Genomic DNA, 72089 nt, shown 5'->3' with positions numbered 1-72089 from the left:
AGAAGTCTCTTTTCCCTGATATTCCAGGTTTCCATCATGCCCATTTGTATTAGACATTTCTTTTATGAAGGCTTTAAACTATGCATGTATTATGAGATTTTTAATTGAAAGTTTTTGTTTATTTGAGAATATTTTCCCATGGTTACATGATTCATGTTCTTTTCCTCCCCCTCCGCACCCATATCCAACCTAAAATTCCACTGAGTTTTATCTGTATCATTGATCAAGACCTATTTTTATATTATTAATATTTTGCACTAGGGTGATCGGTTAGAGTCTACATCCACAATCATATCCCCATCAACCCATGTGATCAAGCAGTTGTTTTTCTTCTGTGTTTCTACTCCCACAGTTCTTCCACTGAATGTGGATAGGGTTTTTTCTCATAAGTCACTCAAAATTGTCCAGAATCATTCAAATTAATTCTATTGATAAAGAAAATAATATACTAAAAGCCACATTTCCCACTCAAGTCTCTGGATCCTCTTCTGTAGTCAAAGCAGCATTATAACCAAAAACCATCAACATACTCCCCAAGTAAATATTTAAAAGTACCAATCCTAAAAAAAAAAAAGGTATCAAACCTATTGACAGGAGGTGGAGTCAAGATGGTGGCCTAGAAGGAGCAGAAGTTCAGACCTCTGAAAACCCTTCCTTACCGATCACAAACTGAATGCTCCCAGGGGACTGAAAACCAAACTCAACAACAACACAGAGCCAAGGAACTCTCCTGCTGGACCTAATTCAAAAGGTATGCCCACCGAAAAGCTGGAATCTGAGAGCACTCGAGTTTAAGGGGAAGACAGAAAGAAGGTCCCAGGACTCATGCCCCCTCCCACCCAGAGCCCCTGAGATTCCAGAAGCAGTGGGAACTTCTGAGCGGCCAAAGGTGCTGGTCTGAAGGTCAAAGCTTGAGAGCAGGGCTGGCCAAGTTCAGAGCATCCAACACGGACGGCGGGGAAGGAACTAGAGAGGGAGCATGGACCTGGCAGCCTGGCCAGAGCTCTGGAGATCCTCCATATTTGCTCCAGCCTTCCAGGAAGTTTAGGACTCAGAGCAAACCCAGTTCAACTAAGCTGAACTTAATCCCATCAAAAGTTTCCAGAACTCAGGGAAGCCCAGGCTCCACACCCATCCTCATTAACTGCTGGACTTTAAGCCAATCAAAAGCCTCCAGAAGACAAGGAAGCTCAAACCCCCAACAACCCTCACTCAGAGACTACACCAAGAGATCTTCTGTTAAAGCTCCAAGAGGGGAGACTGATAGAAGCCCCCCGCCCCCCAAAAAATGAGAGGAACAAGAGCACAGACAAATATGGGGAGTAAGGAAGGGGTGAATTTGAACAAACAACAGAAAAAGAAGAAAGAAACTACAATAGACAGCTTCGACTCAGCAAATGGAAGAAAGGGGGAGAGATCAGCAAATGATAAATCAGAAATCCCACCGAATTGGATACAGGCTGTGGAAGAACTCAAAACAGAACTAAGAGAGACTGAAGACAATTGGGAAAAGAACTTAAAAATTAAGATAAGTCATCTGGAAACAGAGGCACTTGAACTAAAACGAAAAAATAGTGTCTTGAAAGCCAAAATCAACCAGCTGGAAAATGAGGCAAAGGAGATGAAAGATGAGGTAAAGAAGATGAAAGACTATCTTCAAAGAAAATCAGACCAGAAGAAAAAGGATGACCAAAAAGCCAGAGATAAAATCCAATCTTTAAGAACCAGAATACAACAACTGGAATTAAGTGACCTCACAAGGCAGCAGGACACTATTAAACAAAATAAAAAGAATGAAAAAATTGAGGAAAATGTGAAGCATCTCATTCACAAAAGAGACGATTTAGAAAATCGTTCAAGAAGAGACAATTTAAAAATCATTGGACTACCAGAAGACCACGACAAAAGAAAAAGCCTGGACATAATACTATAGGAAATTATTGAGGAAAACTGTCCCGATATCCTAGAACAAGAGGGGAAAGTGGAGATTGAAGGAATCCACAGATTACCCTCCTGTATTTAATCCCCAACTGACAACACCCAGGAATGTTATAGCCAAATTCAAAAACTATCAGATCAAAGAAAATCTATTACAAGCTGCCAAGAAGAAGCCATTCAGATACCATGGAAACATGGTGAGGATAACACAGGATCTGTCTGCATCCACACTGAAGGACCGAAAGGTATGGAATACGATATTCCGGAAAGCAAGGAAACTAGGTCTACAACCAAGAATAAAATACCCATCAAAACTGACTATATTCTTACAAGGAAAAGTATAGTCATTCAATACAACAGAAGAATTCCAAGCATTCATAAATAAAAGACCAGACCTGAACAGAAAATTTGATGTCCAAGCACAGAACTCAAGAGAATCATCAAAAGGTAATTAAAAAAGAGATGGAAAACAACAACAACAACAAATTTTTTAAGAGACTCAATAACTTAAAATGATATGTATCCCTATAAGATAAGAGGTCATTGGTAACTCTTAAAAACTGTTGCTATCACCTAGGCAGCTAGAAGAATTACACTTAGAGGGAACAGTGACAAACTGTATAGGATGAAAGGATAAGACATAAATAGGTATATAGATATATGAATGCAAAAATACATAAATGTGTGTGAATATATATATATATATATTATATATATACATATAGCTAGAGCTAAAAAAAGAGGTTAATACTAAAAGAAATGGGAAAAGAAACAAATGGGGGTAAATTTATATGTCACAAAGAAGCTCATGGCGGGGGGGGGGACATCGATACACTGGAAGGGTAAAGGGGTTGGAGATAGGAAATACTCAAACCTTATATACTTTGAAACTCACCCAAAGAGGGAAGAACAATCCAATCCATTGAAGAAGAGAATAGATTTGCTCCCTATAGGGGAGTAGAAGGGTAAAAAACAGACTGCTGGGGAGGGAAGCAGTACAAGGGAGGGAGAGAGTGGGGGGAAATTTTAAAAAGACTACAGGGAAAATAGGGGGGAATCAGAAGGGAGGGGGGTAGAAAGGGAAGTAAAATAAGGGGGGGGACTAGGGGGACTGACTATAAACAAACATTGGTGTAGAAGGAAATAGTGAAAGAAAAAAAGGCAGGACCAGGAGTAGAAATCAAAATGCTGGGAAATACACAACTAGTAAGCATAACTCTGAATGTGAATGGAATGAACTCACCCATAAATCGCAAGTGAATAGCAGAGTGGATTAGAATGCAAAACCCTACCATATGCTGTCTGCAAGAAACACACATGAAGAAGGTAGATACGCATAGGGAGAAAGTAAGAGGATGGAGCCAAATCTATTGGGCATCAACTGATAAAAAGAAGGCAGGAGTAGCAATCATGATATCAGACAAATCCAAAGTAAAAATGAATCTAGTTGAAAGAGATAGGGAAGGTAATTACATCTTGATAAAAGGCAGTATAGACAACAAGGAAATATCTGTACTGAATATGTATACACCAAATGGCAGAGCATCCAGATTTCTAAAGGAGAAAGTAGAGGAGCTCAAGGATGAAATAGATAGAAAAACTATACTAGTGGGAGACCTGAACCTTCCCTTATCCGAACTAGATAAATCAAATCAAAAAATAAATAAGAAAGAGGTGAGAGAAGCAAATGAAATCTTAGAAAAATTAGAGTTAGTAGACATATGGAGAAAAATAAATAGGGACAAAAAGGAATACACCTTCTTTTCAGCAGCACATGGTACATTCACAAAAATTGACCATGTATTAGGGCACAAAATCATTGAAAACAAGTGCAAAAGGGCAGAAATAATAAATGCAACCTTCTCAGATCACAATGCAATGAAAATAATAATTAGTAAGGGTACATGGAGAGAGAAATTAAAAATTAATTGGAAATTAAACAATATGATTCTCCAAAACCAGCTAGTTAAAGAACAAATCGTAGAAACAATTAATAACTTCATCGAAGAAAATGACAATGATGAGACATCCTTTCAAAACCTATGGGATGTAGCCAAAGCAGTACTCAGGGGGAAATTTATATCCTTAAGTTCATATATAAACAAATTAAGAAGGGCAGAGGTCAATGAATTGGGCATACAAATTAAAAAACTAGAAAGTGAACAAATTAAAAATCCTCAGATGAAGACTAAATTAGAAATCCTAAAAAATCAAAGGAGAAAAATAAAATTGAAAGTCAAAGAACTATTGATTTAATAAATAAGACAAGAAGCTGGTACTTTGAAAAAACAAATAAAATAGACAAAGTACTAGTCAGTCTAATTTAAAAAAGAAAAGAAAAAACCAAATTGACAGTATCCAAGATAAAAAGGGAGACCTCACCTCTAATGAAGAGGAAATCAAGGCAATCATTAAAAACTACTAAGCCCAATTATATGGCAACAAATATGGTAATCTAAGTGATATGGATGTATACTTACAAAAATATAAATTGCCTAGACTAACAGAAGAAGAAATAAATTACCTAAACAACCCCATGTCATAAAAAGAAATTGAACAAGCCATCAAAGAACTCCCTAAGAAAAAATCCCCAGGTCCAGACGGATTCACAAATGAATTTTATCAAAGATTCAAAGAACAGCTAACCCCAATATTATACAAACTATTTGACAGAATAAGCCAAGAAGGGGTTCTACCAAATTCTTTTTACAACACAAACATGTACTGATCCCAAAGCCAGGCAGGTTAAAAACAGAGAAAGAAAACTATAGGTCAATCTCCCTAATGAATATAGATGCAAAAAATCTTAAATAGGATACTAGCAAAAACTCTCTAGCAAGTCATCACAAGGGTTAACCACTATGATCAGGTAAGATTCATACCAGGAATGCAAGGATGGTTCAATATTAGGAAAACCATCCACATAATTGACCATATCAACAAGCAAACCAACAAAAATCACATGATTATCTCAATAGACACATAAAAAGCCTTTGACAAAATACAACACCCATTCTTATTGAAAACACTAGAAAGTATAGGAATAGAAGGTCCTTTCCTAAAAATAATAAACAGTATATACCTAAAACCATCAGCAAACATCATCTGCAATGGGGATAAACTAGATGCATTCCCATTAAGATCAGGAGTGAAACAAGGATGCCCATTATCACCTTTATTATTTAATATTGTACTAGAAACACTAGCAGTAGCAATTAGAGAAGAAAAAGAAATTGAGGTTATTAAAATTGGCAATGAGGTGACCAAGCTGTCACTCTTTGCAAATGATATAATGATTTACTTAAAGAATCCTAGGGAATCAACCAAAAAGCTAATCGAAATAATCAACAACTTTAGCAAAGTTGCAGTATACAAAATAAACCTGCATAAGTCATCAGCATTTCTATATATCTCCAACCCAGTTCATCAACAAGAATTAGAAAGAGAAATCCCATTTAAAGTCACCCGAGACAATATAAAACACTTAAGAATCTATCTGCTGAGACAAACACAGGAACCATATGAACACAACTACAAAACACTCTCCACACAATTAAAACTAGATTTAAACAATTGGAAAAACATTGATTGCTCATGGGTGGGACGAGCTAACGTAATAAAAATGACCATCCTATCCAAACTTATATATCTATTTAGTGCCATACCCATTGAACTACCAAAAAACTTTTTTACTGAATTAGAGAAAACCATAATAAAGTTCATTTGGAAGAACAAAGGATCAAGGATATCCAGGGAAATAATGAAAACAAAAATACAAAGGAAGGTGGCCTTGCAGTCCCAGATCTCAAACTATATTACAAAGCAGTGGTCATCAAAACAATTTGGTACTGGCTAAGAGACAGAAAGAAGAATCAGTGGAATAGACTTGGGGTAAATGACCTCAGCAAGACAGTCTATGACAAACCCAAAGACCCCAGGTTTGGGGACAAAAATCCACTATTTGCTAAAAACTGCTGGGAAAAATAGAAGACAGTGTGGGGGAGATTAGGTTTGGATCAACACCTCACACCCTACACCAAGATAAACTCAGAATGGGTGAATGACTTGAATATAAAGAAGGAAACTATAAGTAAATTAGGTGAACACAGAATAGTGTACATGTCAGACCTTTGGGAAGGGAAAGATTTTAAAACCAAGCAAGACTCAGAAAGAGTCACAAAATGCAAAATAAATAATTTTGACTACATCAAATTAAAAAGCTTTTGTGCAAACAAAACCAATGTAACTAAAATTAGCAGGAAAGCAACAAATTGGGAAACAATCTTCATAACAAAAACCTCTGACAAAGGTCTAATTACTCAAATCTATAAAGAGTTAAACCAGTTGTACAAAAAATCAAGCCATTCTCCAATTGAAAAATGGGCAAGGGACATGAATAGGCAATTTTCAGTTAAAGAAATCAAAACTATTAATAAGGACATGAAAAAGTGTTCTAAATCTCTTATAATCAGAGAGATGCAAAACAAAAGAACTCTGAGGTATCACCTCACACCTAGCAGATTGGCCAACATGACAGCAAAGGAAAGTAATGAATGCTGGAGGGGATGTGGCAAAGTGGGGACATTAATGCATTGTTGGTGGAGTTGTGAATTGATCCAACCATTCTGGAGAGCAATTTGGAACTATGCCCAAAGGGCGATTTGCCCTTTGATCCAGACATAGCACTGCTGGGTCTATACCCCAAAGAGATAATGGAGAAAAAGATTTGTACAAGAATATTCATAGCTGCACTCTTTGTGGTGGCCAAAAATTGGAAAACGAGGGGATGCCCATCAATTGGGGAATGGCTGAACAAATTGTGGTATATGTTGGTGATGGAATACTATTTTGCTAAAAGGAATAATAAAGTGGAGGAATTCCATGGAGACTGGAACAACCTCCAGGAAGTGATGCAGAGTGAGAGGAGCAGAACCAGGAAAACATTGTACACAGAGACTGATACACTGTGGTACAATCAAACATAATGGACTTCTCCAGTAATGGCTTTACAATGTCCCTGAACTTGGAGCCCTGGCTCCAAGGCAGAAGAGTGGTAAGGGCTAGGCAATGGGGTGGTCAAGTGACTTGCCCAGGGTCACACAGCTGGGAAGTTTCTGAGGTCAGATTTGAACCTGTCTCTCAATCCACTGAGCTACCCAGTTGCCCCCGATTTTTGTAAAAAAAATAATTGTAAAATTGTAATTGTAATGTCTAATTGTAAAAAAAACAAACAAACAAACAAAAACTATCCTCAAGCAGAGGACAAACTGAGGGAGTAAAAACACTGAGGAAAAGCAACTGCCTGACTAAAGAGGTTGAGGGGACATGATCGAGGAGAGATGCTAAATGAGCACCCTAATGCAAATACCAACAAGGAAATGGGTTCAGAGGAAGGACAGGTGATACCCCAAGGAATCAGGAGTAGACTAGGGGAGGGATGGGGGCGGGGGGAGGAAAAGAAAATGATCTCTGTTTCCAAGGAATAATGTATGAAAATGACCAAATAAAATAATATTTTAAAGACTTAAAAAAAAAGAAACCTTAAAAAAAAGTATCTTCTAAACTAACAACAATCACACATAGGCAACCAAACTCAATCCCCCATCACCACTCCTTCCTTGACCTACCTACCAGCACCATCTCGCATTTCAGGCCAATGACTTTAGCTCCCACCTTGGAATTTGCCTAATTATTCAAATCCCAACAGGGCTATTTCTAGCTCTACATTACAGCCTTCTCCACTGTGGCCCACATTTGGGGAGATGTTAACCACCACCGACTAACCTTAAATCTAGGAGCCAACAGTGCCCGGGGAGTCTTCGGATGCCTATTCCTCCACGTAAGGAGAGGAATCTACCATGGCTTCGACCTATACAAAGAAAAATGAAACAGTGATTCTCCTCCTTACTGTCGGAGCCTTTGCAGGATACATACTTCCATGAGGACAAATGTCCTTCTGAGAAGCCACAGTAATTACTAGCCTCTCAGTTATCCCCTATAGCTGTGATGTTGAACCTATGTGCTCTCCGTGGGCATTCGGTCACCCACCCTTCGCCCCTTCACCCCCATTGAGTTCATTACACTCAAAGGCGGGAGAGACTCCGGCTGGGCTGCTGCCCTCCCCCTCTGCACAGCACCTGATGACATTTTTTCACATCCCCCACCCCTTTGCCCAGCAGCCCAATGGGAGCGCACAAGGGGGAAGTGGGGAGGGGGGTTCACAGATGGCAGAGCTGGAGGGAAGCAGAGTGCAGGGTGAGGAGTAGGGGAGGCTGCTCCCCTCCCCCTCTCTATATTTGCTGACGACATTCCACACTTCCCATCCCTCCTCCCAGCGACCCCATGGGAGCGTTCTGCCCTCCCCTGTGTGGGGTGAGGGGGTGGTGGGCCTATTTGGCACTTAGTTGGGGAGGGGGGTAGAGCTCGGCACACGGTGTGGGGGGGGGGGCAGGGAGCTGGGCACCCCACGCAGTCTCTTTACAGTTCAATGCTTACCTCAGCCATTTTACCTGGGTTCATCAACGTTGATTATTCTCAACCAGCTGTAAAGGTATTGGTGCTCTGTGCCTTCTTTTAGTAGAAAGGGCAAAATACTTTGAAAAATGATTTTCCATAATGCAGTCATTTTGGGGTGAATTTACATAATACTTTAAAGGTTAAGTGAGAAATATCTCCTCAAAAACAACATCACAACTAGATACTTTCACATTCTTAACCATTGTATTAATAATGTTCTTCCTATTCTGTTTACCAGCTTAAAATAATGAACCCAAACATAACTTCAAGTATTTCTCCAACAAAACAAGCAAAATCCCTAAAAATAATACTACCTTGAGAACAAAAATTTATTTGCGCCATTCATCACACTTAAATAACCCTTACAAACCTATACCATTGATTTATTCCCATGTCTCATCCTAACATTCCCCTAAATGATGAAGGCCAAACTGTATTCAAATTCTACAAATCTGACTAATCTGCTTAATTACTAAACAAATAATGGCAATACACAACAAGCAAGGTGGAACCTAAACTCTAATACTGATATCTCTGATCTTCTTCATAGCTTCTACTAATCTCCTAAACCTCTTCCCATACTCCTTCACACAGTCATAGGATTCAGAAATAAACCAAAAATATCTTTAGCACACTTTCAACCTCAAGGCACTCCCACCCCTCTAATTCCAATGCTTATTATTATCAAAACAACTAGTCTATTTGTCTAATCTCTGGCATTAGCAGCATTTAGGGCCAATATTACCAGAGGACACCTACTTATTCACTTAATTAACTCATCAACTCTAGCTCTCTTCAATCAGTATAAGCATTTCAACCACTACATTCACTATCCTATTCCTCCTGACAGTTCTTGAACTAGCTGTAGCCATAATTCAAGTTTATGTTTTTACACTACTGGTAAGCTTCCTGCATAATAATTCTTAATGACCCACCAAACCCATGACCACTAACAGGAGTGCTTTCAGCTCTACTTTTAACCTCAGGCCTGATATTTTAATTTCTTGCTTCTCCTAACTATTGGATTCATCTCTATATGCTTGACAATGTATCAATGATGACAAGACATGATACAAGGAATCCAAAGACATCAAACTCCCATAGTTCAAAAAGGCCTACAATATGGAATAATCTTATTTATTCTGTCAGAAGTGTTCTTCTTCCATCAGCTTCTGCTGAGCATTTTATCACTCTAGCCTAGCACCTACACCTACTCAACACTCTATAAGTCCCCCTACTAAATACAGCTCTCCTTCTTGCCTCAGGAGTCTCCATCACATGAATCCATCACAGCCTAATAGAAGGAAATCAAAAACAAGTAATTCAATCATTCATCATCATCATTCTACTAGGCTTGTATTTCACCATCTTATAAGCTGTGGAGTATTATGAAGGCTCATTCACCATTTCAGATGGCACTTATGGCTCAACCTTCTTTGTAGCCACAGACTTCCACAGCCTATTCGTAATTATTGGCTCAAAATTCTTAATCATATGCTTACTTACATTCTACTTCTACTTTACATCAGTCCACCATTTTGGTTTTGTAGCAGCAGCTTGATACTGACATTTGGTGGATGTTGTATGACTATTCCTATACATCTCTATTATTGACTAGGTTCATATTTGTCTAGTATAATTAGTACTACTGATTTCTGATCATTAAGATCTGAGTAAAGCCAGAGAAAAATAATTAACTTCATTATCACATTAATAACCAATATACTCCTAGCTACTATAATAGTTAAAATTAAAATATGAGGCTGCTAGTAGCTTTATTATATCAAAGTAGTGATAGTAGAGAGGGAAATGTAGGAAAGAGGCAGAGAGTTGATTTGCTGACTACTCTATTTGCTGTTTGATCGATTGAAGCTCACCACCAACAGGGGTTCTTTCAGGTTCCAAGCTCCAACGAGAAGAGAGCAAGCAGTCTCCTGGTCTCACCTTATAAGCAGTTTTCTCCATCCATTAGCTCTCCCACATCACATCTCAGGAACCAATCATAGTTCCTTAATTTGGCTGGCACTGCCCAGGGGGGCATGCCCCCTAATTAGGATTTCATCAATGAATCTAGCAATCTTTTTTTTTGTTTTCTTTATTCCTCTTTTATTTCTCTCTTGTCTCCAAATTATTGCAATTCCCTCTAGGTAAAGTGCAATATTCTATACACCTTTAGTAAGAGAATCTTTAGAGGTAAAGCTGGTTTATTGGGGAGACTAGGCATGTTAATCTCCCAAAACCCTCAATTGGGGAAATTTCAACATGCTCATCTCTCAATAGAATCACAGGGGGGTATTGTTGGAAGGGAATTTCCCTCCTTCTTTGTTTGACATCATCAATCAGTGATCCGGAGGTCATTTACCAATGAGATATGCAGGTATAGGCAAACCCATCGGCATACTCATTAACCTAGCAATATCACTACTGGGTATCCCCCAAAGAAATTAAAGAATCAAGCTATACAAAAGTATTTCTAGCAGTACTTTTTGTCATTGCAAAGAAATGGAAACTGAAGGGAAGTCCATCGTTGGACAATGCCTGAATAAGGTGAGATATATTTTTATAAAGGAATACTATTGTACCTTAAGAAATGACAAGATGATCACAAAACACTGGGAAAGACTTACTTACATGAAGTGATGCAAAGTGAACAGAGCAAGGAGAACCTTATATATGGTAACTATAATGCCATGGGCCAGGGTTCAGTTCCACTTGTGACTCCAGGGGTCATCAGTAGGTGGAGCAGATAGGTGAAATGAGAGATGGAAGGCAGCTTTGTGTATATGTTTCTGCCTGGGGCATGCTCTTCATGAAGTGGCTGCTTTGGCATGCCCAGGTTCAGCCTTCATTTTTATACTCATTTTCTTGGCACACAGATACATTATTCAACCATGTTCAAGTAAAGATAATTGGATAAGTAAAAAATTAACTTTTAACAAACTGTTTGATTAATGTTCTGAGATCATTCTAAAATAGGGGAAATAGTGTGTAAGCAATTTGCTCTTATATTACTTTTTCTGAGACCAGGGAGAGGACAATAATCATGTCAATTCCATTAGTAAGGGATGTTGAAGAGAGAAGTCATGCAGAGGGGGCTGAGTGGGCAAGTCCATCCTACCAAAGAGCCGCTTTGTGACCTCTTGGCATCCACGAGTGACCTTGTCAAGACATCGTGGCCTGACAGCTCCCAGCACTACAATAATGTTTGGCATAATCAACTGTGAATTACTTAACTATATCAACAAGGCAAGGATCCAAGACAACTCCAAGACACTCACTATGAAAAAAAAAAAAGAGTGCCATAGAGGGAACAAACTAAACATATCGTTCTTTATTTCCATTACAAAATTTTCTCTAATGTGAGTAATAAATGTAAGAGATAATTAGGAAATAATAGAGGGAATAATAGAGGAGTTGGGCTTCCTGTAGAATATGGGGTTTTAGATGGTGCTTGAAGGGCAACAAGGAGGGAGAGAATCACAAAGATGAGAAATAGCAGAGAAAATGCCCAGAGGCAAGAGATGTTTTTCATAGAACATACAGGAGGCCAGTGTTACTGAATACATGAAGAGGTAAGGTATAAAGACACTGTTAAGTTGGAGGTGGAGTTGGGAATGGGGATGGGTTATGAAGGACTTCCAACATCAAACATAGGATTTTTATAGTTGATCCTGAAAGTGATAGGGAGTCACTGGAGTTTATTTAGTAGAAGGATTTACTTGGCTGAATCTGCACTTAAGAAAAGTCACTTTGACTGCTGAATGAAGGATAAAATACTGTTTTCCTAACCCTGAAGTCAGTTCTTCAGTGTTCAATACCAAACACATAGTAGGTACTTAATGCATTGATAATGCATCCCATTTCAAATTTCATTTTACAATTTACAAAGTTGTTTCTTTAAACCCTTACCTTACTCGTCATTACAACATTGCTGTTATAGGACACAATGATCTCCCAATTTTTCTCACTTCACTTTGCATCAGTTCATGAATTTTGCCATGTTTTTTCTCCCTCATCATTTCTTCCATCACAACCATATGCCACAACTTGTGCAGACATTCTCTGCCAATATCTCATATCTCTGTCCTCTCCTATTTTGTTTTAGGTAAGTTAAATTATTCTACTCAACTAAAATTCTGATGGGAGTTAGGTTCAAGCATTGTCTGCCACCACCACTTCCTATTTCTCTCTTCACTATAAAAGCTCATTCCTTATGTACTTCTTTTATGTAGAAAAGAAAATTCCCCTTTCTATTTTTTCCCTTTTCTCCAAGTGTATTATATATATGTATATATACATATATATATAATACATATATGGAAATCATCCAAGAATAACTACCTCATGACAATGCCCTCTGATTATGTAGATTCCTTTTAAATGCCCAAAAAATGATATTAAAGTTCTAGAGGTTATAAATGTCTTCCCATATAACTTTACTGAATCCTTTGTAATTTCTCACTTTATCTTTTTATGATTCTTTTCAGACGTGTGTTGTAATGTCAGATTTTGTAGTCAGCTTTGCCCTTTTCATCAGGAATGCTTGAAAGTTCTCTATTTAATTAAATATTTTTTCTCCTGAAAAATTATATTCAGTTGAAGTTATTCTTGTGGATAATCCTAGTTACTTTGTCTTTCAGAATTTCATATTCCAAGTTTGTTTTTTTAAACATGGAAGCTGCTAAATCTTGTGTGGTCCTGACTATAGTTCCATGACATTTGAATTGTTTGTTTGCTTACAATATTTTCTCCTTGACCTGTGAGTTTGGGGATTTCACTATAATTAATAGTCCTGGGAGTTTTCATTTTAGAATCACAGGAGGTGGTAAGTGAATTGTTTTAATTTCTATTTTACCCTCTTACCCTAAGCTATCAGGGAAGTTTTCCTTGTTAATTTCTTGAAATGTGATAGAATTTTTTTTATCATGGCTTTCTGATCATTTTTTCCAGTTCAGTTATTTTTCCATAAATTCTTTTATATTTTTCCTATTTTTTATTTTGGTTTATTGATGTTTCATTTTATCATTAGCTTCCACTTGCCCGATTCTCATTTTTAAATTATTTTTTTAATGAGGTCTTACACTTCTTTTTCCATTTGACCAGTCCTTTTTTTCTGATCAATTTAACTTTTTATATTTTTATTTTTTTTAATATTTTAGTGTTCTAATTGAACATTTTGTTTAGTTAATTTAGAATATTTTTCCATAGTTACATGATTCATGTTCTTTCCCTTCCCCCATAGCTGACATGCAATTCCACTGGATTTTACATGTATCATTTATCAAGATCTATTTCCCTATTATTGATCATTGCACCATGGTGATTGTTTAGAGTCTATGTCCCTAATCATATCCCCATTGACCCATGTGATCAAGCAGTTGTTTTTCTTCTGTGTTTCTACTCCCAGAGTTGCTCCTCTATAGTGTTTTTTTCTCATAAGTACCTCAGAATTGTCCTGTTTCATTGCATTGCTGCTAGTAGAGAAGTCCATTACATTTGATTGTACCACAGTTTATCAGTCTCTGTGTACAATGTTCTCCTGGTTCTGTTCCTTTCACTCTGCATCAATTTCTGGAGGTTGTTCCAGTTCACATGGAATTCCTCCAGTTCATTATTGCTTTTAGCACAATAGTATTCCATCACCAACAGATACCATAGTTTGTTCAGCCATTCCCCAATTGGAGGGCATCTGCTCATTTTCTAATTTTTTTGCCACCACAAAGAATGAGGCTATAAATATTTTTGAACAAGTCTTTTTCCTTATGATATCTTTAGGATATAAACCCAGCAATGCTATGTCTGGATCAAAGGACAGACAGTCTTTTAGTTCCCTTTGGGCATAGTTCCAAATTACCATTCAGAAGGGTTGGGTCAATTCACAGCTCCACCAGCAATGCATTAAAGTCCCAATTTTGCCACATCCCCTCCAACATTTATTACTTTCCTTTTTTGATATGATAGCCAATCTGCTAGGTATGAGGTGGTACCTCAGGGTTGTTTTGATTTGCATTTCTCTAATTATAAGAGATTTAGAACACTTTTTCATGTGCTTATTGATAGTTTTGATTTCTTTATCTGAAAATTGCCTTTTCATGTCCCTTACCTATTTATCAATTGGGGAATGGCTTGATTTTTTTTTTGTATAATTGACTTAGTTCCTTATAAATTTGGGTGATTAGACCTTTGTCAGAAGTTCTTGTTATGAAGATTTTTCTCCCAATTTGCTGCTTCCCTTCTGACCAGTCCTTTTAAAGAATGCTTCTCTTCAGGGAATTTTTTTTTCTCTTTTACCATTAGAACAAATCAGTTCTTTAAGATGATATTTCCTTCCATATTTTTTAATGCTCTTTACCAATCTGTCAATTATTTTTTTCACAATTTTCTTACAGGGCAGAGCCAACATGGTGACTTAACAGCAAAAGCTGGAAATGCTCTGAAAATCATCATAATTTTCTTGCATCACTTTCATTTCTTTCCCCAATATTTCCTCAACCATTATATCTCTTTCTTAACCTCCTCAAAAAATTCTAGTTGGGCTTGTTTCTGATTAGTATTTTTTCCTTTGAGGATTTTTCTTATAACTGTTTTCACATTATCTACATTTGAGTTTGTTTTTTTAGTAATCCCTGCCACCATAGCTTTTTTTATGGTCAAATTCTTTTTTTTGTTACTGTTTTCTCATTTTCCCAAGCTATTTCTTGACTTTAAACTTCATGTTACACTTGGGATCAGCTCAACTAGGGGAAGGAGAAGCTCTGTCCTAGGCTTCAGGCTTTCTAATGCTTGTTTTTAGAGCTAGTTTTGGGAGTCTACAAGGTGGTATGATTTTAGGAGGTGTGGTGGTCACAATTCCCCTGATATCTTGGTTTTCACCCAGGAAGGATCCCTGTTCCCCTATAGCCACAAGTAATAGCACTCCTCTTGACCATTGAATTGTGACCAGGCTCTCTGCTCTCTTACAGCCAATTTGCTAGTACTTCTCTTCCCACTAGAATTGTGAACAAAAACTGTATATGCACCAAAAAATTACCAATCAATTTCAGCTAAACCCAGTGCCAGCAATAGGTCCCCTATTAATCTTTCTGAACAAGTTTCCCAACTTCCTTACTGTCTCTGGAATGAGAGTTCCTGAAGCTATTGTTGCTGCTGCTGCTGGTGCCACCACCATTACTTTTGCCCTATGTATGATCTGAAGAGGCCTCAATCCCAATGTCACAGATTTCTCCAGCTGATCTCTTTGTCTCCTTAGTATAGAAAAATGTTTCATCTTGATCTTTTGTTGGCTCTGCCACTCCAATGATTTTAAGTGTTTAATGTTTTTTTTTTTAGGGAAATGTTGAAAGAAGTTAGCTGGATTGCTCCCATCTTTTGCTTATCCTTTTCCCATTGTATATAAATTTGGTTCTTGATTTTAGGTTGTACTTTTCAAATTAAGAAAAGGCAGTTGTTCAGACCCCCAGCACTTCAGACCCTCCCAGAAAGAGTACTTAATTAGTGTTCACCTTAAATTACATTTCACCCTTGATAATGGAAATAATTGCAGATGAATGTTTACTTATTCATAGGATAAAAGAGCAGGGTATCAGGGTAATCAGGTGGTCAGACAATCATGGCGGGAAAGCTTTCTACAATCAGCCTCCACCCTACCTTTCCAGTCTTGTTTTACACCACTCTCTTTTTTGAACATAATGTATAAGCAAAAATACTCTTCAGTACCAAATTTTATCCTGTCTTTCTATATTATTTATATTCCATCTCCTACACTTACAAAATATGCAACTTCACATCCTTGCCCAGTTCTAATACTTTTCTTCTTTTAGGTCATAATTTGTTACTTCTCTTTTTTGTCTTTCCCAAATTCCTATAGTTAGCAATGATCCCTTGTAGAGATATTTCATGTGAGGCTGATCTCCTCTTTGCATTTTATCAAATTTTTACTGGAATTTGATTAACTCTGGTACTTTTTTGCCCATACTTATGTTGCAAGTTCTTTCAGTACCTGGAATACATTTCACCTTTATGTTCCTAGTACCTAGAATAATGTGTCCATATCAAGTACTAAATAAGAAAATTAAAAACAAAAATATAATCAAAGTTCAAATCCTCATGCACAACATGAAGGATGTTAAATAATGACAAAATAGAAGAATTGTGTTGGTTTTTGTTTCCTGAGGCACCTTATTATGGTATCTGTGTAGCTTGGGTGGGAAGCTTGTTAAACAAAACTTTAGAGATGCTATTGATTGGTGCAGAACTCTTAGAAGTATGCAGCTGTACCTGAGATTTAAATTCTACCTCTGTAGAATCTGAGGGAGCTTATGTCAACCTAGTGACACCAGTTCTAAGATTATGAGTTTGGTGACATCTTTCACTTAATATTTTAAGGAACTCTGAGGGATTGGGTTGAGTGTCTTTCTAATTTCTCTCCCCTTTACCACCTGAGTTACTGGGGAAAATTGGCTCAAATTTAAGGTTACTAGTATGTAGCATTTGTCACCTCCAAGTTAACTTCCCAAGAAACAGAATTGGTGCATAAAGGCACTCTCTTCTGTACCAAAACTATCAAGTGCTGTTCATTCGCCTCTGGGTTGGATTTAACTAAGCTACTTGAAGTATTCTTTGTTGATCTTGTTTATCTAATAAATTTGGCTTTGATGCGATTGTGGGAAAAACATGCCTATAATTCCTGCTACTAGAGGAAGCTTAGACTGATGCCTCACTTAAGTTTGGGGTTTCTGAACTACAGTAGATCTAAAGCTACATAGTCTGTAAGACATCTAGCACCAAATGAGTGAGCCCCAAGAGAAGGCCATCATGCTGTGCATGAAGGGGTTGAGGTTGGAAAAAAGAGGAGGTTAAAGTTTATTTGTGGTTCAGTACTGGGATTAGGCCTATGAATGTTACATTAGCAAATAAAGGAAAACTTGTTTAAAGAAACAATTACAAAACACAAAAGTTCAGTCCACAAAATATTCTGAATATTAATTTGAAAGCTGGTACCAATGAAATTGAGCATTTCTAAATCATTCTAATGTTTATATTTTTATAATAAGAAAGGATAAGTTCACTATTTGCTTTAATAACATCTTTATTTCATATTCCACTCAACTGTATACAGGCAGGAAGTATTTTATTCTCTGATTGTAATTGTTGTGATTGTTGAGTCTACTTCTCTTATTATTCTCCTCCCTTTTCTCCTCTTCCCTTCCCTCTCTTCCCCTCTCCTCCCTTAGCTTTCTCTCTGATTATGCTGGATTCTCCCCCTCACTCTTCTCTCTTTGCTCTCTTCTACCCATATTTTAGCCCATCTTGGGCAACTGAATTTCAGTTTTACTGTTGCCTGGGTCTCATCCTAGTTAGTAACCATGAGTAGAAGAACAACAAGGACTATTTTTAATATAGAATTCTAGTTCTAATGTCTTACACAGATACAGAGGAGAACAGGACTTAGGTGGAAGAAAAAAGATTGCCCAAGTAATAAGGTACAAGGTAGGGGGAATGGGTTATTTTAAAATTTATAACGTAAAATATTAGGTTCCAGAATCAATATGGAATGAGACCAGCAGCTGAAGAGACATCATGCTGAGCAACATTAGATATGGATTTTTTTTAGTGTCTTGTTTCTCTCATTTGATGAGTTATTGGGAGGCTACCACTAGAATAAAAGGCAAGAAACAAGGAGCCAGGCTAGTTATCATACCAGAGGGTGGGAAGAGTTGTGTGCAAATCTAAATTCAAGTACTTCCCAAGAGTAAACATTTTTATAATCTGAAATAGAGGATTCCTTGGCAAGAAGTCTACCACTCCATGAAGGAGGGTAATGTGCATATTCTTTTAGAAAATGCTTTCTGGTTTCATAATGGTTCCTCAAATTTTTTTGTGGGCCAAGATTCTGGAAAATTCTCTGGACTTAGTTTTTATTCACATAATAATCTTGGATAACTCCTGGGGACGGTGAGAATTGGTTTTTCAAATAGAGTTAATCCATAATTCACAGTTTCAGAGTTCAATGTAAGTTTTTAGAAACATATGAAGAACTCAAGTTTGAATAAATTGACACCAGAATCCATAATTATGTGTAGATTCATGTTTTTAAGACCCAAATTCACATCAAGCCCTTTGAACAGCACTAGAGCCAAGGAGAACTCTTTTTATGGCTAAATCTTTCCTGACCTCGTACTTCCAAAACTTCCCAAAACATAGAGCCACATCAGTCGAGGGACCTAGGTCTCAATTAGCAAGATGAAATGGAATGGTTATGAATGTAAAATCTTTCATGGGCATCTCAAAAAATAACTTCCAATGTACTAGATAGTACCTCTTTGACCACAGAATAGGTATAGATTAGATTCTCCCAGACTTACCCATATTCCATGAATATTTTCTCTTTTCTGACTAGATTTAGAAGGCAGATCTGTGCTGATACAATCAGATTAATTTTCTGCCTGTATTCTCCTGTATGCCTCAGATGTCTAATCACTGACTTGTGCATGGTTTGAATAATCTTATTATTCTGAAAACAGGTCTCCTGACTGCCTTGCATGTGTATTTATATATGTGTATATGCCTGTGTCTTTTGAGAACGTAACAAGGGGCTTACTAGTGGTTGTCATCTTGGAGAACCTATAGATTGTAAGTTGATGATCAGTCCCCACCAGAATTTGGAAATGGAATGCCTTCAGAGATAAAGGGAAGGGTCCTGAGGGCTGAGAAGCTCCAGAAGTTCACACCCTATGCAAGAGAGACTGCAATGAGATGCTGGTAGAGGTAAGAGATGCTGCTGTCAGGTCTTGTCAGCCAAAGTCTCCTTGACAAGCCATTTCCATTGTGGCATCTATTAACTATATAATTCTGAATCTTCTGCAAAAACAGGAAGAAGGAAAAAAGAAAAGAAAAACTCCAGACCTCCTGCTTTAATTAACCTGAGCAAAGTGAAGACTGAAACTTATCAGACCCATCCAGAATGGGTTTTCACTGTGGATAGATGACTGGAGCTAGAGTCAACAAAGGCCATATTTCAAATGCTGCTTCTGCCAGTTGCTAAATCCATGATGGAAGTCAGTTCTTTTAGCCTCTCTAAGCCTCAATTTCCTCATCTGTAAAATAAAAGGGTTGACTTGATGGCCTCTAAAGTCCCTTTCAGGTCTAAATCTATATTATGATTCTAGAATCATCTGAAAGTTTCTCCCCCTGCTCATCTTTCTTGGGCTCTCTTTAGGTAAGCCACAGTAGGTTATGTTTCATTTATTTAAATACCTCCTTTCTCTCTGTATTTTCATTACCATTCTTTGTCAGGAGAACCTAGCTTCTCAGGAGAACTCGATTATTCTTTGTTAGGAGAACAAAGATATTATTTGTGTGTGTGTGTGTGTGTGTGTGTATGTGTGTTTACTAGGAAGAAATAAAACATCTAAGGTATTATTACAACGGGGCTCAATGAGTCAAACAGAAACATTAGAAGCACATTATTAAATTCCCACACACACACTTTCCCCAAACAGTTAAAAGAATCAAGCAAGTCTGTGCAATGAATAAATAGCTTTACTCGGCAAAAGGAGGTTTGGTAAATACGAGCTAGAGAAAAGTTCTAATTCAGTTCTTTCTGGTATGTCCTCTGCCTTATTATTCTCTCTGGGGCAGAGGAAGGGACCTCATTGTTTTTGCCCCTTTAGTATAGAGTGGAGGCTATGATTAAAATTAAAACTATACAGGATCACCTGAAGGACAGATCTAGAAAAGAGTGACTCCACAGAAGGCTGGGGGCCAGTGAGAGATAATTTTCTTCTGCAGCCAAACACTACCTTCTTCCCGACCTCTATATACTGATAGTACAACAAATTGCAGTTGAGGGAAGGTCCAGGGGACTGATCAATAACAACCAAGCTTTCTGGATCAACTAGGACAGAGGACTGAGCCAGTAGTTGATGAAGCAGGAGCTTCTATACCCATTAAAGACAAAGTAACTCAACTATACCATCTCATCCCTGATATGCCTGGAGATTACCCTGGAATTTCAAAGTTTATTCCTAATATCTTAATCTTCTTCATGATTAACATTATCAAGTAATTTCTAGACATGGATCGCAATTTAGATCCAAAGACAACCTGGGCTTAAAACAAGGGCTCCAAGCCTCTATCATGTCACTCTCAGTGTCCACCAAGCATCCAGCATCACCGGCCACTAGGAGCCAAATAAGATCTGTTTCCTTTTTTTTTTTTTTTAAATAGTTGGTCCCTTAAAGAGACAGAGGGCCAAACTCTCTATTACTGTCTGGTAAAGCAACAGAGTGAGATTAAGTAACTCCCTCTAACATAAAAATTCTGCTCTTAATGTGACAGAGTGAAATTTAAAAAACTCCTTATAATAGACTCATGGTGCTTCCAAGCTAATAATCTATTAACTACAATGTAGCCTGTTAGGTTGGAACCGGGTCACTAAGTCCAACAAAGCCCATTTTTAATTATATTTCTAATAATAAAATAGGAAATTAGAAAAGATTTGCAGGTTCACAGGCAAATATGACCTGCATTTGACCTAGAGAAGAAGTGAACCTCAATGAGAACCAGCCTAGACATAAAGAACCAGAAGATGGAGTGGAAGAGCAGTGTGGAAGAGCAGGATGTAAGGGAGGTGATATAACCCAGTGAGAAGTTTTATTTCTCATATTTAATTATTTCTTTTGAGTATCACACTTGTCCTTCAAACTTTGTTCTTCATTCCTTTGGTCCTAATAAACCCAATGAATGCTCTTCACATCCCTTACCTTAGAGCATCTTCTAATTGGGGGTAATTGAAAAGTAGAATTTTGTGTGCTATCCTACCTAGTAAACAAGATATAGTTTAGGCCAGGTATGGCTGTGGGCAGCAGGAAAATGTCCTTGAGTCTAGCATGGAAAAGTAATGAATGAAATCACTCTTAAGTGAATGTGACTTGATTTCTTCTTCTAGATATTGTAATCCTAGAATTGGATGTGTGATTTCCATTGGCTTGAAAGAATGCTGGCCCATCTCCTCATTAGCTATATTCCAATTAGAGAGGTCCTGGACTGTCTAGGGGGAAGATTGAATAATGAGTCTCAAAATTATATTTAAAGACTCAAGATACTGTATATCTTCATCTCTGGCCACCAAGAGAGTTCACTGACCAATTAATTTATTGGTTGATAGTCTGATCAATAAATTGATTTTATTACCTATAACCCAGTCTCTTTGAATTTTTAATTGTCATAGCAAGGCAAGATGGATCTGGCATTAGGAAGTTATGCAAAAAACATACAGGAAAAGGTTGGTTCATGGAAACTAGGTAGCTCATGGAAAAAGGAAAGAATGAGATATGGGTTTCCTTGGCTTGTAGACATTAGAATGTGTTAACATAGGAAGATCAAGAGAACCGAGATAGGTTTAGGCCATGAATGCTCAGACTAATTCCTACATTAAGCCATACCCCTAGTAGCCAATAAATCTGTTGCCATTTGCCTTAAAAATGATGCATCTTTGTATGATTCATTAACTCATTTTAATTCTAGAATATGATAGGCTCTAATGTTTAACTTGTTCCCTCCTCTGCTGTCGTAGGCAGTTTACATTAAAGGGAAAGTTCTGAATACTATCACAAACTCAGCAAGCCCCCACACAGGAAAATTCCTAACACGTAGGCAAAAGTTTGAGCCTCTGCCCCATGGAGCATTTATATTTCCTGATGACTCCTGGCCTCTTTCTGTTTGAGGCCAGATTCAGGATACTGGATTCATTCTGCTGACACAGGCTTCTGCCACATGGCAAACACCTAGTTGATTAAGGAGACCTTCTCTTGACCCTTCCTTCCTTCAGTTCTTGAGGAGGGTGGGCACAAGTGGCCACAGCAGCCTGAGTCCCTGCTCTGAGTTGCAGGTAGGGCCCATGACTCTTGCTCAGTCTCTCCCTTCTCTCTCTGCCACAGCTCAATGATACTTTCTCTTTCTCCTTTTGCAGGTTGCCAAGCCGTTCATTCTTTTGGGGTTAGCTCTTAAAGTCCCCCTCCCCTTCCTGTCTCCTGTAAGACCCTCAAAATCTCTCTCTGGTTCTGAGGCTCTTTCATGACAAAGCCTATTCTTTATCTGAGTGGTAATAGGAAGGGCCATCATTCTTAAGGAGCATAACTCCATTGACAGGGGAGGGCCCTTGTCTTTTGGTTTTGTGGGTGGTTGTTGTGTCTGTGCTAGTGAATCATGGGATGTTCAGTGTATTTTATATTGGTGGGTACCATGGAAAACCATTTTGGTGTGGTAACAGAATTGCTAAGAAAAGTAAAGAAAGGTCATTGAAGCATTTTTTAAATGGCACAAAATACATATCTGTAAGGCCAGAAGAAAACACAAATAGGACAGCTTGAAAGGTTAAATGTTGAATCTGTTATGTACATTTTTAAGAAAGGAAGAATACATAATAGAGATTTTCAGTTTCATGGACTGTCTTCCTTTTGAGGTTCTCTTTTGCATAAAAAATTTTAATTTTATTTTTGTTGTTCTTGTTAAGAATAAAAAAAATAAAATATGGATTCATCATCTATAAGGTACCATGCCTATGCTAGGCATTGATAACAAGAAAACTGAAACTGAACAGTTGAATTCCATGAACAGATTCTCCCAATATTCAGGGGCAAATAAATGTACAATGTCAGGGAAGTGTGAAAGCTGCTTCCTTTGTCTGGGCTGCCCTTTGCTCATCTCTAAAATGAAAGGGGATTTAACCAGATGGCATTCCAACTCTTTCCCTGAAAGGTGAAACTGTTGGTATGAATCTGATTGCACTGTCGCTGCTTATTCGTGTAACTGGCCCATATGTTTCTTTCATTCCTCTCTTCTTCCTTCTATGTAGGGAGATGAGCATCCACAAAATCCTTGTGACTAGATACCTTGTTTGTGCTTTATAGCTAAACTATAGGAAATTGTGATATAGATTTTCTTTTTGGAGTGAAGCCTTTGGGAAAAGGAAATAGTTTCTGAAGTGACAAATCCCACGATGCTTGTCTCCTTTCTCAACACTCACCCCCAATCCAACTGCAATCAGTAGGCACATGGCCTTTCAAGATAAGGCTAAAAGGCTATGCAACCACCAAGTCCTGTGGTTTAAATTGTGCTGTGCCCAACACTCCTCAAAAAACTGTACAACTCGTATCATTCCCTCAGAAACCAAACCTGGAGCAATATAATCTAACGACCTCTGGCCTGGCATTGGTGGCCACAAGACCCTTCTGGCTACTGTTGTTCCCATCTTGGACTGAGAGGACACTAGCAAGTGATCAGCCCTAAGACAAGGGTGTTGAGCTGCAAATGAAAAAGAATGAGAAGAGACTGGTGGCCGCTATCCCATGGCAGCATCAGCGAGTCTTTGGCCTTCAATGGTCTTTATCTCATATCCACTTTATTTTTTATTCTATTCAAAATTACATTTATCCGATTTAAGATCATCTCTCATAAATACTTGCAATTGGCCCTGTTTCTGTATAGCCTATTGTTCTTTGTTTGAAGCATGAGAGTGCAATGGAAGCTACAAAGTCAGAGTGTACTTTCCCTTGTCCAAGGCTAGAAGAGGACTAACCCACCTGCCCCTGCTCCCTAGCACTTGAACTAGACTCTGTGGATATCATTTGGGAATGGTTGTACTGTTGCTAGTGTACTAAAAATTTAATGATGTAGCACATACAGACTGGAGAATCTTCTCTCAATTTTCACTGTTGCAACTAATCCTTAGATTATAAATTTGGTTACATTTCTCTCTGTGTATTATAGGGGACCCTGAGGAGCTGAAGTGCCTTAGGGAACTTGACTGACAGCCAAGAGTTAAAGGGCGGAGTTAAAGAGCTACCTCTGTCCAAGTGCTGAACCATGAGCATCTTTGGTAAAGAAAAAAAATTTTTTCTGTCAAGGTGGCAACAAACTTTATCCAACCTATATTATATACAATATTGAATCCCCATTATTCCTGCATGGTAACAACCATGTTACAGGAAGTACTGGAGGTGATTTATAGAGTTGTTTTATGGATACCCTATGGGATTTTCAACTAAAGTCCAAAGTGGTGTTATGTATTATGTAAGCAAATCCTTACACGACCCTTTTCCTTAATTCTATAAAAGGGGTGTATAGTAGAGGGTTAGTCAAGATTAGGGATTACAGATTTGGGTTAGGGAGAAATAGAGCAGGGAATTTTCCAAGAAGAAATCCCTTAACAGCTATTATTAGATCTGGTGGAGATTGATAGATTAAATTAGATTAGAAAAATCCCATGTCCCCTTTCCACCTTTCCTCTGTGTATTAAACCCACCTGTCCAGTGTTTATATATTTTGTTTGTGTTTATTAGCTCAGGATCTGGCTCTGCCTACCCTGAGCTTGGCTACCCTTCCCCAAACCTGAGTACTAGGCCTAAACATCATACCTGAACCTAACAGTTAACCAAGTTAAGTCAGATAATATTTATAAGTAGTATATTTACAATTTCAGAGCTGAGTGTCTTTCATAATGCTATTGGCTAAAGCCTACCTTCTTTTGTGTTCTCCCCAGTATGTTTTAGCTTTAGTAAAGGGTTATTTGCTGAGGTTTGGCAGAAACAAAAGTACAACCCCCTCTCCCAATCCTCTTAATCTGGGAGTACACTCTCCCCTCTATGGATTGAGTCACTGTGAAGAATAATCTCAAACTGGTACATTTGCACCAGCCAGTTCACCTTCCCATGCAGTAGAATTGGTGCATTAAGTCACTCTCTGACTTGTAGAACTCTAGAGTGCATTTTATTCATCTCTAGAATTGTTTTACTAAATTACTTAGAAGTTTCTTTACTTGCCAGCTTTGTTTACCCACATATTTTTGGCATGTACTTCATGTTGTAGCACATGTCTGTAATTTCTGCTACTGGAGAAAGTTAGCTTAAATTGGCATTTCAGAACACAACAGTCTTGAAGGTGATCAGGAGTCTGCATTATATCTGGTACCAAGCTAGTAGTGAGCCCCCAAGTGATGCTGTCTAAAGGATGGCTAGGAAGGGCTAAAAATTGGCCTACGTTGGAAAAACAGCAGAATAAAATGTTTGTAGGTCACTACTTTATATCTCATATAAATAACTTTAGCAAACAAATCCTCTCCTCTCTATCCCTCTTACTCCTTTTCTTCTTCTCCCCCTCCCCCTTCTCTCATCCTTCCACCCCTTTTCTCTCTCCTCCCTTACTTTTATCCCTTTCTCTCCTCTCCCCTTCTCTCTACTCTGTTTACCCTTGTTTCTCCCCATCCTCATTCCTCTCTTCTTTTCTCTTTGTACTTCTCCCGTCTTCACTTATCCTCTCATTTAATCCTTTCCTGGGCAGTTGAAAATCTTATTTTCACTGTTGCTTGAATCTCATTCTGGTGGTCCTGGGTAAATGACCAGTAGGTAGTATCTTATTTGTCAAGATTCCAATTCTAGCTTCCTCACAGAGGCAGAAGAGAGCTAGACTTAGAACTGGAGAAGAGGGGCTACCAAAGAGTGCTCAAGTATTTAGACACAAGATAGGAGGACAGACTCAAAACAACTGCCAACGCAAGTTCTCCATTTCTAGAATCAGTACAGAATGGCTGAATGAGGCCAATAGGTAATGAGACATGATATGAACAGTATTAGCTATTGAGGTCTTGAGGATCTTACTTGCTTCATGCAATGGATTGTTGGGTTGCTCCTGTTAAAGCAGAAGGCAAGAAGCAAAGATCCAAGCTAGACATCATACCAGAGGGCTGAAGAGTCTAAACTCAGGTATTTCCTAAGAGCAGGCATTTTTATAATCTTAGAATAAAGGATTCCATTAAAAGAAGCCTACTACGCTATGCAGGAATGATCACTTTACCAAGAGCTATATGTGTACCATCTTTAGAAAAAAGCATTTCTTCTTGTTTCATAATAATTCTCCACATTTTAATGGATCAAATTTCTGATAAAGTTATCTGAACCTTTTTCTCTTTTTCTTTTTTTCCACTCTAAGTCTTGGATAACTTTCCTGGTGATACTAGGAAGTTGGATTTTTTAGAACAGTTTGATCCACAACCCACAATTTGAGAGCTGAAGGAGGTCTTTAGCTATACATGGGAGATTCCAAGCCCAAATACACACTGACAGTAGAATGTGCTTTTATGTAGATTTCTATTTTAAAAAATCAAATCCACTTTATGCCTTTGCACCATCATTCCTAGTACTGGAGACAAGTAAAGCTCTCATCATGGCTAAATCTCAGACCCCATCTTTCTAAAACTTCCCAAAGCATATGGTGACATCAGGACCACTGGATTTAATCTAGAACGATGAGATAGATGAAGATGAATGGAAAGCACTTTATGTGTATCTAGAAAAAGAGCTCCCCAAGTACTAGGTTGGTAGCTACATGACTAAAGAAACTGGAGTTTCCCAGTCCTAATTCCATGCCTGTTCCTCTTTTCTTATTTGATTTAGAAGTCAGACATATACTGATAGTCAAATTAGTTTGTTTTGGTTATTTTTTGTTTGTTTTGGGGTTTTTTGTTGATACTCTTCTGTCTCAGATGTCAGATCACTGACTTAGACTTAGGCATGGTCTGAATGATCTTACCATTCTAAAGATGCAACTCTCCCAACTAACTTGCATGTGACTCTTTGTGTGCATGTGTGCATGCCTGTGTAAAATGTCTGTGTGTGACTGGTTTGTAGTTATAACAAAGGGCTCACCACTGATTGTCAACTTGGAAAGCCAAGAGATTGTAGGTCAATACTTAATTCCTACCATCCATGAGGATGTGGAAAAGGGGTGCCTTCGAAGAAAAAAAAAGGCAAGAGTGCTGAGGGCTGAGAAGCCCTAGAAGCTAGCCTAAGCAACAAAGACTACAATGAGATGTGGTTTGTTGCAATGGGAAGTAATGCTTAGTGCATAAGAATGATTAACAAATGCATGAGATCAGAATCTTTCCTGGAGCCTGGTGAAGTGGAATCCCTGAGGGACAATTGAGCAACTGACAGTCTCTCTGAATCTGGGAGAGAAAGGAAACAGGTGTTTTTTCTGAAGAAACTTTGAGGATCATCTTTCAGGTTACAAGCCTGTGAATATCTCTTCTGGCTGTGGATAAGAAGTCAGACTTCAGTCTTCTGCTGGACAGAGATTGAGAAGCTGATACAACTGGGGAAATACCATTTGTGAACATATCTTCTGGGATTCTTGGATTTTGCTCACCAAGGACTCTTGTAAGATACTGGTCCCTGATAGACTTTGCCTTTAGATAACTTAGAAATTAGATAGACTAAGTCAGATAGTATATATATTTGTTGGGTAAAAGAAGTTAAGATTTCTCCCTTATCTCTTCTTCTTTCTCCCTTCCTCCTCACTGCTAAATAAAATCAAAATATTTAAATGTTATTCCCCTTGTGTTTCTTCCCTAAAACCCTTTCAATCTAATTATACCATTTCAGTTGGCTGAGCCAGGTAGGCTATAAAACCTAAATTTTATGGTTTTTTTTTAAATTTATATAGTTAGATAGGGTCAATTAGTTTGAACATTCTAAAGTCACTCAGTGGAGTGGTACATTCCAAAGGGGGTGGGCAGTGGAATTCTAAGACTCTGGGCAAACTTAAACAGCTATTGTCACATGCTCTAGGTGACTAGCCATATTGGGAAAAATTTTTTTCAAATTTTTTATTTTAAAGGGTGTTTGTTTAAAAAAATGGTTCACAGTGGAGTATAACAATACTAATCCACTTGTATACAAACTATTAGTAATGAATGTAAACATGTCTGGAGACATGGTAATTGACATTTTAATGGTATTGTGGGAGTGCATTCTGCACATCCCTTACACTTTGTATTATTTCCCAATGTTTGTGCAATGACTCTGGAATACCAATGGATGAAACCGGTTATGGATATCAAGGTGAAAACTATTTTATCATATATCCTCATATTACCTGTATATCCGTATATCTTGTACAGGAGTAGAGTGGCTTTCTTTTTCACTGGCAAATGGTTAAAGGCAATTGTGATCTAGGTAACTAAGGATTCAGAACTTAAAATGATGGTGATACAAATGAAATAACCAACTTGATCAGATGGAATTATATATAAGAGAACACAAAGTTATAAACATAGAATATGGGTATGAGAATAATGTAAACACTGGGAAAATGAAAAATCTCAACAGATTACAACAGGAAGAGGCTGCAGGGATGGTTACTCTATGTCCACTAAGAGATCTCCCTGTAGTTGCAAAGGATGAGATATTTCAAGTCAAAACACATAAGAGAGTCACCCCAGAGGTCTTGGAGTCCATAAAAAGAAGAACCCCTAGCTTTGTGGAAGAACCCAACTGTGTAATAAAAGAGATGAAGAGGGCAATAGATTTATTTGATCCAGACTACAATGGCTGTGCATTATTGATGAAGGAGCTATTGACAAAGAGAGAGCGTAACTGATTTATTGATAAGACTAGGGAGGACCCCATTCTATCATCATGGTCAGGGCATTACCCTGAGGATATGAATAGCAAAGTACAATATAACAGAATGAAGGAGCATAGGCAAGCAATTATTGAGGTCATGGGAAGACACACTAAAAGACCAAACGTCTGGTCAAAATTTGAATCCATAAAGCAAAAGATCACAGAAACACCTACAGCCTTTTTTAGATAGAATCACAGAAGTAGCTGAGACATTCCTAAGCATGAATGTGCTCGAGGAAGGGGCAATAACTCACATAAAGAGGATCTTTGTTAAGAATGCAATCCCCCAAAATCAAGTTGTTTTTTAAAAATAACTATCCAGACTGGGAGGAGATGGAACTAGAAGACATCAGACGTAAAGCAACTTGAAGTAAATACTTGACCACTGAAGTAAGAGATTCTGTTGCCAGGCCTTGCTAGCCAGAGTCTTCTTGTCCAACCAGTTTCATTGTGGCATCTATTAGCCATAAGTCCTTGAGTCTTCCGCTAAAGAAGAAAAAAAAAGAAAATCTCAAGAGCTCATCAGTTCTCTTTCTGCTCTTGCCTTAATTAACCTGAGGAAAATGAAGACACTATAACTTTTTAATGAGAGATTAGTAGGAGCTCATCCAGAATGGAGAAATAAGTGTTCTGCTTTCACAGTGGATTGGATTTAGAGTTAGCAAGGTCAGATTTCAAATACTGCTTATGCCAATTGTCCACTCTGTGACTGAAGTAAGGTTCTTGGCTTCTCTAACCCTGAATTTCCTCATCTGTAAAATAAAAGGGTTGACTTGATAGCCTCTAAAGTCCCTTCCAGCTCTAAATCTATAATCCTCTGATCCTAGAATCCTCTGAAGTTCTTCCCCCACTCCCCAAATTTTGTCTCATATTTGACATTCTTTGGCTGACCAGGGTAGCTCATGTTTCATTTATTTAAATATCTCCTTTCTCCCTGTATTTTTATTGCCATTCATTGGTAGGAGAACCTAACTTCTCCTAGATATTATCTGGTTTATGTTTCTCTGTGTGTGTATAATAGGAAAAAATAAAATATTTAACATAAGAGCTATTTTAAAATATGTCCACAGAAAAAACACAACTACTTTTGAAATTATTGAGTATAGTATCAGTTTGGGGCTCAATAAATGATATTAAATACTTATTGTTAAAATTCCTGCTCCCAAAGCATTAGACAAGAATGAATTGGGACCAATGGCTTTAAGCAATGCCTGGACAATGATAAGCAACAGTAAAGCTGTGGAAGGAAGCTTTCAGCAAGTAGGAACTAGAGAAAGATGCTCACTAATTCAGTTATTTCTAGCATGTCCTCTGCCTCTCTGGCACAGGATAAATCCTCTCTGGGACAGGATAAAGGGCTTCATTCTTCATGCCTCTTTGAGGCAATGGCAATGATTAAAATTAAAAACAAAGTCACACATTTAGGATCACCTGAAGGACAGATTTGGGAAAGAGTGATTCTGTCTACAAAAAGGTAGAGGTCAGTGAGAGGCAGTAGATAGTTTTTCTCTTTAGCCAAATACCTACCACCTTCTGCCCTATCCCCATACATTAATGTACAACAAACAGTGGTAGAAGTAAGGTCCAGGGGTCTGATGAATAAAAACCAAGCTTTCTGGAGCAACCAGGAAAGAAGTCCATGCCAGTAGCTTGGTGAGGCAGGAGACACATGAAGAGTACAGAACCATCTCAAGGCAGGTACCAGGATATCAAGTTGGGGAAAGAGAAGACCCTCTCTTAGCCTTTCCCTCAGTCTCAGAAGAGGTAGATACAAGTTTCTGTGGCACTTCCTCAATCTCTCCCTTCCCTCTCTGCCACAGCTTTAGTGCTACTTTCTCTTTCTCCTTTTGCAGTTTACACCTATACTGATAATTTTTTCTTCCGCAGCTCTTGAAGTTCCCACTCCTACTAGACCCTCAAACTCTCTCTCTGGTTCTGAGAAAGCTCTTTCATTGACAAAGTCTTTATCTGAATAGTAATGGAAAGACCCATTATTGTTAAGGAGCATAACTCCATTGGAAAGGGAAAGCCCTTATCTTTTGGTTTTGTAGGTATATTTGGATTAGTGGGTTATGGAGTGATTTGCTATGGATTAGCGTTCTTATTGGGGAAGTTATTCTGGCAGATTAGCAGAGTTGCCAAAAAACACAGGTAAGAAGAAAAACATCATTGAAGCAGTTTTTAAATTGCACAAAGGAACACAGATGCAAGACCAAAAGAAAACACTGACCTACAAGACATTTTGGAAAGTCAAAAATTGAGTTTATGTATGTGAAATGTCCAAGCAAACATATATAATAGAGAATTTCAATTTCATGTGCTATTTCCCTTTAGGGATGCTATTTTGAATAACAAAATATTAAATTTCTTTGATGTGTTTATCTATATTTCTATATGTAGAAATGAGAGAGAAAGCACTTGAGCAAGTAAGCAGATTCTCTCTTTGTTCAGAGGCTAACTTAGATTGTTAGGATTGTGTGTAAGTTGCTTTCATGTCCTTTGCTGATCTCCAAAATGAAAGATGATTCAACTAGATGACACTGAAGGTCAATTTTCTACCTTTTCCAAAGGTCATTTCCAACAGATTCATTGCAACAAAACTGTTGAGTTTGTTTTTTCTCATAACATACTGAATATCTTTAAGATACATTCAATTTGAGATTCTAGATCATTTTTCAACTTTGTAACTCTAGCATATCACTATTTTAATTTAATTGAGTTGAGCAGGGTCAAAATGTGCCTGTGAGATAAGTACATTATTCTCAAAATGAGCATTTGGCTTACCCCCACCATACCCCAATATTCTCAAGGCAAAAACACCCAGCTAATACCCCAACTTGGGAAAGGGATGTGCAAGGCTAGTTTGCTGCCTTTTGTTGACTGTTTATCTAAACGGCTACTGGACAGGCCTGGGAAAAGGAACTGATAAGACACAGAGGGCCCCCAACTCAAGGGCAATAAACAACTCAGTTGCTTCTTTATCTCTTAAGAATATTAAAAGAAATGTTAACTGTAACTCTTCCTTTGTGTACTTTGGCACCTCACCATTCTTTGAACCTGAGTTAGAGCCCATGTGTTGTAGACTATAAGTCAAGACCCCAAGATAGGAAATTGACACGACAAAGGGAGGGGAAAGTGGGGGTATCTTGTGCTTAGGGACCTATATATTGCCTGTCTGTGCCTAGCCAATTTGCACTTCTAAGTCCAAAGCTGGAGTGCCTCCTTTCATGAAAGGAATAAACCACTACTTTTCTTCACTCTCATTTTCTGATTCCAGTTTTGTTTATTTAAGTGGAGAATTCCTGCTGGATTTTATCCCACAAAGTTGGGGACTCATCTGAGATTCCTAGAACTGTAGAAAGGCTCTCAGTTCCCTCCTTCAGGAGTTGTAGGATGCATCTGCTGGTGATTTCAGCCACTTAGGGGAGGGGAGGAGGTGGTCTGTGAGCTTCTGCCACCTTCCAAGCCTGAAGGGATAAGAAGGTAAGAGTAAATAGAAGAGAAAATTTGGACCAAAATAAAAAAAAATTAAAAACAAAAAACCTGTGAAGAGGATTGTGCAAGTGTCCACATGGGTCCAAGTGGAGGGGAAGTTTGGTCTAAGCCCTAATCTCTGGAAAGTTTCCCTGGATATGTACATGTAAGATGCATCAGAGATGCAGGGCAAGTGCTGAGCCCCTGAGTATGCGGTTTCAGTACACCCATATGGGGCCCGACCAGAAAAGGGGGAAGGGGCCAGTTATGTGTGTGAGACATTCAAGGGAGCTGAGGAGAGCAGGAGGGGGCTCTCTTGATTGAATGACCCTACAACATCCCAAGTCTGTTGAGAATTTGCAATATTGAAATACTCTGGGCTAGATCGTGGGATCTCTTAGACCAAGAGGTCCAGGGGTAAATGACTGGTACTATTTTTTTTCTGACTTGCAGGTTATCTCAAATGGATAAGGATGGAGGTGGACAATCTGGGATGCAGTTCACCAAAATTCTTGGGCTAATGAGTCTAAGAGTACATGAATTGGGGTTTTACTGCTGGGAGGAATTTGACAGAGTTCTAGGCATCTTGATTCTAAGACAGGCAAACACTGAGAATGGGCCAAAGAATTTCAATTTAAAAGAGCACCAAAAATGAGAGAAGAAATTTTTCAGAAGTACCAGAATAGTCCATTGGGTATTAGATTAGGATCTTGGGATAGTTTGCCCAAATATAAGAATAAGGATAATAAAATAATGATAAAATGCTACTGGGGAGTATGGGCAGGATTTCTCCTTTGTCAGAGTGTTGTTTTTTTTTTTAACTGAGGTTTGGCTCCTTGGAATATTGGATATGTCAACTTTTTAGTCTTTATGTTAATAACAAGCAGTTCCCAAGTGAGGAAGAATGTGCTTATGAGCTTATGATGCCTTCTGGGTACCAGAAGTGGGAACTTTTGTTCTAAAAAGGGAAAAGGAGAAGAAAGTGTTGAAATCATGTTGGGAGAATAAGGACAAAAATTCATGGGATCCCCATGAAGCTCTTTCTCCTCCCTATATTTCTGTTCTGGCTCACCCTCTTCCTTCACAGTCTCCTCCTCCTATTCCTAAGGCATCAGCACCTCCACCCAAGGAGAGCTCAGCTTCCCTACCCACTCCTTATAGACCCCTGTGTCAAGAACTTAAACAGCTAATAGAAAATCAGAAAAATCTGCCCCCAGGGAGGGGGTAGTAAAGCAGTACCCACTAAGGGAGGTCCTATTGGAACAGGAAATTAGATTTAAACCAGTTTAATTGATTCCTCTGTCCTAATATATATAACTGGTCTGCAATGGTGTCTATACTGGGCCATCTTTTCTCAAGAGAACAAGGCCAGATTAGAGGAGCTGCTATGAGAGCCTGTGATAACGAGCACCCCATAGCCCAGGGTGGATGTAGGGGCAAGCAAAAAAAATTTCTACTCTAAGACCCTAATTGATACCACTAGAACCCAGCCCTTTAGGAGAACATGAGAGACCTCAGGAGAATTATCATTCAGGGCCTAAGAACAGTCACGTCCCAGAATCAGAATCTGAATAAGGTGTCTGAAGCAAAACAGGAGAAGAAATGAATTGATTGGAAGATTTGATGACCAGATACTCTGGCGTAGATGTGACTGACTTCATAGGAGAAGGTCTCATAAGAACCTAATTTTGTAACTAATTTTTGGCCAGATATTAGCAAGAAACTTCAAAAGTAGAGGGTTGGGCAAATACGCCATTAGATGAGCTATTACAACAAATCCAACAGTTATTTGTGAGGAGGGAGCAGATTAAGGCAATGTTTCAGGTTATGAAAAAGCAGCAAGATGGACATGCTAAGTTACCGTTACCAATTGTGCAGATGGTTGCAAAAGAATCACAGGAGGGAGAACAGAGTAAGAAAGGAATGACCCCCAGGCAAAAAGGAGGAAAGAGCCTTTTTGAAAAGCCCCAGGGAACAGCATGCACCCACCTTGCTTGTTATAACTGTGGGCAAGTGGGTCACTTGAAAAGAAATTGTCCTGAGAGACAAAAAGAACAGAAGGTCTTCTCTCTCACTTTATTGAGGACATCCACCCAAAGTCCTTGATAAAAGTGAGGGTGAGAGAATCAGGAAGTGGAAGCCACCTTCCTGATAGACACAGGAGTCACTAGTTCCTCCCTAATTATACTGCCCTCAGGAGCTAGGCTTAGTAACAAAGAGAACTTGCTGTGGCTCAGGTGAAAAGGGAAAATTTTTTCCTGTTCCCCTCACTCAACCAATGATTGTAGGACATGCATAAAAAGAAACAAAAGAGGAGGCAACTGGGTGGCTCAGTGGATTGAGAGCCAGGCCTAGCGATGGGAGGTCCTGGGTTCAAATATGGCCTCAGATACTTCCTAGCCATGTGACCCTGGGCAAGTAAGTCACTTAACCTCCATTGCCTAGCTCTTACCACTCTTCTGCCTTGGAACCAATACACAGTATTGATTCTAAAATGGAAGGTAAGAGATTATTTTTTAAAGAAAGAAATTATTTTTTGGCTGAACAACCAAATGGTCATTATTGTAAGAAAAACCCAAACCCTGCCCCACCCCCATCTGGGAGTATGGGGAAGAGCAAAATGTATTTAACTGTTTGTTGTCTGTCCTTGTAAATCTATGTTGTCATGTGCATTCAAGTGGGAGGTTGGGGGAAAACCCATGTGATTTGTTAACTCTCTCTCTCTCTCTCTCTCTCTTGCTCTCGCTCTCTCTCTGTATTCCTGAATTTGGTCATGTTTGGAAGACAATAAAGTGAGTTAAGAGGTTAGAAAAGGAACTTATGTGTGAATTGTGAGTAACTTAAACTCTAAGGTAGTTTAATTAAATGAAAATGAATTATTCATTAGGTTTTAAAACCCTCTGTTTTAGGAAAAGCAGAGGCAGGTAAAAAAACTTGTTCCACACCTCCCTTTTCTTTTCTTCTGACCATGAATAAGGAAGGTGGGAAGGACAGAAAGAGGTGTTTTATCTCTCAGTTGGATTTCCTAAACAGTGTTTATTTCAAAGTTAGAGTATGTACATATGTGGTTTTGAAAAATAACATCCTAATTCTGAAAGACACTTGTTGAACTGAGCAAAATGAACATAAAGTTTCAGTCTCATTACTGAAAATTGCCTATCAGGTTTAAAAGATTACAGAAGACTTCTTATTCTGTACCAATCTAGTAATGGTACAGCATGCTGTTATCACTGAGATATAAAGTAAACAAAATGCTAAAGATTTAAACTTTTAAGTATCAGGAATGGGTTTTCATCTGAGTAAATTAAAATAGAGAATTGACTTAAATTGTCTTAATATTGAAAATTGGTCACCAGCCTGTTTATCAGAGTTTGCTTTAAGATCAACAAGCAGCTAAATAATAGACAGATGAAAAGCAAATTCATAATAATTACTGGTTGTTTAAAGAAGTACAATAATTCAATAACTTGTATCATAATTTAGTACCAGATTTTTAGAAGGCAGAGGTGATAAAAACACTATGATTTTGGGTAATATAGGAAAGTGCTCACAAGTGAAAATACATCAAGCACTGGGAAAGAAAAAGTTTCAAGTCTGTAAATTTTAAATAGAACATGTATCAGTACTTTGGAATACTGCTAAATAATCTATGAAATACGACAGTGCTATCTGGACTGCTACTAAAATATGTACTTTTCAGACAAGAACAATTTCATTGTTTGAATGTAATTTTTGTTTAATCATAAATGATTTATTAATTTATAATGTGGACTAAATTAAGGTCTCAGGTGAATTGGATAAAACAATGTGCTAAGATATAGTATGCAAATGACTAATTAGATTAAAAATAATACCTGGTGAAGTTTATTTGAATAATGATGGTGAAAAGAAAATAGTATGTGAAAGGGTGTTGGATTAGACTATGAAAAACAGGTTGTTAAGTGACTTTAATCAGAGTATGGGGCTTTTAAGTAAAGTTTGTTGAGAGGAATGTCATATGTAAGTTTCAAGCATATAGGATGGGTGAAGAAAAAAAAGGCAAAAAGAAAATTCTATTTTGCTTTGAGCAGAGGCTTTGAAGGAAAGAAGTGAATGTTTTGAAACTAGCAAGTTTACTACCAAAGAGGAGGGGTAAGCCTCATGGCCCTGAGCACTCTCAAAGAAGTAAATAAATTTTAATAGATGGGAATAAAGCCTTTTCAGTTAGATCTATTATCAAGTCTGTGGAGGCTAAAATAGTGAAAAAAAAAAGCATAAAGAATATACAAAATTGGCATTTACTTTATGGGAAAGTTAAAAAGAAAAATATTTCATCTGTAAATTTGCATGGCTTTAAGAAGTCATTAGAGCAGACAAAGCAATCAGCCCTGTAAAACAAAAGGTTTGTTTGGGTTATGGAATTTCAGGATAATGGAAATGGATTACTGAGAAGGTAAACTTCCCTGAGCTGCAATTGGTAAGATTTGTCATTTAAGGTAAAAGGCTCTTGGGATCTCAACTGATATTATGAGCTTGGAATTCTGGTATAGCTATCTGATGACTGATCCACCATTCAAGGGAAGAGCTTTGAGGACAGGTGAAAATCCTAATAAGAATTGGAAAGACAATCTTAGCCTGAGCTACAATGGGATTCTTCTGACTTTGTAAGACCCACCAGATTCTGATGATAGTTATGGCATGAGCCATTGAAAGCTCTGGTCTGTATATAAAGTCAGATGATGTTAAGTCACTCTTTGCCCTCCTTAGAACTAAAGGAACCAATCAGGACAGCTATAATCTTATCCTTGCTTTTTTCTTTTATGACAAATTCCTATAATCAGCCCATAATGCAAATTGTAAAATAAAAGTGTAAATATTCAATCTCCTAAGCAAACAATAGTTTGCTTATTAGCAATAGTTGAATGTTAGAATTTTTCAAGTGCTAGCTAAGGGGGGGGGGGTTGTTAATCAATGATCTGTATTTGCTGTCAAGGTCATGTAGAAACAGTTATAAAAGGGGACCTCCAGTTTTAATTGACCATAATTGGAGCTTGAATCTTAGGCTCAAAATTATGGCCCAAAACTTTCTGTATCTTTTACAGAACCTGGAGTAGAGAAATCTAACAGCAACAGTGTTGTTACTTATATGTTCATAAAAGTGTTGAGATCTGCCATACAAAAAGATTCTAACAGGAACTTCTCAAGGATCTCTATAAGCAACTTGGAACAAAAGGATTTCTGAAGATGGCATTTGTTGGCTATGGGGATGTTATCCAAGTGCAAGGAAGTCTAATATTTAATCAATGTCATTAATTGCTATTGTACTGAGTTCCTCTGTTCCTATGAGGAACTTTGTTCATAATTCCCTGCTTAAGTAGTTGGGAATATGTAAATTAACTATTACATACAAAATAGATGATAGTGGGAAAGTGATAAAGGAGATTGCCAAAGGTAAAACAGCTTGTGTACCAGTTTAGAAGAGGTTTTCCCTAATTAATGGGGCTTTGGCTATCCTGGTTGAAAATAAGTCAATTAAAACAACTTACATTCTTTATGATTTGTGCTTTAGGCAGCCTTCTAATTATACCCTCCCTAATTCCTTGCCTCGTGGATCTATTGAAAACCTGCAGCTGATTGTTATACAATAGTAGAATTCAGAAAGGAAGGAGATTATATCAACTCAGTTTATCTAGATTTAGAGAGGGAAACTGAGGTAAGTAAGAACATATCTCTGAAAATAAAAGAAAGGGGGATTGAGTGAGATAGAATTAAGTGCATTATTCTCAGAATGAGCATTTGGCTTACCCCCACCACACCCCAATATTCTCAAGGCAAAAACACCCAGCTAATACCCCAACTTGGGAAAGGGATGTGCAAGGCTACTTTGCTGCCTTTTGTTGACTATTTATCTAAAAGGCTACTGGACAGGCCTGGGAAAAGGAATTGATAAGACACAGAGGGCCCCCAACTCAAGGGCAATTAATAACTCAGTTGCTTCTTTATTTCTTAAAAATATTAAAAGGAAAATGTTCACTATAACTCTTCCTTTGTGTACTTTGGCACCTCACCATTCTTTGAACCTGAGTTAGAGCCCATGTGTTGTAGACTATAAGTCAAGACCCCAAGATGGGAAATTGACACGACAAAGGGAGGGGAAAGTGGGGGTATCTTGTGCTTAGGGACCTATATATTGCCTGTCTGTGCCTAGCCAATTTGCACTTCTAAGTCCAAAGCTGGAGTGCCTCCTTTCATGAAAGGAATAAACCACTACTTTTCTTCACTCTCATTTTCTGATTCCAGTTTTGTTTATTTAAGTGGAGAATTCCTGCTGGATTTTATCCCCCACACCCTGAATCTGAGTGCTTGATAGTTGCCTTTCAGTGCAATTCATTGCTTTATTCCTTAGATTCCTGTGTTCCTTCCTCAGCAAAGGTAGATGCTCCTGCAGAAAACACTAACAAGGGTTGCTGTCATTCATGATTCCTGAGGATCCTATAGATAAACTATGGGAGGCTGAAATCTTTGCCTTCAGCAGAAATCTCAATGAGTGTGATAAAAAGAACAGGCACCCAGTGCCACCCACTCAAAATCAAAGAATATTTGGAGTTAGAAAAAAAAATGAGAGTAAAGAAAAAAATCACACACTTTTATTCCACTCATCAGGGCAAGGGAAGTGGTGTCAAGAACAATGATTTCCACGATTGCTGCCTCCTTTCCCAGCCCCTACCCCAAGTCCAACTAAAATCAATGAGGCTTTGCAGAGTATGACTAAAATAATCTATAGTTTGAATTGGGTTGTTATTCCTAATCATTCTCACAAACTTATACAATTTATGGAGCTCTCCCCAGGAAGGAACAACATTCATTTAGTCCTGAATCCATAGGACCAAAGCTGTCCCAGTATAATCTACCAATCTCTGTCCTGGCTTTGGCAGGGACCAAGACTGTGGGAACTGTAGATCTTCCCAGTTTAGGAAGAGAGGAATCTAACATTGCTTCTTGTCTCACCCTCTGAATCCTTTGTTGATTTAACCAGCCTCCCTTCTTTATCTGAACAGTGACAGTTATTTAATAGTTCGTGTTAATAGGGATAAGGATGGCTGCCCCTTTTCCCAGAGCTCTGGTAACACAGAGCTCCTCCACTGAAAGAGAATGATAAGCCTATTGCTCTAGATGAAAAGCATTATGATTCTAGTGACTTAAGCTGAGCATTGATCTTCCCTTTGGTGGCAGTTGGTTGACAGTTGGTGTAGGTGGTGGGAGGGAATGGTTAGCCCCTTCTATACAAGTTCTATCCCATTTTATGGACATGGGGGATGGGTTTTTAAAGTAGGACCACTGAAAAACTGGGAAGGTCTCTGTCATTCTTGGGAGTGTTGACCACAGAATCCATGGTTGTCTCTTCTCTTTAAGCCCTTAGATCTGAAGGGGAAGTGGTAGTCACGGTAGTGTTAGTGTCCTTTCTTACCCTCAGGGGACCTTAATGCATCAACTTGGGCTATGTTTTCTGCCTGAGTGGTGGCAGTTAGGGTATGTAGTTACAGGGATGGTGGGGTTTCTTCTCCATTGGACGAGCTAACAGTATGTTTTTCTTATGTTTCACAATATAACTAGGAGACGGAAAGACTTTAAACGACATTGTATTATGTGTATTTTACGGAAGTTGAAAATTTCTGCAATATCACATTTTTGTTTGATGTTCCATGAATTTGTGTTTTAGTAGAATTTCCTAAAAGGGCTGTGTGGAGTGAAATTAAATGTGTGATTCTCAGAGTAACATTTTCTAGTAACCCTAATATTTGGGAGGGCTATAGTGAAAAGGCAGCATCTCCTTATAAGACAGGATGGTCTCACTCTCAACTCTAACATAAAAGCTTTTGGCCCCTTTGGCCTGAGTGAGACAGAAATATCTGTATCTTTCCCATAAGAAGTGTATTAAGACTTTTTCCTTTAAGTGTTCCCCTTAAATTGGTACCTGTGTGGAGTGGAATTTTGGGGGAGCTTGCGCCCACAGAAATCACTCTAATGAGCAGATAGGAGACTTGACAAGATGCTGGCAGAGAAAAGGGTGTGGGGAAAAAGGAGGGGAAGGGAAAGAAAAGAGATTCTGCCCACACAAGCTGCTTGGCAAAAATATCCTCTTTCTTTCTAGGTACAATCACAGAGTTTTCTAATAATCCTGACACAAGATTCTCCTCCTTCTCCCTGTTCAATCCCACAGAAGGTGGGGCTATGACATTTCAAGGCTTTTGTGCATGATTTTCAACATTTCAAAATACCTGACTCTCATGAGATTCTCAGCCTAGGACAGTGAAGATACAATTGAAACTCACTGTTCTTTACTTCTTCAGTTTATCACATAGTTGGCCTTTTTCCTAGGCTACAGATAAACTTTTCTCAAGGTTTTTGAAAAAGGGTCAGGAAAAGTAAGAAATTTAGGAGGGGGATGCAGCCCTACTCCAAGGAATGGTAATTCTAAGGGGTCTTAAAAATGGGGTTACAAGCCAAATACTACTCTGAGAATTATACACTGAATCTCATCCTACACAGGACCCCAATGATTTTAGGAACTAGTTAGCAACTAGAGTCTAGGAAACCTTTTCTTTTAAAACCCTCAGTCCCCTTTCTCTAAAACAAACCATTTTTGTGAGCCTCCACCACTTTGCCAGCCTCTTGCCCTCCACCCCTAGTTCCTCTCCGAAATTGGGCCTGCTTTAAAAGTCCCCTATGAATTCTGAGAGGATCTGCCAAACCAAAATACAAACACCTTTCCCCCTTCCTCTACAACAAATCTCTCACAGCCCTACAGCCTGTCCCAATTTGCATTCCAAAGCTCCCAGTGATGTCAATGAGAAAGACCAAAAGCAACTCTTCCAAGTAGAGAAAATATATGAATTAGCAACTTAATATAACCCTCCCCTGCCTGTTCCTCCATCTTGGCACCAAGAGTATCAGAAAGTATCCTCAATTGTTTACCTTGTAAAACACATCTGATCCCAACCTTTTGACTGTCCCTAAAACTATAGCCTTAAAAGATAGTTCCAGGGGATGCTGGAATCCATCAGGGTAGCATGTTGACAAGATAAGCGATAATGAATGAAACAACATACAAATGATGCCATTTGAACTAAGAATTATACTTTTTTCCAAAAATTGAGTTATTCTATTTGTTCCTGGGCATTGTCTTGAACATTTAGCTTAAGGGAGTGTTCCAACTCTGGTGCAACAATTTAATAAAGCATCCCATGGTGGTCTCCTTTTATAGTTTGGAAGCTCTGGGGGGCACAGGCCACAATTAGGGAACCCCACTTTTTATCCCAAGCTAGGCTACAAAAGTAAAAATACACACAAGATGAAAAAAAAATCTAGCAATATAAGGCAATAAATTTTAAGTGGTAAAATTGTGTTATTTGTGATTTTAGAACTATAACCTGGATATGGACTTCATATAATTTCTCTAAATCAAATCTCTTTTCTCTGTTTCTTCAGTATTTGAGATCAGGTTCTTTCTGTACTAAAAGCCACTACTACTGTGAACAGTATAAAATGATTTTAACTTTTCAAAGTAAAATAGATTGTTTTTATATTTTTCCTTCCTAAATTTTTTAAAATAATTCCAATAATGATTGCATTTTCAAACTGATGTCTTATTTTAAAATTATTCCTAATGTGATTTTTAAAATCCTAGAAATTATTTTAAAAATATTTAATTTTTCAGCTCAAATGACTTCCCCACCCCAAATAATCTCTTGTAGATTTTAATTTCAAAATAAACATGCAATTTCTTTAGCTGGGGATACTTTGTTAAATAAGTTATCATAAAATATTTTGTATATGTGTACACACTGATTACATTAGGATATTTTAAACTTCCTCCTACCATTTGCAAACAAATTTCAGGATCATTCATTTAAAGCTAAAACTAGTCTATGAAAAAGTATTTATCCAGGGCTTATTATGTGCCAAACACCCTTCTGGGTGATGGGGTTACAAATACAAAGAATAAAGCAATCATACTTCCTAAAGACTTTAGAGTCTTAATGATGAAAAAATCAAGTAAATACATACACATACAAATATATCCATATACATATATACAATAAATGCAATTGGCAAGAAGGACATTACTATTTGGGGGTGAGCTTCATGTAAAAAGTGGTGATTGAGATTTATCTTGAAGGAAGAAGGAATTCTATGTCGCATAAGTTACCAGGAAGTATATTCTAGTCATGGGGGACAGATAGCACAGAAATGTAAAATGGAATGGCCTACGTGCGCAACAGAGAGAAGGCCAAGTGTCTGGATCCCAGAATGTAGGAAGTGGAGAATTATTCAATGACACTTTAAAGGCAGGTTTTGACCATTCTGGAAGGCAATTTAAAAGTATGCCTGAAAGTCTTTAAAAGAAGGCATGTTCTTTGATCCAGCAATACCACTACTAGGTTTGTACCCCAAAGAGATAATAAAAAATGGTTGTGCAAAAATATTCATAGTTGTACTCTTTGTGGTGGCAAAAAAAAAATTGAAAAATGAGGATATGTCCCTCGATTGGGGAATGGCTGAACAAATTGTTGTATATGGTGATGATAGAATACTATTGTGCTATAAGGAACGATGAACTGCTTGATTTCTAAACTGGAAAGACCTCCATGAACTGATGCAGAGGGAAACAAGCAGAATCAAGAGAATATTGTACACCGAAACTGAAACATTGTGGAGTGACCAAATGTAATTGACTTTGCAATGTAAAGATCCAAGTCATCTAGGACATCCAGGATCCTAGGGAATTATGAGAAAGAATGCTATCCAAATCAAGAGAAAGAACTGTGGGAGTAGAAATACAGAAGAAAAACATATGATTGATCACTTGTTTATATGGGTACATGATTAGGGGTTTTAGTTTTAAAAGATTATTACAAAATTGAATAATATGTAAATAGGTATCAAGTGATAAAATATATATAACCCAGGGGAATTGCTTGCCAGCTCTGGGAGGGGGGAGGGAAGAGAGAAGAGAGAGAACATGAATAATGTAACCATGGAAAAATATCTTTACATTAACTAATTAATTAATTAACAAAAGGTAGGTTTGAGCCAGATAACTTTATTCTCTAAACAAAGGAATTAATTTTTTCTAATAGGAATACCAAACCACTGGGAGTGATTGAATGGAGGAATAACAGGATCAAATCTTAAAGAAAATCATTTAAAAATCAAATTGTGGAGGATGGACTGGAATGGTAACATTATTAAGTTTCTTTTGAAAGTCTCTTCTCCTATGCCCATTGACAAACCTATGGTACAAGTCCTGGAGGGGGCTGTTCCCTCTCCCTCTCCACCATACCTGGGGATATTTCTCACATGACTCACCCCTTTTCTCAGCAGCCCAAAAGGAGTGCTTCCTCCCTCCCCCATCTGGGGTAAGGCAGGGGCTCACCTGCAGCAAGAGGGTTGCAGTTTGGACACTCAGTCTCTAAATTCACCATCACTGCCCTATGCTGTACTGTTAGCCAGACTAGAAAAGCAATTTTAATTTTCTATTCTGCCTCAATTCTCTGACATTTACCCTCATAAGAGGTAACTTACAACTCTAAGAAACAATTTGGAATCAGGCAAAGAGTAGAAGCAAGACTAGGAGATATTTTCTCAAGAGCTTTCTTGGGGGAGAAAGAAATATTAAATTTGAAAAAGGCAAGATTGTCAGATGGTTTTATTTTTCTGTAATTATCCAGTCAAAATGACTTAACCAATACTTATTTCAGTATGAGAAGACTCATTTATAATCTATCTGAAACCTATCTGAAACAAAATTTCATAATTTTTGCATCTTTTCTTTTGTATCCTTATTTTTCTTCCTTAAAAAATTAGAAAACAGTATGGGAGAGATTAGGCTTAGATCAACATCTCACACCCTACACCAAGATAAACTCAGAATGGGTGAATTATTTGAATATAAAGAAGGAAACTATAAGTAAATTAGGTGAACACAGAATAGTATAATTGTCAGATCTTTGGGGAAGGAAAGATTTTAAGACCAAGCAAGAATTTTTAAAAAATTAGAAAATGTAAAATAGATAATTTTGATTCCATTAAATTAAAAAGGTTTTGTACAAACAAAACCAATGTAACCCAAATTAGAAGGGAAACAACAAATTGGGAAAAAATCTTTATAACAAAAACCTCTGAAAAAAGTCTAATTACTCAAATTTATAAGGAACTAAATCAATTGTACAAAAAATCAAGTCATTCCTCAATTGATAAATTGGCAAGGGACATGAATAGGCAATTTTCAGATAAAGAAATCAAAACTATTAATTAATTAATTAATTAAAAATTTAAAAAATTAAATTAAAAATTAATTAAATAATAAATTAAGAACACGAAAAAGTGTTCTAAATCTCATAATCAGAGAAACACAAATCAGAACAACTCTGAGGTATCATCTCACACCTAGCCGATTGGCTAACATGACAGAAAAGGAAAGTAATAAATGTTGGAGGGGATGTGACAAAATTGAGACATTAATACATTGCTGGTGGAGTTGTGAATTGGTCCAACCATTCTCGAGGGCAATCTGGAACTATGCCCAAAGGTCACTAAGAAACTCCCTGCCATAGCACTGCTGGGTTTATACTCCAAAGAGAAAATGAAAAAAGACTTATACAAGAATATTCATAGCTGAGCTCTTTGTGGTGGCAAAAATTGGAAAAAAAATTGGAAAATGAGGGAATGCCCTTTGATTGGGGAATGGCTGAACAAATTTGTAGTATATGTTGGTGGTGGAATACTATTGTGCTAAAAGAAATAATAAATCGGAGAAATTCCATGCGAACAGGAACAACCTCTAGGAATTGATGCAGAGTGAAAGGAGCAGAACTAGGAGAACATTGTACACAGAGACTGATACACTGTGGTACAATTGAATGTAATGGACTTCTCTACTAATAGCAATGCAATGATCCAGGACAATTCTGAGGGACTTATGAGAAAGAACACTATCCACATCCAGAGAAAGAACTGTGGGAGTAGAAACACAGAAGAAAAACAACTGCTTTGATCACATGGTTCGATGGGGATATGATTTGGGATATAGACTCTAAATGATCACCCTACTGCAAATATCAATAATATGGAAATAGGTCTTGATCAATGACATATGTAAAACCAAGTGGAATTGTGCATCAGGTATGGGACGGGGTGGGTGAAAGGGGAAAGGAAAGAACATGAATCTTGCAACCATGGAAAAATATTCTAAATTAAATAAAAATTTTCAAAACTCAAAAATAAAAGCAAATGAATAATAAAAATCCATTATTTATGTACTACTATAACAAAAAGGAATGTAATGTAACTTTAGAACTGTTTGTTAAAAAATCCTGGTTTATACTTTTTTTTGCTCTGAGTTTCTTAGTAGCTTGTATCTTCGCATGGTCAAACTACTGATTTAGTTTAGATCATTATAGGGATTCATCTTTAAAGATGACATTTATGTTGCTATTGATGGAGATGGGCAGTGGTCAGTAATAGGAATAAGACCCTCATATTCTGAAATCTTGCATTTCTCACCAGTTAACCCTAGTTAAATATTAACTGCAAAAGTTGTAGTTTCAGAATTAATCAAACATGAATTACAGATTGATCAGTTACCCATTCCATGTACTGGATCTGTAATATTATATACTAAGCATCAGCTTTGTGCCTAATCTGCTTTATTAATTGCTCATATTTTCCTTTATTTACTTTAAAACTGTAAGATGTAATGGATTACTTATAGTATTCTTCCAATGTATTGAGTCTCACCCTATATTCACATTCCATAAAGGCAGCAAGAGCTCTTCCACATTGTCAAATGATGACAAGGTGGACAGTGGGGAACACAGAACCTGCACACTGGGGACTCTGGCATTCCAGAAGAATCCCCCAAACTTTCACATTCTCCTTATTCCCATTGACATACATCCCAAACCCCCAAGTACATCTCTACCTGAATTTGGCCATGCCTATTTTCCAGGGTTTTTGGGAAAAGTGAAGACTTCTTTGGAATGGGAGATAACCAGACACCCCCCAGATGTTAATAAATATGCTATCCCTGATTGGTGGAGAGAGTAGGCTGTTACTCTCTAGCTGGGGCTACTGCTCCACACATGTAAAGCTATTCTGCAGTGGAACTGGTACTCTACTCTTGGATCAGCTACTTCACACCTGGAGAGCTGTTATTCCATCAGCTCCAAAGAGGCTACTCTACTAGCCCCTTGGCTTATCCATCGCACCTAAAGCCACCTGATTAGCACCCAGACTATTCCACCAGCTATTAACCTGTTATATCACCATAAAATTCTCCTTCAAATAAAATTCTTTTTTTTTTTTACTTCTAGATTGAACAGAGTTTGAGTCTCCCGTTCTTGGGACAAGACCCTGCTACAAACTTGGGTGTGTTTCTCCCACAACACTATCATCAATAGGAGCAATCATTTATTCAGTAATTTAGTAACTCAACAATCATTTAAACAATTCATTTGGTGACAGGCATTTTGATAAATGTTGAGAATATAAAAAAGGATAACACAAAATAGTCTTTGATATGATATAATATCATATATATTATGATATATATAGATATATATCTATCTATATATAGATAGATATAGATAAACATATATAGATGGAATATAATATATATTCTAGTGGAAGAGACAGTATGTTAACAGCAAGGAACATAACAATGATATATAACCATAAATATGGGTAATGTGAAACATACACTTTATATAAAGGTAATTTATATACAAATAGGTCTCTGAAAGTCTTCCCACAGGAGCAAGAGTCTCCTTAATTAGACTGGAACAACCTCCAGGAAGTGATGCAGAGCGAGAGGAGCAGAACCAGGAGAACATTGTACACAGAGACTAATACACTGTGGTATAATCGAACGTAATGGACTTCTCCATTAGTGGCGGTGTAATGTCCCTGAACAACTTGCAGGGATCCAGGAGAAAAAAACACTATTCATAAGCAAAGGATAAACTATGGGAGTGGAAACACTGAGAAAAAGCAACTGCCTGAATACAGAGGTTGAGGGGACATGACAGAGGAGAGACTCTAAATGAACACTCTAATGCAAATATTATCAACATAGCAATGGGTTCAAATCAAGAAAACATGTAATGCCCAGTGGATTTACGCGTCGGCTATGGGGGTTGGGGGAGGAAAAGAAAATGATCTATGTCTTTAACGAATAATGCTTGGAAATGATCAAATAAAATATAATAATAATTTTTAAAAAAGAGTCTCCTTAATTATTCTTTCTGTCATCAGAGTGGAATCATCTGCAGACCTCAAATTGCTGATATTTCTTCTAGCAACCTTAATTTTGACTTTTGATTTATCCAGCCTGGTGTTTTGCATAATTAATTCTGTATATGAATTAAAGAAATGGTGACAATATGGAACCCTGTTATAATGCTTTCCCAATCTTAAACCAATCAGTTGTTCCAAGTTCAATTTTAATTGTTGCTTCTTAAATGGCATACAGGCTCCTTAAGAGTCAAGATGATTTGGTATTCCTATCTCCTTGAGGACTTGAATGTAATCCATTCAGCCAGTGTCTTTAGTATAGTCAGTGAAGAGAAATAATTGTTTTCTCCATAATCCAGTGAATGTTTGCAATTTAGTCTCTAGTTCCTCTGCCTCTTTGAAAACTAGACTGCACTTGTGGCAGTTTGAGGTTCACATATTATCGAAGCCTGACTTGCAGAATCTTAAACTTAAACTTGCTGGCAAGTGAAATGAGCACAATTATTTAGTAATTTAAGCATTTGGGGCATTGTCCTTCTTTAGAATTGGGACATTAAAACAAGCTTTTCCAGTTCATGAAGCCACTGTTGAGTTTTCCAAATTTGTTGGTGTATTGAGTGTAGCATTTTAACAACATTAAGTTTTAGGGTTTTCTTTTTTTTCCTTTTAAACATTATTTTATTTGGTCATTTTCAAACATTATTCATTGGAAAAAAAGTTCATTTTCTTCTCCTCTCCCCTCCCCAAGTTTTAGGGTTTTAAATAGTTTGATTGGAATTCCATCACCTCCACACCCTTATTTTTAGTAATACTTCCTAAGGCCCACTTGACTTCATTCTTGAGGATGTATCAGTATGAGGTAGGAGGTATCAGTTATGATACCATCATAATTACCAGAGATGTTAAGATCTTCCTTGTACAGTTCTGTATATTCTTGCCATCTCTTCTTAACTTCTGTTAAATCCTTACCATTTTCTCTTTTATCATACCAATATTTTTACACGAAACATTTTTTAATAGCACTAATTTTTTTAAAAGATTTATTGTCTTCTATTGTTTTCTTTGATTTATTTGCATGGTTCATTTAAGAAAATCTTATTTCCCTTTGCTATTTTAGAGAATTCTATTTTTGGTTGCATATATCTTTACTTTTCTCTTTTCTCTTTCCTTCTTTCCTCAGCTACTTGTAAAGCCTCCTCAGACAGCCATTTTGCTTTATTGTGTTTTTTTCTTTGGGATGCTTTTTGTTGCTGCCTCTTGTACAATACTGTGAATCTCTGTTCAACATAGTCATGCCTTTTGCTCAAGTTGGACAAATCTAACAACAACAAAAAAAAAACAAATCTAAAGGGGAAATATTATATTAGATAAATTTGCCAGAGAAACTAGATCTAAAAGAATACATACATTTCTCAGTACCATACGGAACTTTTACAAAAACTGGATATGTATCAGGATACAGACGTATTTTAGATGAATGTAAGAAAACAGAAATAGTAAAATACATCCTTTTTAGAGCATAACAAAATATAATTAGTTATTAAATCAGAGAGCACAAATAAAAGACACAGATTCAAATGGAGACTTAATAGCATCTTAAATAATGAGTAGGTCAAAAAGCAAATCACAAAAACAATAGTTTTCTTTCTAGAAGCTAATGATAATAATGAAACGACACACCAAAATTTTGAGATATAGTGAAAACTTCTTATAACTTTGCTGAATTTATTTTTTCAATTAATTTTTTGCATTAACTTTTCAAAGTTCCTCTACATCAGTGCTCTGAAATATGCCATCCATTGGCCTTCAACCTACAATACATCGAAATGTGATCTCAACCAGATAAAAATATAATTGAGAAATATTTAATGAAATAAATAAAAAGATAAAAGATAATGTTACTCTTTAAAATTAGTTCAATATGTGGACCATAGGAATCCCTGTTCACACATGTGAGATTTAAAAGAGTGGGAGCCATAAATTCTAATGAGTTAAAATAGTGGAAGATATAAATTGTAATAGATAAAAGAGTGGGTGAGTAAATTGTGACCACAGGAAATATGTTTTCACTACAGTGTTTTGTTTTTAAAATCAATATATAAGGTGGTCGCCAGGGAAATATTCCCAATTATTCAAATACCCAAGTCAACTGGGTTTTATAGAGAATTTAATTAATAATACAATGAGGAATTAAAGAAAGAGAGAAAGAGGAAATAATGAGAAAAGGATAAGCCGGCCCTGGCCAGTCCTGGGCCAACCCAAGCCTAACCCCTAGGAGAAAAGATCAGTCAGTCCTTAATCACTCACCACAAGATCTGTCCAAGCAAGGATTCTAGTGACACCAGGCCAGCTCCATCTCAGCTGACTTCACCACCTCAATCCTCTATCTGAATGTCCTTGAGAGAGTCTCAAGAGAGACCCTTCAAGGCAGCCTTTTCCCAGATGACTGTTTTTAGAGAGAGCTTTTCGTCTCCTTTTAAAGGGCATTTTCTCCTTTGTCACCTCCCCTAAGTTCTCCCATCTACCAATCACAGTAGACGTTTTTCAAAGGACAGACCATTCTTAGTTCACACCTAAGAAAGTGTGAACTTTTGAGTAATTCATACCAGGAAAGCTCTGAGTAAGTTTCTCAGCTCTTTGTTCCTTGTAAATTCACAGGTTGCCTGACCTTTATAGGTACTTAGCACCCTTTTGTATTATTCCTAAAATAGGCACAGCTTAAGTATGGGTTTAAGTACTTTTCATTGTTCAGCAAGGAGTTTACAACTTTATCTTCTCCTAGGGCAGACTTAAGTAGGTGGAGTAGAGTTCTCACATTTCTGATCTAAGTAGAGTTCACTGCCCAAATGGGGAATGGTCTTAATCCAATCTTATAAAGTAGGGTCTGGGAATTTAAGGTTCACACACACATTAGTGGCCCTCATTTCTGTTTGGATCTGACACCATTGATTTAGTTTGACCATCATGTCATTTGCAAAATATAGTTCCCCCCCTGCATAATATTCCCTCTGTTAGTCACTTCTCTGACCCAGAAGTGCAGAGTACTGCCAAATTGAATTTACCCTTCCTTTTCCTTCCCTCCCTTAAACCCCTTCCCTTACCCTGCTGTGCCTTGCCTTGTCATCACTTCCTTTGCCTTGTCTTTCCTTCATCTTATGGGACTCATTTGTAACCCTTACAACCCAAATGACTTTCCCCCCTGGTTAGTCATTCAATACCCAACAGTTCCTGTATATTATAACCATAATAGGGATCCACAGTTATACATCTCCAATATTAATAGTGGAGATTTCTATCTCTTCAATAGCTCATTGAAAGAAGAGAGTGTGTGAGATGGCATTAAGGGTATAATTCTCAGGATTTGGCTTCTAACCCCAATATTCTCAGGTAGGTTAAAGAGGCACAGTTTAAGGAGACACAGTTTTTGTCCTGACTGGGAGGGAGAATGTGGAGCTAGTTTATTATTTTATCTAAGGACTTCCAGAACAAGTCCAAGAAAAGTGAGTGATTACAAGGAACACAGAGACCCCTGGTTATGTCAGAAGGATGTTCCCTTGCAAATGTATCTTCCTGAACTTATCTCACAGTCACTCTAGACCAAGCCTGGAAAATCACAAGTTTGATAAAAAAGGAAGAAGGGAAGTGTGGGGGAAAAACTCTTATTGGGTTTCACAATTATCATGCACTCAGATCATAACATCACAGGGCAGGAATCTCATGTCAGGAGTAATACAAAAGATGTTTTAAATGTAGACCTTTACATTTTACTATTAGGGCATCTGCCAGGCATTCTCTGTGCATCCAAAGTAAGGAATGTCCTCTTTAAGAAGATACTAATAGATGGAATACTATTGTGCCTAAAGGAATTGATGAGCTGGAGGAATTCCATGCAAACTGGAATAACCTCCAGGAACTGATGCAGAATTAAAGGAGCAGAACCAAGAGAGCATTGTACACAGAGACTGTGACACAACTGAATGCAATGGACTTCTCTACTAGCAGCAATGCAATGATATAGGACAATTCTGAGGGACTTATGAGAAAAAACACTATCCACATCCAGAGAAAGAACTGTGGGAACAGCAATGCAGAAGAAAAAACATATCATTAATCACATGGTTCAATGGGGATATGTTAGAGATTTTGACTTTAAATGATCACTCTATTGCAAATATGAATAATATGGAAATGGGTTTTGAACAATAATACATGTAAAACCCATTGGAATTACTTGTCAGCTGCAGGAGGGGAGAGGGAAGGAGGGGAGGGAAAGAATGTAAATCGTGTAATTATGGGAATATTCTAAATAAATAATTTTTTTAAAAGAATGTACCAATAACGTCTGTCTTTGACTTATGAATCTGAGATTTTGTATTTATAATGGAGGGGTCCATTGTTTGTGATCTCCCTTTTCCACCTAATTGAGAATCCTCTAGGATCCTGGAACCATAAGAAACTTTCAGTTTTCCCCTTTTGGGATGCTTAAGCAGTTGCCTGCCAAAAGAGGCGGGTTTTTGAGTTTCTTGCTAGCTTTCAAGCCTGGAAGAGTCCAGAGGCAAAAGTACAAAGACAGTGAAGATTCAAAAATTCAAATTTGCCTGCAAAAGGAATTTGTAAGTATCAATGGACTAACCAGAGTCCTGCCTCTGAAAAGCTTCCTTGAGAATAGGAACAGGACAGAGTCTGAAGGAGGTTTATTGTGTTTTTTAATCAGCCCTAGAATATCTTAGGTCTGTTGAAAGGTTGATGGAATTGAAAAACTGGCTAGGTGTAAGGGTGCTCTCCCCAGGCAAAGGAGGCTTGGAGAGCGTGTGCCTAGCATTTCTAGCTTGCAGGACAGCTCTGGCAGAGTGACCAAGGAGTTGGCCTAAGAACCTCATTAGCACGGAGCATCAAGTTGAAGAACCCCTAATAAGCTCATGAGGTGGATCGGGTGGATAAGACTGGGGTGTCAACAAGGGACACAAGATAAAAGAGTAGCTCAGATCGCCTGAGACAGCTCTTGAAGGGATCAGATTCCAGTCATAGAGTTCACCCACATATACAAATTTTGATAGGAGAACATTTGTAAAATTTTGCTGTCTGCAGTGGATTGAGGTGCCTCTAGATAATGGTGGTATGTTTGGCCTGAGTTTGGGTCCTCGGTGAATTCAAAACAGCTTAGAAACGAGGAAGAATGTGTGTATGCTGCCCTCTGGCCATTAGAGGTGGAAACATTTCTTTAAAAAAAACAACAAAAAAATGAGATGAAAATATTAGAGCCAGGTAGAGATAAAGAGGACAAAAAAAGAGAAGGAAAATTCAGGATTGCGTAGAGAGGATGAGAAGGTATGGGATTCCCTTGAAATCCTTCCTCCTCCCCCTCTAGTCCCCAATTTACCACCTCTTTCTATTCCACCAACATTAGTCCCTCCACCTGCTCCTTATGGACCCCTGAGTAGGGAACTTAAATAGTAGAGGACCAGAGAAACTTATCCCTGGGAGAAGTAGCGAAGTAATACCCATTAAGGATAGTCCCACAGGACAGGGGATTGGATATGTTAATTCTCCCCTGATTGGTTCGTAGATGAGAAATTTTAAGAGATAAAAAACCTACTGCAAGACCCAATTGGGCTGGCAAACCGATTTAGCCAATTTTTGAGACATGAACTGAAATTATGTCAATTTGGGGGCACTTCTTTTCAGAGAAAGAGCAGGGCCAGATCTGGCAAGCTGCTATGAGGGTCTGGGACCATGAGCATCCCACAGCCCAGTGTGGATCAAGGGGTGAACAGAAATTTCCTCTCCAAAACCCTAATTGGGATCACAATGATCCAGTCCATCAGTAGAATATGAGAGATCTTAGAATTATTATTCAAGGCGTAAGAATAGCTGTGCCCCAGAATCAGAACCTGAATGAGGTGTCTGAAGCCAAATAGGAGTGTAAGGGGGTAAATTTAGGGGGTTTTGACTGAATATATTATACTAGTGGTTGCCAGGGATTAATTCAAATCCCAATAAAAATACTCAAGTCAGTTTGGGAATTTTATGGTGGTTTAATTAATATAGAGGGAAGGAATTAAGAAGAAGAGAGAGAGAGAGAAAGGATTATAAGATTTCTCTGGCCTAGCCTAAAGCAAGGGAAGTTCAGAGAAGTCAGCCATGAGGCCTCCTCAGAAGATTTAATCTAGCTCAGCTTCCAGTCATGAGGCCTCCTCCGAGATGAGTGTCTCCTAGGAGGATAGTGTTTTAGGAGGTAAAAGAAAAAGGAATCAGCCTAAACACTTGCCCAGGTCACTCAGGGAAGACGCCTCACCTAACCCATGCTACACAGCTTCTCCCAGTTACCTTACCAGCAAGCCGCAACCCGCCAAACTGCCAGAGCACCACCACAAGTTCCCACCAGCCAGAGCAAGAGCCACGTCTCCATGAGAGAGCCAGAGAGAGGAAGTGACATGAAATATATAGACCATTTTTTACATCACTTCCTGTGTCTCACACACAGTCCAGGGGGTCTGTCAGTTGTTTCTGATTTGCCACTTGCTAGCACATGTTGGTCATAGGCCATCCTCCTCAACACTTAATCCTTAAGTAGGGGTGTAGACATTCCTGTTTGTTAGGATTTTAAAAAGTAATCAGGGTGTAGAAAATCTAAAATTCACAGGAGAAAAATGAAAACCCCACTTATTTTTTAAACTCTGGCCTAAATGTGACTAATCCTGGGCCAGATATTAGTAGGAAGCTCCAGGGTATAGAAGATTGGGGGAATGAGTCAATAGATGAACTTCCAACCCAAGAGCCTTAGCATGGCAATGTTGTATATCTTGTGTATGTGTGTATGTGTGTGTGTGTGTATATATATATATACATACATATTATATATGTATATATATATGTGTGTATGTATATATTTATATATAGTACATAGAAATTAATAATATATAAGATATAGTATTATATCTGTACAATACTATAATATATTAGATATATGTAAGATATTTTTATATTTTATATTATATAATTTATTTAAATATATATACCCTTTTAAAAATTACATATATATATATATAATCAAGATATATAGCACCATGAATAGGAAGGCTTTATATATATACATATATATGTATATCAACATATACATATATATGTATATAGTTTATATACTGATCAGCTAGGAGATACATTGTTAACTATAAAAATTTGGTATCAACTACTATATGAATGAATTAATATCTGAAAGTTGGCCCTTCCAAAGTGGTAAGACAAAGCTCTAGATTTCTGGCCTTCGTATTATGTCATTCTTGTGGTGGTGGATAAGGGGTAATGCACATTAATTATTGGTTTAGGGCTATCTTTCTGTTTTAGTTTTTCTTTTCTCCCTCCAATGCTATCTGTCTGAGATTGTTTGAAAATTGTCCTAAAGTCATTTAAATTTTGAAAAGTTTCCTATAATACTCTTATAACCTTGCCACTAAGGGGGTGGATTGTAGGAAAAGTAATATTTGCCGTGAATGATGGGCTAGTTTTTCCTTTAAAAGATACTTAAACTAACCTTGAGACTTATTTGATGGCCAATGTACAGAAAAGCCATTACAAGAGGAGTCAACATCATTTCCCTCAAGTGTTTGACCAGAAGACCAATATGACCAATATTGAGGCAGGGTAGCTAAGTGTAAGGGAATCAATGCTATTTCCCTACTGACTATTTCTTTCCTTACCATGCCTGTTAACCTGCCTTTATTAACTGTTAGAGATATTATGAGAGTCCCATTTTGCTCCATAGTCAAATCTGAACTAAAGGTACAGATATTTTTATTCTCTTTTTTCCATCACATCAGGTTGTTTTCAAAAGTTATGGAATTAGTTTTTCTGAAGCCCTTCCAATAGCCTTTTGACATTTTTTGGCCAGTTTTCTGAATTTGAGGGGGAAGTGGATGATATGATGGTATATATAGAAAATACTAAAGTACTAGTCGTAGTAGGTGCTAATGTCAAATGGACCTGGAAAGTTCAGATCCCATCCTCTATAAAGGAAGGTTCAGACTCATACTTTATAACTCTAGGAGAGTTATTTAGCCTGTCAGGATTCTAAGATCCTCTCCTGAAGTATAGAAGGCACAAACCTGCATTATTAGTAAAAAGAGGTTTCTTCACCTAGAAAACCAATATATCAATAATATCACATTTGGCTCCTGTACCTACTTAATAACACCTGAAATGCTATTCCCCTTTCATTACTCATTCTCTTTCTCTTTCTCTCTCTCTGTGTGTGTCTGTGTCTGTCTTGCTGTCTCTCTCACACACATGACCTTTGTATTTTGTCCACTTTTTTTCTATATTCATTGAAATACTTCTGTGGTGTCCATTTTTGCTGGCCATAGGATTGATTAATTATAGAAATCGTTTTCATAATATTGTATTGTGAGAATTTTATCTGAATTTTTGTATCAACATGTCATTTAAATTAATTACATCTATGATTACATTTCTATGTAATTCCTTTGATAACCACCATCTATATTAATTCCTTGGGCTCAAATGCACCTTCATCATGCTCCTAGGAAAACCTCATCACCAGGAAACTCATCGTCTTGGATGTTGTATTAGCTTCACATCTTATCAGTATTCTCCATAGTCTCTGTTCCTCTGATTGGAGGAATGGAAGATGAAGCAATATGTTTAGTATGTTCTATTGTATGTTTATCGGAATCATATTTAACTCACAAAAATATTTGTTAGGCAACCTTTTTCTATTTTGGAGAATATTTTTGTAAAATAGTTAGCATTCATCTTTGAATGTTCATAGTTAATATAGATGACTCGTAAATCCATTAGGACTAATTTTTCCCCTTCTTTTTGAAGTTAATTTATGGCTTGCTCTATTTTTTTAATATTAGATGATTTTCTATTTATATCTTGCTTTGTTACATAAGGTATTCTTTTAATATATTCATCCTCTTTTGAATACTTTATTTGACTGCATGTGATTCTATGTAGTCATTTATGAACATTCTTTTTATTCTATTTTTGGAATTTTCAAAAAATTCTTTTTGACTTTATTGTAAATTCAATTATTTTTATTTTGTTAATTTGATATTCATTTCTCAGTACCTCAGATTACTTAATGGTTTGTCGGTGTTGCTAGCCTACTTATGCTCTCTCTGCCTTCTTAATATCTCCCAGACAAAGTCTAAAGGTGAGGGTGGATTGAAAGCTATGTCGTCTGGCAAATGTTACCAATCTAAAAAAGCTATAAGAATATTCACTCAAAAGAAATTTGTTCAAAGAAAAGTAAATCTACATTCAAAAGGACTCATTACCTATTTGCAACTAAATGACAAAATTGGTTTTTAGAAGATATTAAAAAATGATCTCTTCCTTAATAGAATGCAAGATCCCTGAGGACAAAAATATTTTCATTTTTGTCTCCTCTTTGACAATGTTTTTATCTTTGACTTTGTTCACTTTAAAAAAAAAATCTTATCCTATAGCTAAGATTTCTGGAACAATCGACTATTAATGAAAACTGGAGGCATAATTTCTGTAAATTTGTCCCAGGAAACTGTTTCTTCATTTTTAAAATTAAATTTCATTTTTCCCCAATTACACATAAAAATGGCTTCCAGCATTCTTCAAAGAATTTTGAGTTTCAAATTCTCTCATTCCCTCCTTCCCTATTCTCATCACAGATCCCTGATTAGATGGTAAGCAATGTCATATAGATATTACATGTGCAATCATATAAAACATTTTTTCCATACTAATCCCTTTGTGGAAGAAAACTCAAATCAAAAAATTAAGAAAATGAAAAAATTTGCTTTTGTCTAGATTCAGACTCTGATCAATTCTTTCTCAGAAACAGATAGCATTTTTTATCAAGCCTTTTGGGATTATTTTGAATCACTGAATTGCTGAGAATAGCAGTTAGTCACAGTTGTTCATTGTCCAGTCAGTATTCCTATCACTGTACAATGTTCTCTTGGTTCTGCTTATTTCACTCTGCTTTAGTTCACATAAGTCTTTTCAGCTTTTTCTGAGATCCTCTTGCTCTTCATCTCTTATAGCACAATAGTATTCCATTATAATCATATATAATTTACTCAGTCATTCCCCAGTTAATGAGTATCCCTTCACTTTCCAATTCTTTACTCCCACAAAAAAGCTGCTTTAAATTATTTTGTGCACATGCACAATTGGGGAATGGCTGAACAAATTGTGGCATATATTAGTGATGGAATACTATTGTGTTATAAGAAATGGTGAGCAAGATGATTTCAGGAGAAGCTGGAAAGATTTGTGGGAACTGATGAAGAGCTAAATAAGCACAACTGGGAGAACATTGTACACAATAACAGCAATATTAGATGCTGATTATCTGTGGAAACTTGGATACTCTCAGCAATTCAATGATCTGGGACAATTCTGATAGACTTATGACTAGGAATACTATCCACCTCAAATGATGGCAAAAATATCATCAGTGTATTTTTGGTTTTATTTTGGAGTTTTGGTTATTATGTATGACTTTGCTCTTACCACAATGACCAATATGGAAGTATGTTTTGCATGACAATAAAAAAATGGAAAAAAAAAGTCTTCAATTTAATGCCCATTTTTACCCCTGAAAGGATTATGCTGTTTGGCTAGGTAAGTGATTCTTGATTAAAGTCCTAACTCCTTTCCCCTCAGGAATATCATCTCCCAGGCCCTCTGATTTTTTTATGGAAAAGCTGCTTAATCTTGTATTATTCTGATTGTGGCTCCACAATATTTGAATCATTTCTTTTTGACTGCTTGTAATATTGTCTCCTTAACCTGGGAGTTCTGGAATTTGCCTAGAGTATTCCTGTGTTATCCTTTTGTGATTTCTTTCAGAAAGTGGATGATGGATTCTTTCAATTTCTATTTTACCCTATGATTCTGGAACATCAGGGCAGTTTTCCTTGATGATTTCTTAAAAGATGTCTAAGCTCTTTTTATTTCAACTATGAGTTTCAGATAGTCCAATATTTCTTAGCTTATCTCTCCTGGATTTATTTTCCTGGCTAGTTGTTTTTCTCATGAGATTTTTCTATTCTGTTTTCAAGCCATCAACTCTTTTTTCATGATTTCCCCCTATCATTCTCATTTCTTTTCCCATTTTTTCTTCTATCTTTCCTATTTGATTTTTAAAACCTCTTTTGAACTACTGCATTAATTTTTTTTTGGACTTGAGAGCAATTTATACTTTTCTTGGAGACTTTGGATGCAGCAGTATTGACTTTGTTGTCTTTTACCAAGCTTGCCTTTTGGTCTTCTCTGTCACCAAGATAACTACGTTGAGTTTCTTTTATTATTTTTTGTTGTTGTTTGCTCATTTGCCAGCCGTTTTCTTTTAACTTAAAAAATGGTTAAAGGTGGGTTCTGTTCCTATGGTGAAGGGAACACTATTTGAAGCTTCAGGTTCTTTGTATAGCTGCCTTCAGAGCTGGCTCTGGAGATCTCTCTGCCTTCAGTTCTTCCAAGGCAATATGATGTAAGGAGAGGTGTGTTTAATACTCTCCCAGCCTGTGCTCTGGTTTGTAAGTAACCAAAAGCACTATTTTCCCCTTTGGAACTCTGACCTGGTCCCCAGTTGCTTACAAGCATTACTGTATGCTAGTGCTTCCTGCCCCCCCCCCTCCTGAGTCCATCTCGTGTACCGCTACCCAGATCTGTGTATGGACACTGAAACAATCTTTTTGCAGCCAGAGCCAACAAAGGGACCCCTGTAATCTCCTTTGCAGTTATCCAACCCCTTTTACTATCTGTGACTAGGAGATTAGGAAACCTTCATTGATGATTCAGCTGTCCCCAAGACCTGTTGCCATGATGGAGGGACCTGCCTTGACATTTTGCTTTGTGCTCCACTTCCACCCTGGTGGGATAGATGTTTTCTGCTGGACTTCTGAGTTGTTTTGATTTGAAAAATTATTTCACCCCTTTTTATTGGTTATTGCTACTCCAAAATTCATTTTGAGGTGTTATATCATAGTTTTTTGGATGATAATTTGGTAGAGATCTGGTGGGTCTATGTATCTTCTCTGCCATCTTGACTCTCTACCTTGTGTTTCTCCATTGTTAATAATCTGAGTACTGTGTGAGTGTGTGATTCTATTGGATCATATAAAGAAGGATATTTCAAGCTCATTATTAAAGTTTTTTAACAAAAAAATTTGAACAAAAATACATATTCTATTAAGGGTATCATCAAGATTTACGGAAATGGGCTTTTTTGCTTCTTTAGTTTATGTGATTTTTTAAAAAAATTATTTTCATAAGAGAGAACTATACTTAAATGGCTGGCATTAAATCACCTAGTAGTAATAGTGAATTATTTTCTGTATGTCCTGTTTAAAATAGTATCTATTTTTTAACTTTTTTCTTTTTGAATTTTGAATACCAGATTTTTCTCCCTCCACAATAATGGATTATACATGTAAAAGCATAACAAGTCTTTTTAGTTGATCATCACTACAGTATTGCTGTTACTGTGCAAAATGATCTTAAGTTTTTCTCATTTTTCTCTCATTTCAATCCAGTCTTACCATGGTTTTCTGAAACCATTTTCCTTGTCATTTCTTATACTGAAGAAAATTCAGTAGCAATCATATCCCACAAAACTTGTCCAGCCATTCCACAATTGATGACCATCCCCTTAATTTCCAATTCTTTGCCATCACACACACACACAAAAAAAAAACAACTTACATAAATATTTTTGTACATCTAGATTCTTTCCCTTTTTCTTTGATTTCTTTGTGGTACAGCCCTACTAGTGATACTTCTGGGACAAAAGGTTTGTGGAGTTCCATGTCCCTTTGAACAGAGTTCCAGATTGTTCTCCAGAATGGTTGGATAAGTTCACAACTCCATCAACAATTCTTTAATGTGACTATTTTCCCTCATCCTCTCTAGAGGTGGTGCTTCAGTTGTTTTAATTTGCCTTTCTCTAATCAATAGTGATTTAGAGCATTTTTATATGACCAAGGATAGCTTTGATTTCTTCTTAAAACCCATTGTTCATGTCTGTGGAATGGGCTTTTTTTTTTTATAAATTCGATTCAGTTCTCTATATATTTAAGAAATGAGGCCTTTCTCAGAGAAACTTGCTGTTAATTTTTTTTGAAACTACTTATTTGTCTATGGTACCTTTTAGCAAAATGTAGTTTCCCTGCTCATCTCTTTTAATTAAGTTTATTTTTGCTTTTGCTTTATCTGAGATCATGATTGTTACCCTTGTCTTTTTTTTAACTTCAGCTAAAGCATAATAGATTCTGCTTCAGCCCTTTAACTCTCTTATGTGTCTCTTTTTAAGGGTGTCTTTTATATACAACATATTGTGGATTCTGATTTCTAATGTATTCTGCTATCTGCTTCCATTTTTTTTTTGTGCCAGCTCATTCCACTCATCTTCACAGTTATGATTATTTTGTATTTCCTTCTGTCCTATTTTTTATATTTCTCATTTTACCCTGCCCCTTCTCCAAAATCTGTTTTGATTTTAGTCACAGTCTCTCTTAATCCATCCTCTCTTATATCAGCACTCCTACAATCCATATCTCATATCTCCTTTCCCTCCTATTTACCTATTGGATAAGATAGAGTATGTACATATAGTCTTCCTTCTTTGAGCCAATTCTGAAGAGAGTGAGGTTCAAGTATTACCCAACAACCCACATTTCCCCATCCACTGTAAAAAACAAACTCTTCTTAGCATGCCTCTTTTATATGATAAAATTTTTCCTATTCTACCTCTCCCTTCTCCTTTCTCCTAATGCATCCCTCTTTTTCAAACCTACATTATTTTTTTGGCGATCATCCCAACATAATCAACTCACATTCATGTACTCTGTGTATTGTGAAGAGAAAATTAGATTCTTAATTTATTTTTAATGTGTAATCAGTCAGTAAACTTTAATCAAATTAAGAACTTGTAGTACCCCTACTTAATACCTAGCTAACCATTAAGTGAGAGAGTTCACAAGTCATTTACTAGTTCACATTCCCAAAGGTCACAAGCACTGCCCCACCTTGAGCAGTGCTAGGCAAATTAGGAGGCTGTGATTGGTTCCCATGAAATCCAAAGAGCCAGGAGATGCTGAAAAACCAACAAGCACCTTCAGCACACACAAGTCTAAGACCACTGAGAATCTCAACAGAACTCATGCTAAAGAGAGTGTCCTACCAAAGCACAAACCAAGAAAGTGTCTCCTCGCCAAAGAACCAAGGAAGCAAAGAGTGAGTCTTGTCTTTCAGACTTGCCTTTTATAGTCATTTTTTCAAGTCACTTCCTATCTCTCTCCACTTCATGGGAACCAATCACAGCCATCCAATTTGCCTAGTACTGCCCAAAGTGGAGCAGTGCTTGTGGCTTTTGAGGGTGTGAACTAGTAAGTGACTTGTGAGTTCTCTTAATGGTTAGCTAGATACTAAGTAGGGGTGCTACAAGTTCTTAATTTGATTAAATTAAAGTTTGCCAATTGATTACACAAAAATAAACTAAGATTCTAATTCTCTCTTCACAACCCCTCCCCCATGATTCTATTAGGAGACATTGAAATATCCCAGATTTACATGTCTAGTGTCCCCAGTGAATCATTTCACACAACTAGCTTATATCTCGAAAGATCTTCTGGCTAGAGGGGCATACAATATTAGACTTTCTAAGAGATAGTTACAATAGTTGAAGATAAGAGGGGAAATAGAGAGTAAAACCAATGGTTGGTAGGCAAATTGACAAAAAGCCAATTAGAGGGCAATCCCCTTTGGCATAAGAGTTTTTACATTCAGAATAAATGTGTTCAAATCCCTTCAGTTCAATTTATTCTGGGTCTTCTGATGCAGTGTTTGTTTTTTGCAGGCTTCTTTATGGCATCTTTTCCAAACAGTTCATTTTCTTGATTAAGGGAGTTAGTGAGCTTCTTTTCCAGAAATTATTTTTCAAAAAATTTTTAAATCTTGGATTTTGCGAAAATTATTCAATCCCCCCAAGGCATGTGTTGACTAACACCAGGATCAACTCAGGATACATAGTTGAGTTTGGGGTGTATGAATCAATTCTCAAAAAAAAATCAAAAACATTTTAAAAATCCAAATAGAAGAGAAAAAATTAAATGGAGGGGAGGGGGAGATTCTCAAAGTCTATGTATATAAAAATTCTAAGTAAGCAAGAATAAGCCCAAAACAGATTCTTAAATCAGGGCACTATAATCAAAGTGATTTCTGTCCCACAAGTCTGTAGGACAAATAATGGTTCTTTAGTTCTTCTTCTGGAATCAGACGCCATTATTTAATCTAAGTCCCATGACTTTTAACAATCAATGGCAGGCTTCCATAGTCTAAAACTTTTGGGTATGCATAGATATTAGGACTAACAAAATCAAATAATCCTATTACAAATAAAAGGAAAAACAATAAAATTTTAAAAATTAAAATTCATACTTCACATTCCATGACAATGTGTCAGTCAAAACTGTGTCTAACTTGTCTGTGGACTTTTATGATGGTATTATCTCAGGTCCAATGAGTAAAAATAAAAAAAAAAACAATTGCATGTGACAGTCAACAGTACATAGACTGTAATTGCCTTAATGATGCTAAAGTTCTTATGAGTTATTAATATCATCTTCCCATAAAGGAAGGCAAGTAGATTAAATTTATTGAATCCATTATAATTACTCATTTTATGCTTCTCTTGAATCTTTTGCTTGAATTCAAATACTCTACTCATCTCTAATCTTTTTGTCTGGAATGCTTGGAAGTCCTCTATATCATTAAATTTCCATTCTCTATTCCACCCCTACCCTGAAATGATTATATTCAATTTTGCTGGTTATTTTTAGTTGCAATACTAGTTCCCTTGCCTTCTAAAATGTCATATTCCAAGCCTTCTGACCCTTCACAATAGAAATTAAATTATGTTAATGTATAGATGTTAATGTTAAGTCCTGTGTAATCCTGACTGTGTTTCCACTATATTTAAATTATTTCCTTCTGCCTACTTGCAATATTTTCTCCTAACCCTGGGACCTCGAATTTGGCTATAATCTTTCTGAAAGTTATTTTGGGATCTCTTTCAGGAGATGATCAGTGGATTCTTTTCATTTCTATTTTATCCTCTAGGTTTAACAATATGTTTGTTATTTAATATTTACTATTTAATAATATGGAGCAGTTTTCCTTTGCAATTTCTTGAAATGTGATATCTAGACACTTTTTTTTATCATAGTTTTCAGGCACATTAAATTAATTCTTCTTGATCTATTTTCTAGGTCAGTTGTTTTTCCAATGAGATATTCACATTCTTTTTTTTTTATTATTCTTTGGCTTTGTTTCTTCACATCTTAGTTTCCATTTGCCCAATTCTAAAATTTTAAAAATCCTTTTCTTCAGCAAATTTTTGTACCTTCTTTTACATTTGGCCTATTATGTGAAGATAAGATTAACACCTTTGGTATGAATTCCTGCTAAGTCCTTTATAGGTCTGCTCATTCACTTTTGGCATCTACCTTTCATCCAACTCTCATCTCTGGTTCCAAGAATCTATAACATGAGCATTGGCTCCACCATGGTAAAGCAATCTCAGCAGATGGACTACATCTCAGCAGAGGGTAACTGATAACCTTAAGCCCTTTAGTAACTTAGGGGAATATTTACCCCCAATACATGAAGACTTCTCCTGACAATATGGGCATATGAGAACTTGTTCCAAAGGCCATGAAGACAGATGAAGCAGGCACTGTCGAGCACCTAAAGCCTGGTCAGATATCAAAGATGCCAAGATAACCCACTGTACCCCCAGCCATTACCAGTCATCTGACTTTTGTCTTGCAACTTGTCTTTGATGATTCTAGAAGAGAGTGAGGCTAATGACTTTGTACAACTCTGCCTCACTTAAATCCAATTCACATTCAAGTCAAGATATTATCCCATGATGCCTGGTCCTCTTTTAATAACAAAGGATGAACGCTAACATTCTACCTTTCAAGGATTTTTTCTTCCTTGAATTTTTATGCCTCTTAGTTTTATGTCTCAGTCTTCCCTGTCACAGTAGAAGCTTTTTAAGGTCAGGTTCTTTTTGTTATTGTTTGCACATTTTCTCAGACTATTTCTTCATTTTGAACTTTATGTTAAAAGTTGGGCTGTTCTCACCTACAGGTGGGGAGACACTGTGCCAAACTTCAGGTCCTTTTGTGCTGATAGTTCTAGGAATCTGCAAGTTTTTAATGCTTATAAGTTAGTATAATCCTGAGAGTGGTATGGTGACTGCTCCCCTGGTCTGCACTCTGGTCTTTACCTAGAAAGGGTCCCCTAAGTAAGCTATGAGAATTAGTGCTCCTCTTGGTATTGGAATTGTGAACAGGGTCCCTGCTCCCTTGAATCACAAACATTCCTCTCTGCCTTAGAAATGAGATCCAAAATTGCTTATGGGCAATAGAGTTACCAAACAGTACCAGTTGCATCTATTGCCAGAAAAGTGTCACCTGTCTTTCTGACCAGTTGTCCAACCCCCTTACTATCTCAGGGTGAGAGATTCCAAAACTACTATCTCTGCTGTTGCTACTGTTATTGGAGAGATCACCAAGACACACTTCTGCTGCTCTCTAGCCCCTTGTCCTGTGTATAGATGTCTCCTGGACATCTCCTAAGATATCTTAGACTGGAAAAAGGTCTCCCTCTGACTTTTTCATCTCTGATATTCCAAAATTTGATTTGAGGCATTATTTTAAAGTTTTTTGACTTGAATTCAGCTGAGTCCTAACCTATACTTTGCTTTTCTATATGGATTTTTTTAAAGTATTACTGATAAATCCTGAAATATTACAGTTAAAAGTGTACAATCTAGAGCATTGCATCTGAAATTAGTGTTCTACCTTAATATTCTTCTTCATACTTTTCCAGAAATTTCTCCTCATTCACATTTTTACAACATTAAGTTCCTTTAAATTTTTCTATTTTAGGGGGTTTATTTAGATGTTAACACCTCTACTAAGTTTATATAATCAAAGTTTTTAAAATTGTTATAATTTAGTTAATATTAAAATTGCTAAATTTAGAACATATTATATCTGAGTATTTATTAGTAAACTTTAATTCAATAAAGAAAGCACTCTCTATCCCATCAAATATTATTGATGAAGTGCCTCTAATCTTTCTACTTAATCTTAATTACTGATAAGAATTTCATATTGGACTTGACAGTTAACCTCTATTAACTTTCTAAATTACTTCTTTCTTATAGTATAATTAAGCGCTTATTTAATCCAGTTTCATTCAGAAAGCTATGCCCAACTACTGCTTCAAAAATGAGAGGAGGGAGGGAGGAAGGAAGAGAGGAAGAGAGAGAATCCTTATATGATTTTACCACTTCCCAAATTCCTATCTGGGTTATCTAACTGCTGAAAAATAAAGGCATAATTTAGATTGTCTCAAAGCAGGAAAACTTCGCAAATGGAGTTTGCAAGATTAATACTAACTGCTAGAAAATAAAGTGACTTGAGAATTCCTAAACAAAAGCAACATTTTTGCTATTATAAACTTAACTTACAGAATCCACAAGAAGTAGTAAGACAAATACAAGATGGAAAAAACCAATGAAAACAAAACAAAACAAAACAAAACATGGTATTTGGGAACATGGAAAGAAGTTATATGAATGACATTTTTAAAAAGTAATTCTTGACTACCAATAAGTACACATTAACATATAATAAAATAATCAATGACTATAACTGTTTAAAAAATAAAAGCAGTTTAACATTTCTTAAATGGATTTGTATTTTTTTTTTGCAAATTTTTCATATCTTCATTGCTGTCTCCAGTGTGCTGTGGCTGGTTATTATCTTGAGCATCTGATCCACCATTCAGTGTCTTTGAATGTATTTGTTCCTTTTTCTAGCTTCTTATGTGGACCTTTTACTATTCTTTTGTCTTGTGTAATAACAATCTCCTTCACCAGGTAAAAATATGTCCTTAAATTTATTGTATAGCATTATAGAGTTTTCCATGATAACCTGTCTAACTTGAAAGCATCTTATTTTCTTTAATGAGCATCCACGTGATATAACATATAAGTGCCAGGCCCTAAAGTCAGGGAAACTCACCCTTCTGAGCTCAAATCCAGTCTCAGTCACTTACTAGCTATGTGAAACCTGGCCAAGTCACTTAACCCTATTTACCTCAGTTTCCTCATCATTAAGATGGACTGGAGAAGGAAATGGCAAGCCACTTCATTATCTTTGCTAAGGAAAGCCTGAATGGAGTCATGAAGAGTCGTGCATAACTGAACAACAGCAAGTAAAAATCCTAGCTACTATAAGGCATTTTTACCTTCTCTGTTTCTGAAGATAATTTTTATAGTGTAGGAATTAATTGCTCTTTAAGCAATTCAATGAATTTACTTGCAAGTCTATCTGGAGATAGACTTCCTATGGGTCCACCCTACTCTCCAGCAGCTTCATTACTATTTTACAACACAATAGTATTCAATTGTATTTATCTGGAAGGTTTTACGATTTCTTGAAATATGATATCTAGCCCATTGTTGTTGTTCTTTATCTTAGAATTACCTTTACATTTTTTTCCTCCTCAACTTGTTTTTCTGGTATATTTTTAAATATGATCTATCTTACATTTTCTTCTGTTTGTTTTCTCTTTTGATTCTGTTTTAATATTGTTATCTCATTGAATCTTTACGTTCTATTCAGGCCATTCTAATGTTCAGAGAATTGTTGGTCAGGGAAGGTTTTATGCCTTTTGTGGAAAGTTGTTGATTCCCTTTCTTATTCCTTCTTCATGCTTTCCTCATTTTTTTCCTCTCAAGCACTCTCGTTTCATTTTTAAAAGCATTTTTAATTCTTAGAAATAACCTCTTACATCATCTCTTCCAGGAATTCTAGCTAGTTTATAGCCAAACTCCATGTGCATATGTGTGTGTATGTGTGCATATGTGTTTTCTGAGGTTTTCCTTATAGATGTTTTGAAATCAGTATCTTCTACAGTTGTATCTTGAGCTTCCCTATATCCATAATAGCTCCTAATGTTTGTCCATTCTTTTTTTTTTCTTTGTCCATTATTTCAGACTATTTCCTGATTTCAGATTTAAGTTAGAGCTGGATCCTACCATACTTCTGGGGAAAAGATTTATGTCATTCCCATTGCAGCTTTCTTGGGCTATTGAGTGTTGTGATATACTAAAACTTGAAGGACAGGATGGGGAAGAGCAAACTGCATTTCTTAGCCATCACCTATTCAGAACTCAGAAAATAAAGTTCTCACCCCTAAAGTCTTTGACATTGTTCAATAGTTAACTGTCAGGGGGGCAGCTGGGTAGCTCAGTGGATTGAGAGCCAGGCCTAGAGACGAGAGGTCCTAGGTTCAAATCTGGCCTCAGACACTTCCCAGCTGTGTGACTCTGGGCAAGTCACTTGACCCCCATTGCCTAGCCCTTACCACTATTCTGTCTTGGAACCAATACACAGTACACAGTATTGGTTCCAAGACAGAAGGTAAGGGTTAAAAAAAATAGTTAACTATCAGAAATGGATATGGTTTTTATCAATATAAATGACACTAAAAAAGATGCATTCTAAGGACTGCTGTGGTTTTTTTTTTTCCTCTGACCTGTAAATGCACCTGCCTATATACATTGTCTCACCCTGTTGGGATATGAGTTCCTTGAGAGCAGGTACTTAATTGTTTTCTTGTATTTGTATCTTCAGAGTTAATTGCAATATTTCACACATTAAGTAAGCAGTTAATACTTCTTTATTCATTTATTCCCTCATACATTTCAGAAAAGAATGGGGTACCAAGGGAGTTTTCCCTATACTTCATACTTTATTTTTTTAATTTTTTTTCTTTTTAAAAATTCTCACTTTTTATCTTAGAATTGATATGAAGTATCCATCCTAAGGAAGAAGAGGGGTAAGGACTAGGCAGTGGGGGTTAAGGGACTTGCCCAGGGTCACACAGGTGGGAAGTGTCTGAGGCTAGATTGAACCTAAGACATCCCATCTCTAATCCTTCCTCTCTATCTACTAAGCCACCTAGATGTCCCTATCCTTTTAATTTCAATGACATTAACTTCTAGCAGTCTTTTCCATAAAATGCATCTTCTTCTGAACCCATTATCATTGAACTTTCCTTCCTTCTAAAATGTTCTTTGTATGATTTCTTAGAACAAGGGTCTATGAATGTTTTTTTCTCCTTTTATGTTTAAATTGCTGTATTTCATTATACATAGTTTCCTGTGTGATCCAATGTATTTTATTTCAATTTTTTTTAAACCACATATATTCTTAGAAGGGAAACAGGATACACCAAACTACCAAAGCGGTCAATAACAAACAAAAGGGTAAGAATCTTTAGCCTAGAATATAATAACAAATACTGGAAATTGTGTATCATCTTAATGTTTGCAAAGTTCTTTGCCTATATTATGTCATTCAAATCTTAACAACATCCTTGTAAGGTTGATAGTGCAGATTACAAAATCTCTATCTTACAAATAAGGAAGCTAAAACCCAGAGAAGATCAAGTGATTTCTCCAAAATTACATACCTACTAAAATGCCTGAGTGGAGACTAAAACTAATGTTTCTGATTCTGTCTAGGTATCCATCCAGAAAACTGTGCTTCCTCAGTATCTTAAGCTATCACATATCAGCTTTTGGTTTTTTTGGCCTTTCTTTGTCATATCTGTGGCTCTTTTGATTTCTAAATGATAAAAACTTTATTCTTGCTTCTAATCTGCCCTATGCTATTAAAACTACGTGCTACTTTGATATTCTTTGTCTATCTTTTTCTCTATCTCTCTCTAACCGGTTTGTCTCTCTGATGTCCCATCTGTGATTCTCTATCTGGCTCTTTGTATCTCTCTGTCTCTATGTGGATGGATACGTGTATGTCTCTCTTCCTTTTCTTCCTGTTTTTTCCCTTCTCCATCAAATCCCAGGGCTTTAATTTTAATCCTGTTTCATTTTTAATTTCATAGCACATACACCTAGGATGTCTGCACCTCCTCACATTCCCATTTATCCCTTCCTGAGCTATTGACCACCAAGTTTTTAACCATTTCCTCTCTCTTAAAGGAAGGTGGTTCCAAGAAATATAATAGATGCTTGGAAAAACTTCTTGTCCATCCTATACTGGAAAATCCCTGCCCTATCCATTCCCATTTTTATAGAATTATCCTAAAATATTGGTTAGTGCCTTCTGTCTCTGCTTCTTGGACCTTATTCTTTCTCTCCCTCTGTATACAATGTTACTTCTCCCTTATCCCCTAAAGAAGAAGAAGAAAAACTTCCCTTCTACAAGTCCTCTAAAATTCTGAACATTCTTCTCCCAGACCTCCTTGTCCTAACTTTCTTCTCTCTTCACTGGAAATTCCTCTGTATTGACAAGTCCATAAGGACACTCTAAGCCCATTGAGGCAAAAGCAGCCAGGAAAGACTACGTGCAGATAGATGTGCCTCAGACCTTGCAGGCCTACAAATCACTAACACCTGGCTTTCTTAATTGACTCAGAACATCCTGACTAGCTCTATCTCAGGGACGAAATGGCCTTCTACATATCAGCTATATCCTGGTACCTTTGCACTTCTAGGAAATTCTTACGTCAGTGGTAATAGACCAAAAGAAGCTTTGGAGATTACTATTGATGAACTGTAGGTACTCCTTCATGCATCTGTGTACTCTGGCACGGAAGAAGGTAAGTTTCTAACATGTTGCCTTCTTTTTGATACATTATTTTCCTTTGATCTTAGAGTATAGAAACTGTATAAATATTGTGCCTATATCCTCAATAAATTAGAATCTGTAATCCACTCACAAGTCCCCTAGGCTCCCATATATTTGACTCATTGTGTCTGATAGATTCTGTGCGTCTCTCTGTCTCTCTCTGCTCTCATCCCATTTCTTTGTCCTTTTGAGCTCACATTCTGCCACCCTCTCACTCCACCGAATCTCAGCTCAGCTCTTACTGCAGGCCAGAGGTGAGCTGAAACCCGATTTCCAGCAGACTGTGCTCCAGTGGCTAGCCAGGGGTGGGTCTCTCCCTAAACTCTCCCTGTACCCTTTCTGTGAACCCACAAAAGGGCATTTTACAGGCCTGTCACATGTACTATCCCACCTCCAATAATATAGTTTCTTCATAAGAGAATAAGATATTTTGTCCCTGAAATAATAAATTATCTTTATAAAATACTTCCCATGATTTTTAACCCCCTATCCCTTAGTTGCTTTTAAAAATATCATTTTTTTAAATCCCAAAGCTCAAATTTCATAGACTTTTCTAACTCTAGAAGTGTGAAAAGATTTATTTCTCCATCTTCCATTATTCTCTGAACCTGTCTTTTCGAGTTTCTGTGTTGTTTGCTACTCGTTTTTCATTTCTTTGGAAAGAAAAAAGTCCACATTCTTCCCTTTTGCTTAGTATCTAATTTTTTACTTAGCTGGGATAATAAAAATAAAATATTCAGCTCACCAAGCTTCACAGGAAATATTATAGGAAATAAAAAACCATCCTCTTTGCTTTTCTGAATATTGCATTTTTTTATCCCCTTTGATTCCTTACAAGTGAGGAGGAATTTCATGATCTAATTGATTTTACTTGGGGAAAAACTCTATTTCCTAGATGTCGATAAAATATTTTGTTTATTGTAACAATTTTGAAATTTGATCACGATGTTTCTTGATGGGTTAAACTTGCAGTTTCTCTTGGTATTCTATGGTTCTGTAAATTATGCCACCTTCTAAAATGTCTAGGCAAATTTCCTAAGGTGTGATATTCAAGGTTTTTTCTCCATGATTTTTTTATTCTGGAAGGCACACACTACTTAGATTATCTTTTTCAATCTTATCATCATGTAAAGAATTCTTCTTCTATAGGAAAATCCTACCTTCCAATTTGGTGTTTTTATTTTATTCAATTAATTTTATTTTGGCTTCAAGCTACTATTCTGTAAAGTGTCTTTTCCCTTAATTCTAAAGTCTTTGCTTTCTTTCTTGGCTATTGTCCTTCCCATTCTTATTTCTTTTGACTTCTTCACTTAATTATGTTATTACTCTTGTTAATCATTCTGATGCATCTAAGAGTTGCTTCTTTGTCATTTCTGGGGGGACATTTTGTTCTTTGGAGGTTTTGTTTCAGTTTCATTTGCTTTGGAATACTTAATTATACCTTTTGTGAATTATTTGTCCATTTATCATCTTTCATAAGATTTAATCAATCTTTATCAATCTATTTTTTTTATTGTATCCTTGTTGAAATTATGCTTCTTGCCACCAATACTTTTTTGCTTTATAAGATACCTATTACTGCTGTGTTCTTCCCCAAACTCTTGTTTCCCTATTAACTGTTATTTCTAAGGCTCTACGATTGGGCAAGATGTGTGATCATCAAGGAGTAGGAATGGCCAGTCAGGTA

At 37.0% G+C, this 72089-nt stretch overlaps 1 long non-coding RNA gene across 1 annotated transcript; it reads right to left on the bottom strand.

Annotated features, from left to right (window-relative positions):
- Nucleotides 1-17524: 17524 nt before the first annotated feature.
- LOC103095621 (uncharacterized) lies at nucleotides 17525-41528 on the bottom strand. The gene is made up of 2 exons (XR_467132.3): nucleotides 39378-41528; nucleotides 17525-32383 (listed from the first exon to the last, which is right to left on the bottom strand). It is a non-coding gene; the product is annotated as an uncharacterized LOC103095621 (long non-coding RNA).
- Nucleotides 41529-72089: the final 30561 nt, after the last annotated feature.

The sequence above is a fragment of the Monodelphis domestica genome, chromosome 4, assembly GCF_027887165.1.
Source record: "Monodelphis domestica isolate mMonDom1 chromosome 4, mMonDom1.pri, whole genome shotgun sequence".
Lineage (NCBI taxonomy): Eukaryota > Metazoa > Chordata > Mammalia > Didelphimorphia > Didelphidae > Monodelphis > Monodelphis domestica.
This window is presented reverse-complemented; position numbering and strand designations above follow the sequence as displayed.